General features: G+C 45.6%; 1 long non-coding RNA gene across 1 annotated transcript; it reads right to left on the bottom strand.

The window, feature by feature from the left end:
- Positions 1-27330: 27330 nt before the first annotated feature.
- On the bottom strand, positions 27331-48521 carry LOC309538925. Its single transcript, XR_014222509.1, has 3 exons — positions 48140-48521; positions 48000-48050; positions 27331-29090 (listed from the first exon to the last, which is right to left on the bottom strand). It is a non-coding gene; the product is annotated as an uncharacterized lncRNA (long non-coding RNA).
- Between the last annotated feature and the right edge of the window lie 23568 nt (positions 48522-72089).

Here is a 72089-nt window from a genome sequence, read left to right as displayed (position 1 = left end):
CTTCACGATTCTCAGCGAGATAAAACAAGCCAAGCCAACTTAAATTCTGGGCCCGTTTTGAAAAGGCAGCTACTGCTGCTGCTGCTGACTGTGCTGTATGCCTGTTTGAATTGCTGATGAAGGTGCTTACAGCTGCTTTATTGCACACCGTCCAATAAGTCGGAGCTGCGAGCAGCTGCCTCTGCATATTCCCCCCATCACCATGTAATGCTGAGGTCTTTGCAGTTGTTATTAGGCATAAAGCACAAGATGTCTTGCCTAGCTAGAGTCTAATAGGCTGCCTGCAACTCCACATAGGGGAGAGCGGGGCTCCACGTCTCTTAAACTGTTAGCAAGCCAGCTCACAGAGGAGAAAGCTGTGCTAGGCTTCCAGTCGGCCTCCTGCGCAGATGGGAGATGAGGAGAGCAGAAGGCTGGGAAGGGGGGGGAGGGTGCTAATACGAAAGCTCTTGTTTCAGGAAACTAAGCACCAATGAGAACACTGGAGCAATGAACAGGAAATTTAGTAACGGCTTTGGGAATTCGCTTCAATCTTCCCAGCGCTTTGCCTGCATCACAGAACTCTTCCCTCCCACTCCAGAAAAGCTAGTCTCTTCTTGCCTGACACTGTAGTTTCAATAGGAGTGAGAGACAACATTCAGAAACCAGGTGATGATGACCACAGTGCAAGAACTAGGAGCTGAAGCTCCAAATTGTCCATAGAGATGGGAGGGAACCACGCAGGGTTGCAAGAGGGAGGAGCATTGCACTGTGGAAATGCAGAACTACTGGAGGTCACTGCTACCACCAGCCTTCCCTCCATGGCATGCTCCTCCCAGAACAGATGTACCAGGAACTGGAAGAGCTGTTTTGGGGGCCCTGCTCTTTGTTCAGAGCCTGACAGAATCTGGAAACAATCCTGAGAACAAGCCGTCACATGTTGTGGCCGTAGGAAGTGTTTCCCATCCCTGCTTCCTCTGGCACACTTTGCTAAAAGGAGTGCCAATAATCCCCTCTTGTGCAGTAATTGGAACCCTCTAAGGTCAAGCGATGGGACGTAGTGAGGGTTGCTGCCAGACAGCTTTTAAATCAGGCTGTTTGTGGTTTGGTTGTTGATCCAGCCATACTTTCTCCAGTTATCCACAGGTTAGCGTTGGCCAGTGGACTTAACATTTGCATTCACTGCAGATTATTCTTTTCAACAAAGCAGGGGTGTTGCCTTTCAGACCCAAAATGCACTGGAGCCTTGAGAAAAGAGGATGGTGGGCAGTCGAGGCTGGTTTCTAGCTTCTGCCTTGTCTCTTCTGCCGGCCTCAATCCCTTCCCATGGCAATCACTAACATCATAGTTGCACGGCTGTGCTTTTAAATTCAAAATGTAGCAGAAAAGCCCAGTATTAAATAGAAGAACCTTGCCAAACCTCCCTCCCTAAAGGAACCAGTGGTGGGGTCGGGGAGAGGGAAACTGACAGGTTGCTTTTCAAAGAGCTCCACTTGCTTGCTCCCTCCACCTCCTCCTTTCCTTTGCCACCATCCAAATGAATGTGAAATTCAAGTCAATTGGCTCTATGTAAAGGCAGAAATTGCAGGCAGGCAGAATCCTTTTAATGACCGCAGAAGAATTGCATGAAGAATTTGTAAAGTCAGCTTCCTAATGATTCAGGTTTCTTGCTCCCCTAAAGCAGGGCAGCATCTCCACAGAGCTCACCCAGCACAACAGCAGTATCTGTCAAACACCGAGGGCTTCACCAGAGGCTACGCACCTGTCTTTGGGGTCTACACTCCTCTTCTCAGAGCCAGCAAGGGTGTTTTGAAAGGAGGGCCCTGGGCTGCTGGGCTGAGCTGGGAAGGCTGCACTGACAACATTCTCCCATCAGAAATCCAGCAAAGAGAGATGAGATGTTGCGCACATGCGCACATGCACATGACTCTGCTCCTGCTAAGTCCGCTGGTGAACCCTGCCTACACACCTTGCCAACTTCCCACCCTTCATTATAATATTTATTTATTTATTTATTTATACCCCACCTTTCCCCCGACAAGGACTCAAGAGGGATTACAGATAAGACAGGAACTTCTAAAAATGGGGTGGGGAACAATAAGTAAAAATCAAGTCCAGGCAGAAATCCATCGTGCATAAGAGACTGTGGGGCATGGCAAAATACAAATCTGAGCAAACAAGGGGGGGACTTTTTCCTACTGATGTTATGTAAAATCGCACCTGGTGCAAAAGGTAGAATAAAAAGAATGTACGAAGGGCATCATTAGGGTGAAAAAAGGAATGAACAAAAAGGAATGAAAAAAGGAATGAACAAAAACCACAGGCTAACATGGCATGTCCCAGTTCTGGAATCTGTCTTTGGAATGTTTGTAGTTAAACCAGCACTCAGGAGGAGTGGAACACAGAGCATATCGTACCAGAGGGGAAATAAAGGAAGGGAAGGGGAAGCCCTTTCACCCCTCCTTTTCTTAAAACGAACACTTGAGAACCATGAGGGTGTTTTATCCCATAGGTGTTTGCTCCCTGCAGTGTTTCTTCCATGCAACTGCGGAGGCATCTGTTTCACAGGACGCTGTTCCTTCCTGGGTTTTCAGGGAGTCAAGATGGAGCCAGTTGGGAGCAAGGATGAAGTGCAAAGTCGTCATTAGTAGCAACTTCTTCTAACTGCTGACAGTTTAGGCTTTAAAGAAATACTGCCCCTCAATGATTCACAAAATGTTTAGGGGTATGTGTACCCCTGTGTGACCCCAGAAAAAAAGCACTGCCCTCGCTTAAAGGGCTCACGGTGGACCAAGGAAATGTGCAGAAGTAAAACAGACTTTCATACCAACTATTAATGAGATCTTAAATCTTATCATAACTTGCATATCCCCCAGCTCTCCATATTTGACCTGTCTGAAGCAACCCTGAGTTTTTGGCCCTAGCAACATTCCAGATGCTTGTCAAAACCTGCTCCCAGTCTTTCTTCAGATGGCCTTGCAGGCATGGGAATGGTTAACAGCAACACATGAAATCCTGTCCTTTTCCGGACTGGGTGCTTTGGGCTAGGAATATTTCTCTGTTAAGCCACCTTCGCTGCCTGTTGCAGATTCACAGGCTCACGGCAGAAGAAGAGGATTCAGTCTGTCATGGTGGCCAGGAGAGAGTGATGGTGAAGGCCAAACTGCAAATGGGTTGCTTGTCCTTGTCTGTCTTTTCCCCTTCGAAGTCCTACTGGTGGGATGGAGGACATAAATGGGTTGTGGTATGGCAGATATTAGGAGCCCTACGTATGTTATTGAACTCCCACCACTCCTGGCCATTGGCCATGCTGGGCGGGGAGTCCCCCAGCATATGGGGACCCGCAGATTCACAACCTGGGTGTACAGGGAGGGGGGGTGGTCTTCTCCTCCCAAGCTGCTTCCTGATGAAAATCCCCTCTTCCCAAAGTTGCTCTTTGCTACAAGAGAAAAGCCACCATTTGGTGCCAATTGCAAATACACACGGAAGAACAAACTATGAATTTAACACAATGTGTTTTCAGCAGGCGGTGATGACACCTCCCTAATGTCAACAGCAAGGAGTTCCAAAGACAGGCGCTGCCACACTAAAGGAATGACTCTTTACAAATGCAGGGTGGATATTTTATGGCATTCGCTACCCCTCCCAGTTTAGTGTGATCTGCAAATTGGATGAGTACCCCTTCTATTTCTTCATCCAAGTCGTTTATAAATACATTGAAGAACAACAGGCCCAGAACAGAACCGTGTGTGGCACCCCACTTGTCTCTTTTTTGCAGGATGATGAGGAACCATTAATGAACACTCTTTGGGTTCAGTCAGTTACAAATCAGGCACCTAGCATGTTTATGAAGAAGCAGGAAAGGATTCAAGGGCACACTCAGTACTCTGTGCAACATGTACAAATAAAAAGCACACAGTAATGGAGAATACAGAATGTACTGGTTTGGGGGGGTTGGGGGGGAGTCTGTTAATTTGAAATTCTGAAATCCAGGGAGAGAGTCAGATGATATTTTCATAAGCACCCCTAATTCAAATGTGCTGGTGTCATTGGGGTTCCCATTGGCCAATCTTTGCTGGCTGACCATTGCATGGAGTAATTTCCCTCTGGGCCCCTAAACCCTCACTGAAAACTGTGCCTAATTGTCGTGTGCTATTTTGTGGCGCTCTAAAGGTGAGCTCCCACTGATGTTTCATGTATGCGTTTTCATCTTCAGAACCTTGTCTGCAGGCTGTTATGGCTCTGTTCCAAATTATACTTACAAAGTGATGCTAAATGATCTTCTTCTGTACCACACATCTTAGCTAGCAACTGCTCCTCAAGGGTAGTTTGGTGTCTTGGCTTAAAACTGCTCCTTTTAAATCCTTTTTACCCCTTTGTCTTAATTTTGGAACCCTTATTCTATAGCAACCAGCTCATAGCTGTCAACGTTTCCCTTTTCTTGTGAGGAATCCTATTCGGAATAAGGGAATTTCCCTTTAAAAAAGGGAAATGTTGACAGCTATGAACCAGCTGCTAATAGTGAGTGCAAGTAATTCTTCTAATGTAATCTGCCCCTGTTTCTTCCTCATATTCGCATACAGGGGGACTAATGTTTTTTTCTTTAATAAAAAATTGTATTGGTTTTACAAAGTTTTTATAAACAATACAGACAAATAAACAGACAAAACAAACATGCATAAATTCATCTCCTTTTTTCATAAGCCTCCTTTCTCTGACTCCCCCAAACCTCCCCTTTCTGCATCCCAGTTCCCAAAATTATTTCAGCAAGTCCTAAATTAAATTTTTGTCAAGTTTTGTTCCTTATTTGTTCTTTTCTTTAACTTAGTCTTTTGTCGCTGTAATCTCCTTTTCTTACTAAGAACCTCAACATTTTAACATTCATTAATTTTATAATATTTCTTAAGATAAATTTTAAATTTCTTCCAGTCTTCCTCCGCCGTCTCTTTCCCCTGTTCACGGATTCTGTCAGTCATTTCAGCCAATGTCATATAGTCAATCACCTTCATCTGCCATTCTTCCAAGGTGGGTAGATCTTGGGTCTTCTAGTGCTTTGCGACGAGTATTCTTGCTGCTGTAGTAGTGTACATAAAGAAAGTTCTATCTTTCTTCAACACCAATTGGTTACTAATGCCCAAGAGAAAGGCCCAGGGGGACTAATGTTTGGTCCTGTGCTGCTGCTTTTCTTTCACTAATAGTCAGGGGGAGGGAGAAGAAGCCAGGCTGGGACTGTGTCAGGGGGCTGGCCAAAGCTTACTCACAAAGAATCATTTGCATTGCAAACATTCAAATACTGTTGACATTTCTATGCAGCAACTGGAATGTGATGCTATAGGATTGTGGGGTAGCATAGTTGGCATCTTTGGGGTCCCTGCCAACCCTGTGGTTTCATATCTTCCCCTGAGTGGAGGGGAGAAGAACGAAGCTTGAGGAACTGTCGCCATTCAGCTCTCATAGTGGCCTCTCCCTCCCCCAAAAATGTCACCACAGCAGCTTTTGAAGGACCATTGTGCCCTGAGTGGAGGGGAGAAAAAAGAAATGGATTTAAAATGGCACCCAGCATCTAAATATTGACAGAGATTGTTGCCCTTACCTCATGAACCCTCATGCCAAGCTTGGTGACAATATCTCAAGAGGTGGCTGAACCTATACAAAAGAAAAAAAAGAAAAAAGGGCGAAGTCACACCAAAGTCACATTTCAGTCTGCCATCTTGATTCAAAATGGCGACCTGCATCCAAAGGTCAGCAACAACTGCTGCCCCCACCTCAGGAACCCTCGTGCTGAATTTGGTGATGATAACTTGAGAGGGATCACTGCAGATGGTGACAGCAGTCACGAAATTAAAAGATCCCTGCTCCTTGGGAGAAAGGCGATGGCAAACCTAGATAGCATCTTAAAAAGCAGAGACATCACCTTGCCAACAAAGGTCCGTATAGTCAAAGCCATGGTTTTCCCAGTAGTGATATATGGAAGTGGGAGCTGGACTATAAAGAAGGCTGATCGCCGAAGAATTGATGCTTTTGAATTGTGGTGCTGGAGGAGACTCTTGAGAGTCCCATGGACTGCAAGAAGATCAAACCTCTCCATTCTGAAGGAAATCAGCCCTGAGTGCTCACTGGAAGGACAGATCCCGAAGCTGAGGCTCCAATACTTTGGCCACCTCATGAGAAGAGAAGATTCCCTGGAAAAGACCCAGATGTTGGGAAAGATGGAGGGCACAAGGAGAAGGGGACGACAGAGGACGAGATGGTTGGATAGTGTTCTCGAAGCTACAAACATGAGTCTGACCAAACTGCGGGAGGTAGTGGAAGACAGGAGTGCCTGGTGTGCTCTGGTCCATGGGGTCATGAAGAGTCGGACACGACTAAATGACTAAACAACAACAACAAGCTTGAGAGGTAGACAAACCTATAGACAACAGACATACAGGTGGACAGACAGACAAACCACTTTCAGAAACGTATGGTAGATTAGCCAGCTCTGTGCCAGCCTGCAGTTCGACTAGTCTTATGGTCACATAACCTCATTGTTCCTTAGGTCAGCTTCTCAGTGTGACCTGAAATGGGCAGATACTCTTAGGGGGAGGGGAAACTACTGGAATAAATAAAAGCATTTTAGCTGTCAAAGGAAGCGAGTTCTTACGTCCTCTCATAATTGTCCAAGGCCAGGTATCACAATCCAGGTCCGCAAGGGCAATTCCACAAGACCAAGCTAGGGCAGTTGCCTTCATTCTCCTCTTTCACCCTGCTGACTGGAGCTTGAAAGCAAGCCTGTGGCACCATAAGACGGCTTTGACAGGGAGGGATCTTTGATTTGATCTTTTTTGATTACAGGTCATTTAAAACTTTCTGCTTCACATCCACTGTTATTCAGCCCAGTTGCTGTGGCAGAAGCGGATTTTGTTATCGCAGACACACAGAGAAAAAGGTTTCTGTGTTTTTCTGGGCACATTTTGTGCCATCAGAATGACTCAAGCTAAACTGCCAATCAAATGTGAATATTGGTTTAATTTAAGAACAGAAACAGTATTTAGGTAGCCTTTTTGTTTGGTGTGGTGGGGGGAGGTATTCTTAAAGGGCAACAAATTGGCAATTATTTAGTTTATGATTTTTTAAAATTCATTTACAGAGTGCCATTTGCATCTTCTCATCAAGTCAACGAGGTGTTTTGGGCCATTCAAGTCGTATGCTGATGGACTTTGGGGTGGTGCTTATCGCTCTGTTTGTTATTATGTTACATATTTTTGTCTTTTTATACGTACTGCAAATTGCTCTGAGATTCTTGGATGACGTGCATATATAAATTTAATAACTAATAAGGTGATGATGATAATTCAGGAGATTCATAGAAAAACACAGCAAATTTTGAAACCAGCTCTACAAGATCACGTCCCATTCAAAAATTGTGTGTCACTGGAGTCAGACAATCCCATTATGTTGAGTCTTGGTGAATCCTCCTTGTCATTGATACTGGTATCCCCCCAGGGAGTTCAAATACATTGCCAACCTCCTTCATTGAAAAGTTCAAGCTGTGTGTTTGCTTGCTTGTTATACTCATATTTATCTTTTGCCCACACCACTCAAGCTTATTAGGGCAGATGCACAGATATTCCTTGGTGATTTTGTTTGCCCCGCTCCGCACTTTCTCTAGCTCTGTGAAGCCCTTTTCGAAATGGGAGGATCAGAAAAATCACTGCGTGTTAAGAGATTTGACTGCACCATGGATTTATGTAAGCAAATAGGATTAAAAAATGCAGAGAGGAAGGAAGCATGATTGCCACTTTGAGCTCCTTCGAGGGAAGGTGGAATATATAAATAAATAAATTACTGGAAGTTTTATTTTCTTTCGTTTTCCCAATCTTATATCCAGTCACCCACATTTCCACTTCAGTTTGCATTGGTGTTTTGTTGTTGTATAAAAAAAGGCCCCACAAAAATTCATCTGCATTTTAGTGTGAATTTCTCCTTATATAAAGAACTCTGTATGCAACTTTGCCTAATAAGCACATTTTTACAGGGCCTGTTTTCCACAATATTCATACTTTCCCTAATACAATGAAGTTTTGTATGTAACCTTCCACTGATATATCTCTTTTCTTCTTTTCTTCTTTTTTTTTGCACACATTGCTTGATTTCAGAGCCACGTTGCAGAATTCAGAGAAGTGCAAAAGTGGGGGAATGGTCTAAGTTCCTGTTCACATATTGGTTGAGGAACTGTGAATCAGGTGGATTCACCTTTAAATGTGAACTGAAGTGAACTTCTTCCCCATCTCTAGCTGTCAGCTACAATTCCAAATTCCAAACTAGCTTTTCTACTTAGGAGATATATACGTACATGTATTTTTGCTTAACCACATTCTGCATCACTTTTCACTTGCTGACTTTGAACCTAATTTGCCATTTTGTTGGAGAGATCCTACTGCAGATCTTCAAAATTAATTTTCATTTTCACCATTCTGAATAATCTGGTGTCAGCCACTTTACAGTCTTGACTGAAAATTATTTATGAACAAGTTAAATGGCACCAGTACCTCCCAATACAGATCCTAGGAGAACAGTAATTTTCACTTCTTTCCTTTGTGACAACTGCCAATTTCCTTTTAACCTCTATTTCTAGTTTAACTGGTTTATCCATAAGGGCACCCTGGAGAGCTTTGATCCTCTTCAGCTTCATTTCAATTAATATTCTCTCTCTCTCTCTCTCTCTCTCTCTCTCTCTCTCTCTCTCTCTCTCTCAACACAAGTTTTATCTTTTGGATTCAAATGTTGTGAGCCTGGTGGGTTTTTCTGGGCAAGCTTCCACTTACAGATATGTTGCGTTTGACAGCACTGTGATCACTGTTCCAAGTTTGGCTGGACAAGAACTTGAACCAAATCCTGGGCATCATCCAGGATTAAGTCCTGATAACACCACCCCATATCTTCCTGTATAGAGTAGGAAGATCTGAAGGGGGCTTCTAAGTATATTCATCTTAAAAGTTTCCCCTAGGTTAGAAAGCCTGCTTCCATGTGGTTCCAGCTCACAAGGAGACTTGTAAGTCTGTTTAGCCAAGTGATTCGGGGCTTCTATTGTCAACTTTTAAATACCTATACACTGTATTCCTCTCCAAGCGTATTTTGTGTGTGAATTGTCTCCTACAGTGCTTTGGTCAGTCATGTTCTTCTACATGCTCAATGCCCAGTTAGATGACCATTTACAACCTGTTTTTCAGTAAGCAGAACTTTATCGACTGTGCTAACTCTGGACTGTTTTTTTGCGGCTGCATCACACTGTGGACTCCTGTTAAGTTTGTGGTCCACTAAGACCCCTAGGTTATGCAAAAAGGGGTTTGTATAACCCTTTCCAAAAGCCATCTAAGCTAAGGGTTCAACACCACTTGTGATAATGAATTCTCCATGTTAATTATTTCTTACCCCCAAATTTGTCCACTTCATAGTTCCCCTCTGACTCCAGGACATTTTTAATAACTTTGAAAATACCCATTTGAAATACAATTGCAGCCCTCCACTGCAAAACTCCCTTTAGGCTCTGCTTCTTGGTTTTACCTGGTTGCAGAGCTGTTAGCAGAACTGTCTGCTGCTGCTGCTGCTACTATAGAGTTTCTTTAGCAACTTTAGTCAGGGTCTTTTGTCATGAGCTTATTGCAAATCCAGTAATACAATAACCCCACCATACATTTAGTGACACCAAATAAGCAATTATGAAAAGGTAAGATTAGGCTTCCCTTTGCAGAAGCCACCCTGGTTCACGCCTTGAACACCTGAAACCACGAAGCTTTCTAAGGAGATGGGCATGAAATCCCCACATCCAACATCCCCAGGGGTCGAGGCGCTTCTTCAAGCCTTTCAACATTCATTATGGAGGTTTGAAGAGGGATTTCCGTTGAGCACATTTAGAAATCTCCTTGCCTTTGGAAAACGTGCTGTATCAGGGTTAAACGTTTCAAGCAAATGGCCCTAGAAGCAAGCAACTGGGCATGTTCATCCAGTTCAGAAACCTCTTGTGGACCTTTGTGCCAAATGGGTGATGGTCTGAAGAGAAGTCCACACACACCTGAGGAGTTTGGGGGCAGGCCTGGGGTGCTCACCCCTGCCCTGTCCACATTTTACGGCCTTGTACATTGAGATTAATACCTAAATAAGGCTATTGTTCTGCACCAATTTTATCTAGGACAGGAGTTAGGATGATGAGCCTGTAACTCCCTAAATACTTTTTTTAAAAAGTGCTACATTGGCTAGCTTCCAGGCTTCTGGTAAGAAGACTGGTTTTAGTGACAACATACATATTGTAGCTATTTGTTCAGCAGTTTCATATTTGAGTTAGGAACTCTCTGGTGAATGCCATCTGGCCCCGTATTTTTTTATATAAAAAACCACCTTCACCCTTTGACACCCTCAACTTGATATGATTCTTCAGTTGCACCACCAGATGTGAGTATCTCTCTAGCATTTTCCACAGAGCAGGCGAATGCAAGGAATGCATTTGACTTCTTTGTAAATGCCTGTTTTCCTCCAGTCCTACTTTTACACCTTTAACATTAATGTTCTCAGTGCCTATTGAGTTGGTTTCGTGCTTCTGGTGCAATTAAAAAGGTTTTTTATAATTTATTTTTATATCTGTAGATAGAGTTAGATATAGATTTATAAATAGTCATATGGTCTTCCTTTTTTCTTGGCCTGCTTGATTGTAAATACATATTTATTTTTGCAAAAAAATAGTTCTCTTCATTTTCTTTTGGCCAAGAAAAATGTGCACTTTTAAAGGTTAATTCTTGTGTTGTGCTATATAGCTTATTTTGACTCTGTTATTTAACCACGCTGGCATTCTTTTGAACTTGTTTGTGCTGCTTCTATTCTGTAGTATACTTTTTGTTTGGGCCACTCTTGCAGCTGTGAGTCGCTTTCCTGGGAGTAAGACCCACCAAACTTAATGAAATTTACTTTGTTCCGGTAATGTATAGAACTAGCCATTGTAACCCTACCTTTTACTTTCTTGTTTACCAATTGCCTAAACGTTGGAGGTTGTTGTTGTTGTTGTTGTTTAAATACATAGGTTGTGGATTCTATGAGCAATTTCCCATTCATAGAAATGTTGAATGTAGAGTTGTGTGGCTGCTGTTCTCAAGGGGACTGGCAATGTCAATCCTGTGCCAGTTCTGCTGTTGTTGGTCTTGATCATAGAATTACAGAATTGGGACCCCAGGGGTCATCTAGTCCAACCCCCTGCAATGCAGGGATCTCAACCAAAGCATCCATGACAAATGGATTAACTGCTTCAAAGCATCATACTTGACTGTAATTTGGGGCCCAGGAAGGAAATCTGTTTGTAGTAACAGTTTCTATGAATATTTCATTCTGCACTATATTTATGGGACTGGTGTGGTGATTGAAACCCTCACATCTAGTAGTAGCAATTGCTGCTGCTGTTTCCACTGCATTTTGTAATATTAAATAATCTGATAAGGTTGCCAAGAAGCTCAGCAATGCAACTGTTTAAGTATCCCCCTAGTTGCTAGGATCTAGCACCTTGACTCCAAATTGCCAAGCATAGTGTTATGTACTCGGAGTTGAGAGTGGATTTCATGCTCTTTATTCAGCTCATAGTGGTGAGGAGGAATGGAAGTTCCCCCAGAATGTCTGCTTTATATACATTATTTACACAGTGGGCCCCACGTGATTGGCTAATTCCGGGATTCTCCTGTAGGCCAATCAGTTTGCGGATTCACTTCCACCTGGAGCTGGATTGGGTGGCTCCTGTGGACCAATCAGACTGCTGCATTCTGAATCCTATTGTTCTAGGACCAATCAGACGGCTGCATTTTGGATCCTATTCAACTCAGTACATAACACATAGGGTGGAGATAACCATGCAAGGATTGATCACTGAAGAACACTCCCTAGCTAGGCATACCAGGCATGAGATCTCTGAGATGGAAATGCTACCTGTTCTCCAACCTAATCAAGTCACCCCAGGCATATCCTAAGTTCACCTAACCACTTAAGGCATCATTAAAGGCAGCCTAAAAATATTTCGAAGAAACAGATAAAGCCACTTTTTATTCCATCACAAAATCCTTAAAACTGAAAATCTCATTGGAGGAGAAGGCCAGTCAATCCCTTTGCTCCTTGGCTCTTGCAAGAATTTGAGTGGCTGTGAACACCAACCTCCAAACGCACAAATAGCAACCTGTTTTTCTAAGAGAGAGAGAAACAGGCTTCAGGTACTGGGAGAGTGGAGTGATGGTGGTGGTTCCTACCCTAGAGTGCTCTCATCATTTCTTTAGGGCCTTAACTGCTTTGTCCTCTCATCATTGCCAGCGCAGACCACCTTTCTTCGACTAAAACGAATAACCATCTTGCACTCTGGATCCAGTCTTGTCTGAATCCAAGGCAGCTGAGAGGAGATATGATTGTTGTTGTTGTTGTTTAGTCATTCAGTCATGTCCGACTCTTCGTGACCCCCTGGACCAGAGCACGCCAGGCACTCCTGTCTTCCACTACCTCCCGCAGTTTGGTCAAACGCATGCTGGTAGCTTCGATAACACTGTCCAACCATCTCGTCCTCTGTCGTCCCCTTCTCCTTGTGCCCTCCATCTTTCCCAACATCAGGGTCTTTTCCAGGGAGTCTTCTCTTCTCATGAGGTGGCCAAAGTATTGGAGCCTCAGCTTCAGGATCTGTCCTTCCAGTGAGCACTCAGGTATGATTCCTTAAGAATGGATAGGTTTGATCTTCTTGCAGTCCCTATCTTCTTGCAGTCCATAGAGATATGATAGCCATCTTCAAATGAGACATGGAAGATGGGGCACACCCAACCAAATGGATTCAGGTTACAAGAAAAGAGATTCTGACTAAATTTCAGGAAGAACAGCAAGAGGTGTTTGACAGTGGAATGGAATCCTTCGAGAGGTGTTGGACTCTCCTTCATTGGAGGTTTTTAAGGAGAGGTTGGATGGCCATCTGTCATGGATGCTTTAGCTGAGATTCCTGCATTGCGGGGGTTGGACTAGATGACCCTTGGGTCTCTTCCAGCTCTATGATTCTATTAAGCAGCAAGAGGCAGAATGTGGCTTTGTGGCTCAGCTCTATGGCCAAGGGCAACCTTTTACTCACCATGTCTTCTCCTCATGGTTTTTTTACCACGGGTTGTTGCAGGCACAAATCTGAAAGTGGTTGTTGAGGGAGATCCTGGTGACAAAGCTGAGAGCATCTGTGTCTCTTGGCAGGAACCCAATGCTTCCTTGGGCTTGACTTTGCTGGCCCTTTTGTTTTTCTTCACACAAACAGGTTTTCATCCGCCTGCACAGCTGCTACCTCCAGATGTTGTGGAGTGAAGAAAGCTGGTACATTGCCTGCAGCTGCTGCAGGTCTTGCTCTAATAGTCTGACTGCAACTTGTCACGGGCATTGCTCCAGAATGCCCACTGGTTTGAAGGCGTTCATCACACAATCCTAGATGACCAGGAGATCCCAGTCATTTATGCCATCAATGAAATCCACTTCAGGAGAAAGAAGCCAATAGGATAAGAGGTGACAGTGAGAGGCGGCTCTCCTCAAAACACATATTTAGATGAGTATTTTGAGGAATTTAAATGGTTGAGAACAGTACTGCAGCATTTGGAGCACTGCAGAATCTTGGAGATAGATTCTGAGATGTGGAACGGGTCATTTCATATAGCAAGTCACAGAAATCAACATCCTCCAGAATTCCTGCTTATAAATGCTCCTATTAAGAATCCACAAATAATGAAGGTGGTTTGGTTTGATTGCTTCCCAACTTCCCAGATTTTCTGGCTAGGAAGACACCCACATCCTTTTCTCATTCCTCACCAGTATTGTCCCATTGGCATTCTGCCATTGTCACCTGAGCATTGTTCCTGAGCACTGTGAAGGAGAAGAGCAGGTTGCCAAAGGAGGAAGAGAGTCACATGACCCACCCACTGAAGGCATGGAAAGGTGAAGTCTTCCTGCAATGATATATGAGCAGTGAAGGAGCTAACTGCTGGCTCAGACCTTTGCTTCTGCAGTGTTTTGCAAAGAGATTATGGGAAAAGCTCTGTTGATGGGGAAGAGGACGAGGACGAAGACAGCACACCAAGTCTCTACTGACACCCACTTGGGCCTGAGAGCCACTGTCTAATAACTGCTTTCTGAGCATCCAAATAACTCATCTAGGGAGACAGTCTATTGGGAGGGAGATTCAGAAGCTAAGAGCTTGTCTTCCAGACAGTATCTCACTAAAAATTGCTCAGCGCATCCTCCCAAGACCTTCTGATACTGAGAGAAGTCCCCAAAGTGATCATATCTGATAACTGCAGTGACTGCACACCCGGATGCTGCTCCTTCACCTTGTCCCTAGGTGACCAGGTGCAAAGGAAGTCTACAGAGCTGAGGGGCACAGAGCAGCTGCGCTTGCCAAAGATCTCTCTACAAAGAAGGGCTGTTCTCCTAATGGGTTTGGTGGCATCTTTAGCAAGATGCAAAGGACTGTTCTTGGGAAAGGGCAGGGGGCAGTTAAGCTCATATGGTTCAGACACCTTGCACCCAGGATCTTGCCTATTCAATCCACTTTTTTTCCATTAGCAACAGGCCTTTTTGGGTATTATAGTGCATGCCAGACTCATCTGTATGAAGAGTTGCATGTCCACAGCCACCTGCTCCCGGCAGCCATTTTTGTCCAGCACCAGGGAACTAGAACAAGGATGCATGCTGCAAACTAGTAACCGTCCCACAACCATGAAGTCCAAATTCAGCAGGATAGAGTCCCTGCCCCATTTCCTTAGCTCAAGGGGTGTGGGTAGAGCTCTACCTCTGTCTGGCTCAGCAGCTCTGTGGCTGAGGCAAAACTCTGAAAAGCAGTCTGGGTAGAAGCATCACAGGCAGAAACATCACTTTTAAATGGTGCTGAGATTAACATTCAGGAGCAAGTAATAAATCCATGCAAATGGCATCTGTTCTGTGCACACAAGCACACCTCGCACAGCGCAGATCGAAGCTCAGGTCCCTCGGGAGCCCCTGGGATATGAGTGTGCAGCAGCTTGCTGCAACCACGTCAGCTCTTTGCAGCGGCTGCTCCTATCGAGCTAACAAGCTCCCAGCTGAACATGCCTAGCAAACACATGAGGCTGGAACTGGCTTCCTTCCCTGCCCCAGCAATGGCCCTTCTGCCTTATCCCGGAGAACTACAAAAAGAGGTGAGGGGAAAGGGAAGGGGGACATCTGTGGAGTCTGGATATGCAAAAGCAGGAAGGAAAGGGGTTGCGGAAACACTTGAATCTTTGCAGAATCTGTGCTTGGAGCCTTTGGTTAGTGTGTTCCCATATCTGCCTGCATTAAGATAGCCCGGCTTCCTCCTACCACGTGGCCTGAAAGGGCCAGCTGTGTAGCTGAGGCCAATGAATACAGCTGAGGATTGCTAGAGAGCACCATTGCGCTCCATTCTCTGTGTTCCCTTATGGGCTCTTTGACTCACATGCCACATTTTCTCTGGGAAAGTGAGCTTGAAAAAAATCTAACAAAGTAAAGCCAAATTTGCAGAGTGCTGCTCCATATCGGAGAGCGTGTGTTGGGGATGCCTTCTCCCTTTTGGTTTCCCCACCCCTGCAACTGGCACAGAACTGCTACTCATGAAGCTGCTCTGTGTTTATGCGCACTCAGCTGCACATGCGCAACGCCTGCCTCAAATGTTCACACCATCTCAAAGCACAAAGCGAATGCCGCTTGAATTTTCTCATCTGATTGAAGCTGATTTGAGGGGGGAAATCAGAAATGGTCACGAAGCTGCAGGAAGGGCAGCAGTTGAAGAAGGAGCAAAAAGGGTTTTCTTGTATGTGTGTGTTTCTTTGTGGCTGGTTAGCTGTTTTCCCTGTGTAAAGGTCAGAGGGGGCAGGGTTTCTGTTGAGGCAGGGGATTAGCTGTGGGAGGAGCTTATCAGAGTCTGAAGGGCAGCAGTTGAAGAAGGAGCAAAAAGGGTTTTCTTGTATGTGTGTGTTTCTTTGTGGCTGGTTAGCTGTTTTCCCTGTGTAAAGGTCAGAGGGGGCAGGGTTTCTGTTGAGGCAGGGGATTAGCTGTGGGAGGAGCTTATCAGAGTCTGAAGGGCAGCAGTTGAAGAAGGAGCAAAAAGGGTTTTCTTGTATGTGTGTGTTTCTTTGTGGCTGGTTAGCTGTTTTCCCTGTGTAAAGGTCAGAGGGGGCAGGGTTTCTGTTGAGGCAGGGGATTAGCTGTGGGAGGAGCTTATTAGAGTCTGAAGGGCAGCAGTTGAAGAAGGAGCAAAAAGGGTTTTCTTGTATGTGTGTGTTTCTTTGTGGCTGGTTAGCTGTTTTCCCTGTGTAAAGGTCAGAGGGGGCAGGGTTTCTGTTGAGGCAGGGGATTAGCTGTGGGAGGAGCTTATCAGAGTCTGAAGGGCAGCAGTTGAAGAAGGAGCAAAAAGGGTTTTCTTGTATGTGTGTGTTTCTTTGTGGCTGGTTAGCTGTTTTCCCTGTGTAAAGGTCAGAGGGGGCAGGGTTTCTGTTGAGGCAGGGGATTAGCTGTGGGAGGAGCTTATCAGAGTCTGAAGGGCAGCAGTTGAAGAAGGAGCAAAAAGGGTTTTCTTGTATGTGTGTGTTTCTTTGTGGCTGGTTAGCTGTTTTCCCTGTGTAAAGGTCAGAGGGGGCAGGGTTTCTGTTGAGGCAGGGGATTAGCTGTGGGAGGAGCTTATCAGAGTCTGAAGGGCAGCAGTTGAAGAAGGAGCAAAAAGGGTTTTCTTGTATGTGTGTGTTTCTTTGTGGCTGGTTAGCTGTTTTCCCTGTGTAAAGGTCAGAGGGGGCAGGGTTTCTGTTGAGGCAGGGGATTAGCTGTGGGAGGAGCTTATCAGAGTCTGAAGGGCAGCAGTTGAAGAAGGAGCAAAAAGGGTTTTCTTGTGTGTGTGTGTTTCTTTGTGGCTGGTTAGCTGTTTTCCCTGTGTAAAGGTCAGAGGGGGCAGGGTTTCTGTTGAGGCAGGGGATTAGCTGTGGGAGGAGCTTATCAGAGTCTGAAGGGCAGCAGTTGAAGAAGGAGCAAAAAGGGTTTTCTTGTATGTGTGTGTTTCTTTGTGGCTGGTTAGCTGTTTTCCCTGTGTAAAGGTCAGAGGGGGCAGGGTTTCTGTTGAGGCAGGGGATTAGCTGTGGGAGGAGCTTATCAGAGTCTGAAGGGCAGCAGTTGAAGAAGGAGCAAAAAGGGTTTTCTTGTGTGTGTGTGTGTGTTTCTTTGTGGCTGGTTAGCTGTTTTCCCTGTGTAAAGGTCAGAGGGGGCAGGGTTTCTGTTGAGGCAGGGGATTAGCTGTGGGAGGAGCTTATCAGAGTCTGAAGGGCAGCAGTTGAAGAAGGAGCAAAAAGGGTTTTCTTGTGTGTGTGTGTTTCTTTGTGGCTGGTTAGCTGTTTTCCCTGTGTAAAGGTCAGAGGGGGCAGGGTTTCTGTTGAGGCAGGGGATTAGCTGTGGGAGGAGCTTATCAGAGTCTGAAGGGCAGCAGTTGAAGAAGGAGCAAAAAGGGTTTTCTTGTATGTGTGTGTTTCTTTGTGGCTGGTTAGCTGTTTTCCCTGTGTAAAGGTCAGAGGGGGCAGGGTTTCTGTTGAGGCAGGGGATTAGCTGTGGGAGGAGCTTATCAGAGTCTGAAGGGCAGCAGTTGAAGAAGGAGCAAAAAGGGTTTTCTTGTATGTGTGTGTTTCTTTGTGGCTGGTTAGCTGTTTTCCCTGTGTAAAGGTCAGAGGGGGCAGGGTTTCTGTTGAGGCAGGGGATTAGCTGTGGGAGGAGCTTATCAGAGTCTGAAGGGCAGCAGTTGAAGAAGGAGCAAAAAGGGTTTTCTTGTATGTGTGTGTTTCTTTGTGGCTGGTTAGCTGTTTTCCCTGTGTAAAGGTCAGAGGGGGCAGGGTTTCTGTTGAGGCAGGGGATTAGCTGTGGGAGGAGCTTATCAGAGTCTGAAGGGCAGCAGTTGAAGAAGGAGCAAAAAGGGTTTTCTTGTGTGTGTGTGTTTCTTTGTGGCTGGTTAGCTGTTTTCCCTGTGTAAAGGTCAGAGGGGGCAGGGTTTCTGTTGAGGCAGGGGATTAGCTGTGGGAGGAGCTTATCAGAGTCTGAAGGGCAGCAGTTGAAGAAGGAGCAAAAAGGGTTTTCTTGTATGTGTGTGTTTCTTTGTGGCTGGTTAGCTGTTTTCCCTGTGTAAAGGTCAGAGGGGGCAGGGTTTCTGTTGAGGCAGGGGATTAGCTGTGGGAGGAGCTTATCAGAGTCTGAAGGGCAGCAGTTGAAGAAGGAGCAAAAAGGGTTTTCTTGTATGTGTGTGTTTCTTTGTGGCTGGTTAGCTGTTTTCCCTGTGTAAAGGTCAGAGGGGGCAGGGTTTCTGTTGAGGCAGGGGATTAGCTGTGGGAGGAGCTTATTAGAGTCTGAAGGGCAGCAGTTGAAGAAGGAGCAAAAAGGGTTTTCTTGTATGTGTGTGTTTCTTTGTGGCTGGTTAGCTGTTTTCCCTGTGTAAAGGTCAGAGGGGGCAGGGTTTCTGTTGAGGCAGGGGATTAGCTGTGGGAGGAGCTTATCAGAGTCTGAAGGGCAGCAGTTGAAGAAGGAGCAAAAAGGGTTTTCTTGTATGTGTGTGTTTCTTTGTGGCTGGTTAGCTGTTTTCCCTGTGTAAAGGTCAGAGGGGGCAGGGTTTCTGTTGAGGCAGGGGATTAGCTGTGGGAGGAGCTTATCAGAGTCTGAAGGGCAGCAGTTGAAGAAGGAGCAAAAAGGGTTTTCTTGTGTGTGTGTGTTTCTTTGTGGCTGGTTAGCTGTTTTCCCTGTGTAAAGGTCAGAGGGGGCAGGGTTTCTGTTGAGGCAGGGGATTAGCTGTGGGAGGAGCTTATCAGAGTCTGAAGGGCAGCAGTTGAAGAAGGAGCAAAAAGGGTTTTCTTGTGTGTGTGTGTTTCTTTGTGGCTGGTTAGCTGTTTTCCCTGTGTAAAGGTCAGAGGGGGCAGGGTTTCTGTTGAGGCAGGGGATTAGCTGTGGGAGGAGCTTATCAGAGTCTGAAGGGCAGCAGTTGAAGAAGGAGCAAAAAGGGTTTTCTTGTATGTGTGTGTTTCTTTGTGGCTGGTTAGCTGTTTTCCCTGTGTAAAGGTCAGAGGGGGCAGGGTTTCTGTTGAGGCAGGGGATTAGCTGTGGGAGGAGCTTATCAGAGTCTGAAGGGCAGCAGTTGAAGAAGGAGCAAAAAGGGTTTTCTTGTATGTGTGTGTTTCTTTGTGGCTGGTTAGCTGTTTTCCCTGTGTAAAGGTCAGAGGGGGCAGGGTTTCTGTTGAGGCAGGGGATTAGCTGTGGGAGGAGCTTATCAGAGTCTGAAGGGCAGCAGTTGAAGAAGGAGCAAAAAGGGTTTTCTTGTATGTGTGTGTTTCTTTGTGGCTGGTTAGCTGTTTTCCCTGTGTAAAGGTCAGAGGGGGCAGGGTTTCTGTTGAGGCAGGGGATTAGCTGTGGGAGGAGCTTATCAGAGTCTGAAGGGCAGCAGTTGAAGAAGGAGCAAAAAGGGTTTTCTTGTGTGTGTGTGTTTCTTTGTGGCTGGTTAGCTGTTTTCCCTGTGTAAAGGTCAGAGGGGGCAGGGTTTCTGTTGAGGCAGGGGATTAGCTGTGGGAGGAGCTTATCAGAGTCTGAAGGGCAGCAGTTGAAGAAGGAGCAAAAAGGGTTTTCTTGTATGTGTGTGTTTCTTTGTGGCTGGTTAGCTGTTTTCCCTGTGTAAAGGTCAGAGGGGGCAGGGTTTCTGTTGAGGCAGGGGATTAGCTGTGGGAGGAGCTTATCAGAGTCTGAAGGGCAGCAGTTGAAGAAGGAGCAAAAAGGGTTTTCTTGTGTGTGTGTGTGTGTTTCTTTGTGGCTGGTTAGCTGTTTTCCCTGTGTAAAGGTCAGAGGGGGCAGGGTTTCTGTTGAGGCAGGGGATTAGCTGTGGGAGGAGCTTATCAGAGTCTGAAGGGCAGCAGTTGAAGAAGGAGCAAAAAGGGTTTTCTTGTGTGTGTGTGTTTCTTTGTGGCTGGTTAGCTGTTTTCCCTGTGTAAAGGTCAGAGGGGGCAGGGTTTCTGTTGAGGCAGGGGATTAGCTGTGGGAGGAGCTTATCAGAGTCTGAAGGGCAGCAGTTGAAGAAGGAGCAAAAAGGGTTTTCTTGTATGTGTGTGTTTCTTTGTGGCTGGTTAGCTGTTTTCCCTGTGTAAAGGTCAGAGGGGGCAGGGTTTCTGTTGAGGCAGGGGATTAGCTGTGGGAGGAGCTTATCAGAGTCTGAAGGGCAGCAGTTGAAGAAGGAGCAAAAAGGGTTTTCTTGTATGTGTGTGTTTCTTTGTGGCTGGTTAGCTGTTTTCCCTGTGTAAAGGTCAGAGGGGGCAGGGTTTCTGTTGAGGCAGGGGATTAGCTGTGGGAGGAGCTTATCAGAGTCTGAAGGGCAGCAGTTGAAGAAGGAGCAAAAAGGGTTTTCTTGTATGTGTGTGTTTCTTTGTGGCTGGTTAGCTGTTTTCCCTGTGTAAAGGTCAGAGGGGGCAGGGTTTCTGTTGAGGCAGGGGATTAGCTGTGGGAGGAGCTTATCAGAGTCTGAAGGGCAGCAGTTGAAGAAGGAGCAAAAAGGGTTTTCTTGTGTGTGTGTGTTTCTTTGTGGCTGGTTAGCTGTTTTCCCTGTGTAAAGGTCAGAGGGGGCAGGGTTTCTGTTGAGGCAGGGGATTAGCTGTGGGAGGAGCTTATCAGAGTCTGAAGGGCAGCAGTTGAAGAAGGAGCAAAAAGGGTTTTCTTGTATGTGTGTGTTTCTTTGTGGCTGGTTAGCTGTTTTCCCTGTGTAAAGGTCAGAGGGGGCAGGGTTTCTGTTGAGGCAGGGGATTAGCTGTGGGAGGAGCTTATCAGAGTCTGAAGGGCAGCAGTTGAAGAAGGAGCAAAAAGGGTTTTCTTGTATGTGTGTGTTTCTTTGTGGCTGGTTAGCTGTTTTCCCTGTGTAAAGGTCAGAGGGGGCAGGGTTTCTGTTGAGGCAGGGGATTAGCTGTGGGAGGAGCTTATTAGAGTCTGAAGGGCAGCAGTTGAAGAAGGAGCAAAAAGGGTTTTCTTGTATGTGTGTGTTTCTTTGTGGCTGGTTAGCTGTTTTCCCTGTGTAAAGGTCAGAGGGGGCAGGGTTTCTGTTGAGGCAGGGGATTAGCTGTGGGAGGAGCTTATCAGAGTCTGAAGGGCAGCAGTTGAAGAAGGAGCAAAAAGGGTTTTCTTGTATGTGTGTGTTTCTTTGTGGCTGGTTAGCTGTTTTCCCTGTGTAAAGGTCAGAGGGGGCAGGGTTTCTGTTGAGGCAGGGGATTAGCTGTGGGAGGAGCTTATCAGAGTCTGAAGGGCAGCAGTTGAAGAAGGAGCAAAAAGGGTTTTCTTGTGTGTGTGTGTTTCTTTGTGGCTGGTTAGCTGTTTTCCCTGTGTAAAGGTCAGAGGGGGCAGGGTTTCTGTTGAGGCAGGGGATTAGCTGTGGGAGGAGCTTATCAGAGTCTGAAGGGCAGCAGTTGAAGAAGGAGCAAAAAGGGTTTTCTTGTGTGTGTGTGTTTCTTTGTGGCTGGTTAGCTGTTTTCCCTGTGTAAAGGTCAGAGGGGGCAGGGTTTCTGTTGAGGCAGGGGATTAGCTGTGGGAGGAGCTTATCAGAGTCTGAAGGGCAGCGGCGCGCGCCTAGCGGCGCGCGCAGTTATACCCATCTTTTAGATTTAGGGGAGCTAGTCTCAAACGTTTGTTGGGGGAGACCTAGGTTTTTTTTTGTGTGTGGGGGGGAAGTTATTTGTCCTGTCCTCAAGCTTTTTATGATGGAGGACCTCTGTAGCCACCCCCAACGACACGATCTCAAGATGGAAGGGGAGGGAACAGCTGCAGTCGCCTGTGATTCCTGCGCAATGTTTGCCATCTTGCCAAAGGTTGCAGGCAGCTTTACCTGCAGCAATTGCATGTTGATTGCCCTTTTAAAAGACAAAGTCCAGCAACTGGAGGAACGTGTAGCTACGCTCCAAAGAATTAGAGAGCTGGAGCTCTTCTTGGAAGCAACAGAGCACACCGTCTCCACCAGGGAGGAGACAGGGGACTCCCCTGAGAAGGAGGCTAGTTCACCAACACAGGAGCCAGATATATGGAGAAACGTGACTCAAAGAAGTAGGAGGCCCAGGGTTCACTCTGATTGTTTAGAAATACACAATCGCTTTGAGGTCCTCTCCCCTAGCATGGAAGACGAAGAGCAGACTCCATTTGAGGATCTCTCCCTCATTACAGTCGATCAGGTACATGAAGACGAGCAGCAAAGTCAGTCCTCAGGGAATGTGCAGGCGACCTTGGAACGGACAGCTCACGGAAGAACCCCGACCAAACCCAAGAGGAGGCGTGTAGTGGTGATAGGGGATTCCCTACTGAGGGGAACAGAAGCAGTGATCTGTGGGCCTGACAAGATGTCTCGGGAAGTGTGCTGTCTCCCCGGGGCTAAGATCCAAGATGTAACTGAACGACTGCAAGGAATCATAAAACCCACTGACGAATACCCCTTCCTCTTGGTTCATGTGGGAACCAATGACACTGCAAGCAATAGCCTCCAGAAGATCAAAAGAGACTACGAGGCTCTCGGCAGGAAATTGAAGCAACTAAATGCACAAATTGTCATCTCGTCTGTCCTCCCAGTTGAACGACGTGGCCCAGGGAGAGAGGGGAAAATAGTGGAAGTGAACAGCTGGCTTCGCAAATGGTGTAAACAGGAACGGTTTGGATTCTTAGATCACGGACTGCAGTTTCTTGAAGATGGACTTCTGGCAAGTGATGGGCTGCACCTCACAACGGTTGGGAGAAATGTTTTTGCCAAAAATCTCAGAAACCTCATCAGGAGGGCTTTAAACTGACTAATGTGGGGGAGGGAGACAGTGCTCCTGAAGGTAGGAGTCTATCAATTAATGAAGATGATCATCCAAATGTCATAGACCAAATGGAGCAAACAGCACGCGGACCTAGTGGAGGGAGGAAAAAATCCTTAAATAAGAGACACGGGGGAATGATTAATGGACTTCAATGTCTGTACACTAATGCGCAAAGCATGGGAAATAAACAAGATGAGCTTGAGCTCTTGGTACAGCAAACTAAATATGACATAATAGGCATCACTGAAACCTGGTGGGATAAGTCCCACGATTGGAATGTAATAATGGAGGGATACAATCTATTTCAGAGAAACAGACCAGACAAGAAAGGAGGAGGAGTGGCGTTATATGTCAGGGGTGTGTATACCTGTGAAGAGATCCAAGATTTAGAACCTCAAAGCCAAAGTGAGAGCATTTGGGTCAAAATTAAGGGAGAGAAGAATAACAGAGACCTCATTGTGGGAGTTTACTATAGATCCCCAAGCCAAACGGAGGACATAGATGATGCCTTCCTGGAACAGATGGCCAAGCATGCAAAAGGAAGGGAGATAGTAGTAATGGGGGACTTCAATTACCCGGATATTTGTTGGACGTCAAACTCAGCCAAGAGCATAAGGTCAAACAGATTCCTCACTGGCCTTGCAGACAACTTCATTGTCCAGAAAGTGGGAGAAGCAACAAGAGGAACAGCCATTTTAGACCTGGTCCTAACCAATGTTGATGACCTGGTTAGTGGGGTAGATGTGGAAGGATCATTAGGTGCGAGTGATCATGCTCTTCTGAAGTTTACTATACAGCGGACAGTAGCAGCCAAGCATACTAGGACTCAATTTCTTGACTTTAAGAAAGCCGACTTCATAAAACTTAGGGAAGTGCTGGGTGAGATCCCATGGACAGCAATACTAAAAGGAAAGGGAGTTCATGATGGCTGGGAGTTTGTTAAGACGGAGATAGTAAAAGCACAACGTCAGGCAATACCAATGAGACGAAAACATGGAAGGTGCCTAAAGAAACCAGGGTGGCTATCTAAAGAACTTTTAACTGAATTAAGATTAAAAAAGGATGTGTACAAAAAATGGAAAAGGGGGGAAACCACCAAAGAGGAATTCAAACAAATAGCCAGCACGTGTAGACACAAAGTCAGAAAAGCTAAAGCACAGAATGAACTCAGGCTTGCTAGAGAGGTTAAAAGCAACAAAAAAGGCTTTTATGGGTATGTTCGTAGGAAAAGGAAGAACAAAGAAACAGTGGGGTCACTCAGAGGAGAAGATGGTGAAATGCAAACAGGGGACACAGAAAGGGCTGAACTCCTCAATGCCTTCTTTGCCTCAGTCTTCTCCGATAAAGAAGACAATGACCGACCTGAAGAATTTGAAGCAAATGATTCAGCAAAGGAAACACAGCCCAGAATAACTAAGGAGATAGTACAAGAATATTTGGCTAGATTAGATGTATTCAAGTCTCCAGGGCCAGATGAACTGCATCCAAGAGTATTAAAAGAACTGGCAGATGTGATCTCAGAACCACTGGCAGTCATCTTTGAGAATTCCTGGAGAACAGGCGAAGTCCCGGCAGACTGGAGGAGGGCAAATGTTGTTCCTATTTTCAAAAAGGGGAAAAGAGAGGACCCAAATAATTACCGCCCAGTCAGTCTGACATCAATAGCAGGGAAGATTCTGGAGCAGATCATTAAGCAAACAGTCTGTGAGCACCTAGAAAGGAATGCTGTGATCACCAATAGTCAGCATGGATTTCTGAAAAATAAGTCATGTCAGACTAACCTGATCTCGTTTTTTGACAGAATTACAAGCCTGGTAGATGAAGGGAACGCAGTGGATGTAGCCTACCTTGATTTCAGCAAAGCATTTGACAAGGTGCCCCATGATATTCTTGTAAAGAAGCTGGTAAAATGCGGTCTTGACTATGCTACCACTCAGTGGATTTGTAACTGGCTGACTGACCGAACCCAAAGGGTGCTCATCAATGGTTCCTCTTCATCCTGGAGAAGAGTGACTAGTGGGGTGCCACAGGGTTCTGTCTTGGGCCCGGTCTTATTCAACATCTTTATCAACGACTTGGATGATGGACTCAAGGGCATCCTGATCAAATTTGCAGATGACACCAAACTGGGAGGGGTGGCTAACACCCCAGAGGACAGGATCACACTTCAAAACGACCTTGACAGATTAGAGAACTGGGCAAAAACAAACAAGATGAATTTTAACAGGGGGAAATGTAAAGTATTGCACTTGGGCAAAAAAAATGAGAGGCACAAATACAAGATGGGGGACACCTGGCTTGAGAGCAGTACATGTGAAAAGGATCTAGGAGTCTTGGTTGACCACAAACTTGACATGAGCCAACAGTGTGACGCGGCAGCTAAAAAAGCCAATGCAATTCTGGGCTGCATCAATAGGAGTATAGCATCTAGATCAAGGGAAGTAATAGTGCCACTGTATTCTGCTCTGGTCAGACCACACCTGGAGTACTGTGTCCAGTTCTGGGCACCACAATTCAAGAAGGACACTGACAAACTGGAACGTGTCCAGAAGAGGGCAACCAAAATGGTCAAAGGCTTGGAAACGATGCCTTATGAGGAACGGCTAAGGGAGCTGGGCATGTTTAGCCTGGAGAAGAGGAGGTTAAGGGGTGATATGATAGCCATGTTCAAATATATAAAAGGATGTCACATAGAGGAGGGAGAAAGGTTGTTTTCTACTGCTCCAGAGAAGCGGACACGGAGCAATGGATCCAAACTACAAGAAAGAAGATTCCACCTAAACATTAGGAAGAACTTCCTGACAGTAAGAGCTGTTCGACAGTGGAATTTGCTGCCAAGGAGTGTGGTGGAGTCTCCTACTTTGGAGGTCTTTAAGCAGAGGCTTGACAACCATATGTCAGGAGTGCTCTGATGGTGTTTCCTGCTTGGCAGGGGGTTGGACTCGATGGCCCTTGTGGTCTCTTCCAACTCTATGATTCTATGATTCTATGATTCTATGATTCTATGAGGATAGATGTGGACTCCTGTTAACACCACATGACTGCAGCTTCAAAAATTCACTGCAGGAGTGCACTGAATGTGGAGTGAGCACTAACATGAACATGCTCATAAAGTTGGAGGGGACCATGTAAGCTGTCTAGCTGAACCCTCTGCTCAGTGCAGAAATCCAAAAGCTAGAGGATGCCCAACAGATGACAGTCCAAGCTCTTGCTCACAGACATTCAGCGAGGGAGATCCCAGTGCCACCTCTCTAGGTAATTGGTTCCAGCTGCTCCTACTTCTCCTAATGTTCCACCAAACCATGCCCTCCTCTACTTTCTGGAGCAATTCCGGCCAGTTGGGGAATATGCACAGAAGGAGCAGGCAGAAGGTAGATCTGCTGTTAATCTCTGAGTGAATTGCAATAGTCTCTAGCCATGCCACACCCTGGGCGTCTTGCGAAGCCTGGAATATTCAGCATTTGTGTATGGGAGCAAGATGTACTGAAATCCACAACAAGATGCTTCCTCCCTTGGCAAATTATCAATTGTCAAGAGGGGGAATTCCTGACATTTCATTCCTGTTTGCATATCCTCCTCCCCTATTGAAGATCATTGAAAGAAGTGCCCCCACACTGCCTCTGCTTTCCATCCAGACTCCACATGGCAGGCCCAAAAGCTTTCTCTGGGAAGCCAAGGAACAGCCCAGGAAGGGGACTGAATACCACTATTATTGAGTACAAATAGCAAAGAACCTGGTCTGAAACAGCAATGGATTAAAAGGATCTGTTCCTTCGCAGTGAGAAAGTGGAGGTGCTGGTATTGTGCTAGTGAGTTTATGACAAGTTCAGTGCCAATGTCTAACAAGCTTTCCGAGCCAAGACAACTAAGGACTTTCTGAAAGAACTGCACTCCAGGAGGTTAGGCGAGGGGTGGAGGAATCCCTTTTATGTGAATGCCAAGAAATAACCCTTAGTAACATGTAAGCATCTCACCAGAAAACAGCCCTTGCAACCCAGAAAAGGCTGCTGGTAAATCACGCCACTTTTCAAAAGTCATTTCCTGTATGTCTTCTTCCTAACACAGACCTTTTCAACTGAGGGTCCCTGAAATGACTGACTACCCCTCCAAAATATTGGCACATTTTCCAGATCCCAAAGACCAGCCCACCTGAGGGCACAGAAGCCAACAGAAGCTAAAATATTTGAGGGGGCCGCCCCCCAAATTTGATAGGCAATGCCATTCAAATGGTTTGTGTGCACCACATCATGTGATCGATTATGCAGGGTGGGGCTCCTTTTGATTCTATCTCTCAGGAATGCCTTTGGAACAAACTATAATCTATGGGAACTGATATGCAGCTTTTAAATTGCATAATGGCGCTATATTGGGGTACATCTCTGTGAGTTAGAATGAATGGAGGGCACCTATCTGACACTGTACCTGTTACAAAAGGAGTAAGACAAGGATATCTACTTGCTCCCCTTCTCTTCAATTTATTTATAAATGATGTAGTTGAATTTCTAAGAGGTGAGCACTATTTTCTGGCAAAAATTGGAAATCAGAAATATTCAGTCCTCCTTTACACAGATGATGAAAACTGGCAAAAACAACACCACTGACATGGGTTGCCATACATCCAGATTTCCCCGTACATTTGGCCAATTTCCACCCAGACACTGCTTCCAACTACAGTATTCTGGATTTGTCTGCGAAATTCCGGATGTATGGCAACCCTAAGATCTGCCAATCGAACAAATGGTATGCTTTTTTATTCCATTGTATCCATCCCTGCCAAGATATCTGGTAGACTTGCCAAAATGAGGGTAGCCTTTACTCAGGCAAGACAAAATGTTCTTCTGTTAGCGGATCGGATGGGCCGATATAAAGGAGTTCCTAAGAAGGACAGAGTTTGCACGTGCAACTCTCTGTCTATAGAAGACATAACTCACGTATTCCTTGAATGCCCTTTTTATAATGATCTTAGAAACAATTGCATCCATCCATTGTTAAGATTGCAGAAGAGAAGGGCAACTCTTGCAAAGACCTGTTTTTTGCTGTCCGTTGTGGAGAGGTATATATCCTTTTGAACATCCAAATTTCTTGCAAAGGCTTTACAAATTTGTGTAATAAAACTTAAAGGGGGAATGGGAAATGATTTATCCTGTAAAGGTGGGGGAGTAGAAATGTAAACCACTATTTGTAGTTGTATTATTATTTTCATGTGTGTAATGGCTGTTCGCTAGGCACAATAAATTGAACTGACTGACTCCCCCCCCCCTTTAGACCTGCCAAATTTCAGAGGGATGAGGCAAAGACTCGTCATCTCCAGAGGGAATTACAAATGAAGTATATAGTCCATAAGCTCCCTTTTGATGTGCAGCTGATTTCAACAAATTGTTCTTCTTCAACTTGTAACTTTCGTGAAATATATAAACATTTAAGAATAATGTTTTAAATGATAGCATTTATTAAACCCGGTTTCCTCAACCTCGGCCCTCCAGATGTTTTTAGCCTACAACTCCCATGATCCCTAGCTAGAAGGACCAATGGTCAGGGATGCTGGGAATTGTAGCCTCAAAACATCTGGAGGGCCGAGGTTGAGGAAGCCTGTATTAAATAATAGCATTATGCTGCCACCACTGGCAACTGAGCCCTGATGGGGCGTCTTCAGTCACGGTTCCCGTGTGTGGAATGCCTTCCCTGCTGAGGCATGTCTGACTCATTTAAGCTCAGGAAGGATTTTAAAACATTCCTGCTTACCCAGGCATTTGATGGCTGCAAGACGTGACAACCTTGGAATGATTAGCTGTGTGAAGATATGTGACTGTTTGGAAATGTCTTCAGGTTTTCAAATTGTTTTAATTGGGGTTTTTTTTGTATTGTTTGTGTTCCTGTTTGCCACTCTGGACTCCCTTGAGGCAAAGGCCAGGATAGAAATAATAATAATAATAATAATAATAATAATAATAATAATAATAATAATAATAATAATAGAATAATAATAGATAATAGAAATCAGGCAGCCAGAAAAAATGTACTTAAAGGGAACCAAAAGAAGCTATAAAGGGCACCAATCAATCATCCAGTTTTTCAAAACAGACAAGGAATCAAGGGAGCAGATGTGACAAGTTTGTGCCAGGTCCAGGGAAATGATGCTTGGGTACTGGCTGATCAGAGAGACTGTGAGGGGCGGGTGAATCAGTCTGTTTCTGTGTCACTTTCATACGCGTTGACTCATAGATCCGCTCCGTTCCATTGGTGCATTAATCTTCAATCAAAAAAAAAAATCTGCACAAAGAACAAGATTCAAACAGTATTTTAGTTGTGTATTTCAAAAGAAAAAGTACATTGCAAAATATATTTTCTTTTAAGATGAGCATTTTAATGCATTTTGATACTTCTTTGAGTCAGGAATTGCATTACAACATTTGGGAAATGTGATAGCCAGTAGATAACTAGGGGTATGATCCTCTGCACCTGGGAATAAGTCCAGACAGTTGAAGCCATTAGAGCACACTTCTGAGTGCAGGTGCCCCATCACTTTTGATGCACACATCAGTCTGGGAGGCAAAGGCCAGACCGGTCCATATTAGGGTTCACAATTTCTCATGCTTTGCTAGTGACTACAGTGGGACAGTAAGAAGAGACCTCTGTATTGCAGGCAGTAATAGCTGCGCAATACTAGCTCACAACTTCAATCCAACTAGGCTAGAAAACTGGCTGTGGAGTAAGTGGGAATGTGAACATCTGAAACAGCATGCACAGATGAGAGCTTCATGAATAGGATTCAGTGGGGGGGGGGGAAGTATCAGGGAAACCCCAGAAGGTCTTGTGCATTGAGTGAAGACATCCCTGCCCTCTCTTTGCTGTGAGCAATGCCATGCAAATGCAGCGTCAAATGCAGCAGGGGGAAATGACCTTGCTGCTTTTTCAGCGGCTAATGTGAGCGTCCCCAGAGGCTCGACGACTCCAAGGCCAGGGTGGACAGTTCCAGGGCCAGGTTGGCAGGTAGCTGCTTGCAAATGAAGGCCTCCGCGCCGTGCTCTGTGCGCCACAAGGCTTTATTTCCTGGTGACAAGGCAGGTCATACGCAGCAAGCAAGTCAGAGTTATGTATGCTTATTATGTGCCATGGAGAGGGAAGGGGTCCATGTGCACAGATGTTTAGCCAGCAGGGCACTGGCACTGCCACACCAGCTAATTAGACACCCTGCCAGTCCTTAATGAGAACAAACGAGGGGCCAGCCAGCATGGGGAAAAGCTAGAGTGTATAGACAACAGCCCGAGCTACTATTTAGCAAGCAATCAGAATGTAAGGCAGACAAAAGTTCCTTGTGGCACATGTTGAGCTGGGCAGGGAGCTGGCAATGATGACAGGATGAGCAAGGAGAGAAGAGTGAGCCTGGGATCAGCTTGTGGATCATTGTAATGTGTGGAGATAGTTTTCTTTCAAGCCTTGGCATTAACCACGCTGAAATTTCTGCTCAGCTCCAGTAACTCAGGGCTCAGTCTCTCACTTCAATAAAATCCCATTTCCCTAATGTGTGCCCACATTCCCCAGCAAGCCTCAAATGCTGACGCTTGTCCAGTTTCTTTCCTGCTGACTTTCCTGTCACTTCTTCTTCCACCCATAGACCTTTTCAAGCATGACTTGCATGGGGAAGCAGGAGTGGGGCTGTGCTTTGAGCCTCGTCCCCGACGCTGCCTTTCATTCCTCCAACATTTGTGGGTTGAGTGAAGTTAAAGGTAGTATTTAGATAGTATTTGGGATCTGAAGGGAAATGCAAGCTGCAGAACTGTGCCAGACAGGAAATTCCTGGGTTGCCTTATGCCAGGCATGGCCAAACTTGGCCCTCTAGCTGTTTTGGGATTACAGTTCCCATCATCCCTGACCACTGGTCCTGTTAGCTAGGGATGATGGGAGTTGTAGTCCCAAAACATCTGGAGGGCCAAGTTTGGCCATGCCTGTCTTCCCACCCCCATGTCCCACTCTGAGGAGTGGACCGAAGAACTGGTAGGTGATGGGGGAGGGAGCTTGATGTCACAGGAAAAACTGTCCTTTTTGAAATCTAAAGGTGTTCTGGAAACCTGAAGGAGGGAGGAGGCAGAACCATCTTGACGCTTGCTAGACTTGAGAGACTGGGAGCCATGACTGAGCACTGCTTTGAACCTGAGCTCGCTGAAGCTATGAGAGGGGCAATAATTAGCATTCTTGAGGCGTAATGTCCTGCACCACCTCCAATGGAGACTTCTAGGTGTATATGCTGGAAATGTAAAGACAACGAAGGTACATTTTTGCACATGTGGTGGACCTGTAAAAAAGCAAAAGACTTCTGGGAATTGATATATAATGAATTAAAAAAGATGTTTCAGATTTCATTAAAAAAACCAGAAGCCTTTTTGCTTGGAATAATGGGGAAAGAAATACCAAAAACTTTAAAGAAATTATTTACGTATGCTACAACAGCTGCTAGAATATTATGTGTCCAGAAGTGGAAAGAAGAATGTGTACCAGCTAAGGAAGCCTGGATAATTAAGATGATAGACTCTGCTGAAATGGCAAAACTTACCGTGAAGATCAGGCACGAAGACGAGAAGAAACTCGAGCAGATTGGATTAAATTTATTGATTATGTTAAAGAACACTGTAAATATGTTAAAACATTAGCAGGATTGGTGTAGCATTTATGAAGTAATTGGATATCTAAGTTAAAAATGACGAAATGAAAATTAAGTGGAAAAATTAATTATGCGCAAGGGGATAAAATAAAAACTTTTGGAAACTGGGGAAGGAGGGAGGGAGGGGAAAAGTCAAACAAGAGAATTTGATATTTTGATGAATGGAAAATGTTGTTATTTTGAATAAATAAATAAATAAATAAATAAATAAATAAAATGGAAAATAAAAAATGGAAAATAAAAAAATGGAAAAATAAGAGAGATTGGGTCCTCCCATAAAGAGGGCACGTGTTGCGGTGAGACCCAGCAACCAAACCCTGCATTGTGGGTGGGTAAGATTGGTTAGCCACAACACCCAATTGGTAGGTCCCTCATTGCTGGGTTTAATCAGGCCAATGGGATGCAGGCTAAACGGATCAAGGGACCTATGCATGTGACCTAGAGCGTCTTCTTTCGGTGCCTGCATTCGCAACACCCGCCCACCTCTCCCTACTTTTAGGGCTTTGTGCTTGGACCTTACTATGCCGTCGTGTGTCGTCTGTCATTGGGACAGAGGCACGGCAGGAATTTTCCCCACTTGGCTGATTGGCTGGTGCCATTTGGGTTTCACCTGCTGTGTAGCAAATCATCACAACTTGTAAGGTTGCAGATAGGTTCTTGGTTCAGGTGATAGGGATGGGAGAAGGCTCTCACCATCCCTATGTGAAGGGTATTCCATTAAAGGAATCCAGGGACTCGGTGGTTTGGTCAGTCCCTGAGAGGGGGTTGTGCCCGTGCCTGAGTCCAAGGGGACATTTGGGTGGTGGAGATAGCCTGTTCCCGGCTTTCCACTTATCCAGGTGTTCACCCTTGGCTGACCTATTCTGGTGCCCTGGGTCAGCGCTACCTGCGAAGGTACAGGGAGCTAGTCAAACCGGAGCCTATGCAACCACTCACTTGTTGTAATCAATAAAGTTGTGGCCTCAATTCTTCCAAAACCCAAACCAAAATTTGAGTCTTGTCTGAATTTATTTAAGGGGGAGGTTTAAAGGTTTGAACACGCAGAGAGAGAGAGAGAGAGAGAGAGAGAGAGAGAGAGAGAGATTTTCAGGTGTAAATATGTGTTAATAAACCACATTTCTTAAAGACACTAACTTCTGCTGTGCCTTGATCTTCCCAACAGAAACATAACCCTGGCTGTGTGCCTGGAACCCCCTGGAATCTTTCTAATGCTCACCAGACATTGAGGGTGAAACACAATCTTGGTAACAATATAAACATAAAGGGACCCCTGACCATTAGGTCCAGTCGTGACCGACTCTGGGGTTGCGGCGCTCATCTCGCTTTATTGGCCAAGGGGGCCGGCATACGGCTTCCGGTTCATGTGGCCAGCATGACTAAGCCACTTCTAGCGAACCAGTGCAGCACACAGAAACGCCGTTTACCTTCCTGCCGGAGCGGTACCTATTTATCTACTTGCACTTTGACATGCTTTCGAACTGCTAGGTGGGCAGGAGCAGGGACTGAGCAACAGGAGCTCACCCCATTGTGGGGATTCAAACCGCTGACCTTCTGCAAGTCCTAGGCTCTGTGGTTTAACCCACAGCGCCACCCGCGTCCCTTGGTAACAATATATTGGTGTTTAAATTCCCCATTTAAGTGAATGAATTAAATTGGGGCAAGTGACATCACAGCATGTAGGTGGGCAGTATTTGTGTGACAGAGTGACTGCACAGGAGACTGTGTGCAAGGATGGGGAGAGCTGGGTGACGTGGGAAGGGACACCCTTGGGAAGTGCTTGTGGGGAGGGATGTTTGTGACGTTTTGTGGGATGGTGTGGGTCTCTTGCTTAGGGAAGATTACTCCAAGATTGCTTGGACCCATCTCAATCGCCAAGTAAGGAGTTCAACCTAGTTTACAGTCAACACTTTCCACATTTCAAGGTAAGTTGGTATGTGGGGAATGATACATGTGAAAGTAAGTCCTGTTGGGTGCTGCAGTTAACAAATTTTACACACTTCAAAATACAAATGATTTTTAAAATTATGTTTATTGGCATGTTTTGTGATGCAAATTAGACTTCAAGGTAGATTTGTGTCCAATGTCAGATAGAACTATGGTAAAGGTATAGGCATCCCCAAGAGGGATTGTGTAATTTAGTGGATTGCTCAAAACACAAGGAAATTCTCTATTTAAAAGCACCCTTGATTTAAGAGACTAGTTAAGGTACTTACACATTCAGTCACGCTCCCCAAAGCATGGAAATTGTAAATTAAGGTGCCCACAATTTTTACACCATATTAAAACAAGCACATTCTTTTGTCTCTATCTATATTGCGCTTGCTTGCAGCTGAGCTTCCACGCACCTTGCGTGCTTTCCATTGGTTTTTCAGCCCCAATCTGTTCCCTCTGCAGGTTTCAGGCAACAGTGGAGCTTGGGTTAATGTTTCATTCTACCCTTTCGAAAAATTTTATTAGTGATGATGATATGTATTTAGGGCAATGCCATGTTTAACAAATTGCAGCTTTCTATATGTTGTGGAAGTAAGCCCAAATTTTGGTTTCCTCATGAGTGGCTGGCTCTTTTTAAAAAATAATCTGAATATACTGTGTTGAATCAGTGGCTGCCCGAAGACACAGTGCAGTCATGTGTCCATTGCAGGGTTGCTGTTGGCTACTAGTTCTATAATGGCATGATTGCACATGCAGGTTGCTTCCACACCAGAGCCCTTTGTGCATGGAAGCGTGGGTCAATTCTGTACCCAGGGCAGCTGTTTGCCAGTTCCATCTGGTACGCAAGCTGAGACCCTACCTGCCCACAGATTATCTCACCAGAGTGGTGCATGCTCTAGTTACCTCCTGAATGGACTACTGCAATGCGCTCTATGTGGGGCTACCTTTAAAGGTGACCTGGAAAGTACAACTAATCCAGAATGCGGCAGCTAGACTGGTGACTGGGAGCAGCCGCCAAGACCATATAACACCGGTCTTGAAAGACCTACATTGGCTCCCAGTACGTTTCCAAGCACAATTCAAAGTGTTGGTGCTGACCTTGAAAGCCCTAAACGGCCTCAGCCCAGTATACCTGAAGGAGCGTCTCCACTCCCACTGAGGGCCTTCTGGTGGTTCCCTCACTGCGAGAAGCAAAGCTACAGGGAACCAGGCAGAGGGCCTTCTCGGTAGTGGCACCCGCCCTGTGGAACGCCTTCCCATCAGATGTCAAAGAGATAAATGAAACCAGAGGCCTTTCTCCTGGGCATAGTTGGCCAATTGGTGTTAAAGAAGGATAGAACTTTTTTTATGTATGCTACAGCAGCAGCAAGAATTCTCATCGCAAAGCATTGGAAGGCACAAGACCTACCCACCTTGGAAGAATGGCAGATGCAACTAATAGACTATATGGAAATGGCGGAAATGACTGGCAGAATCCGAGACCAGGGAGAAGAGTTGGTGGAAGAAGATTAGAGGAAATTAAAAACTTATTTACAGAAATATTGTAAAAATTTTGAATGCAGATGACATTGAAATGATTTGAAGGGGTTCTAGCAACAAGGTAAAATGTAAGATGGGATTGATAACAGATAAACTAAATAGGACATGAATTTGCTGAACCAATTTTTAAAAAGGGATACAAAAAAGGGAGACGTGAGGAAGTCAGGAAAATAAGTTAACTAAAGATGAGAAATTAAGAAAGAGGGAGTTTTTGTCTTTTTTATATACGTGTTTTTTCTTCTTTTTTTTTCTTTGTGTGTTAAATGTTTGTATTTTTGTATTTTGTAACTGTATTTTCCTGTCTTTGTATTTTTCTGAACTTTTCTACTGATAAAATCTAATAAAATATTATTAAAAAAAGAAAGAAAAAAAAACAGATGTCAAAGAGATAAACAACTACCTGACATTTAGAAAACATCTGAAGGCAGTCCTGTTTAGGGAAGTTTTTAATGTGTGACATTTTAATGTATTTTTAATCTTAGTTGGAAGCTGCCCAGAGTAGCTTGGGAGACCCAGCCAGATGGGTGGGGTACAAATAAATTATTAGTATTGTTGTTGTTGTTGTTGTTGTTGTTGTTGTTGTTGTTATCCCAGGTTAGCATTGCTTCTACATAGTTAGCTTGGGAAAGAATTAAAGTGAAGCACTATGAGCAATGTTCTTTCTTGTGCCCAGGGTCCTTCTTATAATATTTACTTGCCACAAGTCCCATTCAGTAAAGGTCCTTTCCAATCTCAGTTAAAAGTTTCCTGTGTGCTGTCTACTTTAGTGCCGATTGTAGTGGGTGGATGCAGTCCAATTTAGGAGTGAGCCCCACTGAAAATAGTAGGACTTACTTCGGAGTAAACATATGTAGGATTGCACTGCACATTGCCCCTTGAATAGACTCTCTTAATTGTCTCAGGAACAGTTTTCTGTTCTCAAGGAGGGGAGGAGGGAGATTTTCAGGGCTGCTTTGGTTGCATTATTCTTTTTTAAAATGCAATGAAATTAATAATGAAGGCTTCCCCACTTTGAAAGCAGAAAGCTGACACTGTGGTAATTAAAGGAGTGTGTTCAAGGAGCAATTAAGAAGCCATTCATCACTTCAGCCACTATCTTCAGGACATAATAAAATGGACAGGACCTGCAAACAGGAAGCTTTGAATCAAATGCACTTGAGCTCTTAAATCTTAACAACACTTTGCCTGTCCGCAGTGAACTGGCTGGTGTTGCAATTGCATTTTGTTTTAAAGAAGTTGCAACGAATTGGATCTGAAAATTTAACTGAAAGACAATGCAGAGCAACATTTGACAGCCGTGTTGTCTGGATTCTGTGTAAAAGTGGGTGAACAAAGGATAGCAATATCAGAGAGAAGACCTAGCATGGAAGCAACCCATGAAAATCAGAAAGGATTTTTACACACACAGTGCAAGACCTTAGTGTGATGCAGTGGAGAAAGGGATAATGTGATATTTGAAAGATAAACCAGGGGATATGGAGCTGGAACAGGGACATAGCATTCAATCTCTATGCAGATGAAATACATCCCTGGGAACAGTTCTGGTGCCCCCTTTTGAAAAGGACATTGATAAATTAGAGAGAACTCAGAAGGGAGCTACAAGAGATCTGATGGGCTGAAAATCCCCTACCTTTTACATTGCAGACTTACGAAATAAATTCTATTGGCTTTAAATCCAAGCGAATCTAAGAACTTGATCATGATCTTTCAGGGAAAAACAATTCAGTGATGGACAGCTTGTTACTCTAGCAAGAAAAAGATGCGATAAGATCCAGCAGCTGGAAGTAGGCGTTAGAAAGTTCAAGCTGGAAATAAAGCAAGGGTAATTAGCCACCGAAACAACTTGACTAGGGATTTGGTAGAGTCTCCGTCACCTGATAATAAATCAAGATTTTGTGTCTCTATCTAAGGAATATACACTGTAGCTCAGCCTCAGCAATATTTGATTTACTGCTAGCTGGGCTCCTGGTTTCTTTCTTTCTTTTTCTTTCAGCTATCAGGGTAGCAAATGGAACATTTGGTTCTACCCAAGATGGAGCTAAAGGCTACACCATGTAGGATTGCAATGATAGATTCAGTGGTATATTCAGGTTACCTTTTCCTTTCTCGATATGACATAAATACTTTACTGAAAATACAGGGGGAAATCCATGCCCCAAGATGGTTCTGAAGCAAAGCCAGAGAAAGCTGAGGTCAATTCCAACTAAGTATGGGGGAAAAGAGATTCTCTTCCAATGTTAACTACAGAGAAGGTTTTATATACAACTTCCTGTTCATGTGTGTCAAGTGAAGTGGATAAACTGCACCGGCTTAAGCTTTCTGTTTTCTCAAATGTTGACTGGGTTTCCCAGCCCTCAAAAGGATATCAGATTAGTTGAGAATACAACTAGTGAGTTGAAGGATAAAGGTAAAGGGTAAAGGGACCCCTGACCATTAGGTCCAGTCATGGATGACTCTGGGGTTGCGGGGCTCATCTCTCTTTACTGGCCGAGGGAGCAGGTATACAGCTTCCGGGTCATGTGGCCAGCATGACTAAGCCACTTCTGGCAAACCAGAGCAGCACACGGAAATGCCGTTTACCTTCCTTCCAGAGTCGTACCTATTTATCTACTTGCACTTTGATGTGCTTTCGGGGGCTCACCCCATTGTGGGGATTTGAACCACTGACCTTCTGATGGGCAAGCTGTAGGCTCTGTGGTTTAACCCACAGCGACACCCGCATCCCTCAAATTGAAGGATACTGAAGGATAAACCTAGTTAGCCATATAAAAATTAAGGAGAAGGGAAACTAAAGCACACACACACACACACACACACCCAATGCTAGGTTACCTAACTATTGCGTCCACAAATCACAGGGCAATGGGGCACCTCTATCTGACCAAGAGAGAGGGAAGCAAGGAGGATTTTGCAGGAAAGAGGAGGGCTTTTGAAGGGATTTACTTGGGCAGTATCTCCATAACTCCGGCAGCGCCAGCTCCCTGTCCTAGTGCTGCTTCCCCCTGCCACCAGTGAGCAGTAAGCAAGCTGTGCACTCTGGCAACTCAGATATCTGTGATAAAAGTGTGCAGAAGGTCCCTTTGCCAGCTGTGACTTCACCTTTTCCCCTGACTGCCTGGAACAGAGAACATTCCTGCTGAACACAGTGCGCCCTGGCTTCACCAGGTGCTTGAATTGGATGGCTGACCCCAGCTGCCACTAGTTTCCCAAGCACCACCACTGGCCTGGCACTGCAGTGGCAGAGTCTGCTTCTCCCCGGAGAGTCCGTGGGCCCTTGGGATTCCTTTTGCCCATGCTGATGCAGTCTGAGCAGTCTGAGAGAGGAAGGTGGTGGGTCCCACTTTGCCTGCCTCCCCTTACAGCGGCACTGACTTACACAGCAGTCTTAGCCTTAGGTGATACATCATGCTTGAGCTGTTGAGGTGCCAAGTCATCTTAGCACAACTGATATCCCTCTTTCCTCTGCACTGGGGATGGATCATGAGTCACGAGCATTTCCTCACTTCTGAAGTGGAAGCTGCTCTCCTGCCCTCCTCCCAGTGCTCACAGGAGGAGGTCGGAGAACAGAATCAGGACACAAGTCGTCAATCTCAATATTCTCCTCCTCCCTCTCTCCACTTGCCAGGAACTGCAGCCAGAGGCATCTCCCTGAACAGCAGGGAGAAAGTCTGCATGGTTTATGCTCCTCAACCCAAACTTACATCTCCCCACTACTCTTGCGCTTCCTTACCCTAGAGAATGCCTCTCCAAAAAACCCACAACCCACCTCTCCAAAGTGCCTACTTGCGTGCCATGGGAAACCTCCACAGGCACCAATGAAAGTTTCCTTTGAATTGCAGCAATGGAAAAGTGTCAGTGCGGTTGAGTTGTTAAGATGTTGGACTATGGGCCTGTCCACTCTTCCGCTTGTCCAGTCACTTTCCCCTGGGAAACCCCACTGCTTTCTACTGGATTGGAACACACACCAGGTGTTATGTATTCAGTGGCCTGTGTTTGCCTGAGCTTGAGTCTGGACTAAGGATTCTGAGCTCTTGTGTGCCAATTCGATACATGTCCAATCACAGAACATTTCAGGATTTGGGCCTCTGCCATTGGCACTTAAACTCTGAGTCGTGATTCGCGGTTTGGAAGTGTAGACAGCCAATCGTGTTGGGAGTGGGAGTGGCCCAAGCTTTCAGAAATGTATATAAGTAGTTGCTTTGCCTCTGTTTCCCAGTTATGTAGTTCAATAAAGGTTCTTGCTGTTATCACTATGTCTTGCCTCGTGGGAACCCACCTACGCTTCTCCCCCCTCAAAGAATTATGGGTGTGGTAGCTTGTTAAGGGTTGTAACTCTGTAAGGGGCAAACTACAGTGCCCAGAATTCTTTGAGGGAACAAATGTAATTTGAATGTGCTTTAAAGGTATAGCATTTCACAGCCTGTGTCTTCAAAGAGACTGAAAACACAGACACACACAGTTTAAACTCTTGTCTCCTTTTTATAGACTTCTGTAAACTCCTCTCTTTGCCATTGTAATTAGAGGGTTCTGTGTGGAAAGAATTCCTGTCAGACTATTAGGAGTCTGAGGTGAAACCTGGAGAGCTGGCGGTGTCTCTCCCCTCCCTTTGCAGCTTCTAACTGACCTATTCTGGCTGCGAGGGAAATTTGAAAGCTGAAAGGGCCCTGACTGAATTCCAAAAGAGCAGCCAATTAATATATGACATTTGGAGCTGTTAAGAACTCTGGCATTGGTTTCTTTAATAGCAAAGCATTGGCCCCAATGTTTCAATTTGTCACTTGATATGATATGAATGGATTCTTCTCAACCTTGCAGGGGAGACCCAGTCTGGGAGCAGTTACCCAGAGTCGCTTGATCTACCCTTCCGAATGCCACAGAGTGGGGGATGTGAGGGGAACATGTGTGTCTTTGGGGCCAGTTAGGTCATTCCCTATCTCCAGATTTAGTTCAGCCACATTGGTCTTCCACTCAAAGAGTAAGGGAAAGAGCAGCCACCTGGAAATGACTGAGATCCAGCGCCGAGGGCCTTCTGGCGGTTCCCTCACTGTGAGATGCCAAGTTACAGGGAAGCAGACAGAGAGCGTTCTCGGTAGTGGCACCCACCCTGTGGAACGCCCTCCCATCAGATGTCAAAGAGATAAACAACTATCTGATGTTTAGAAGATATCTGAGGGCAGCCCTGTTTAGGGAAGTTTTTAATGACTGATGTTTTATCTTTGTTGGAAGCCGCCCAGAGTGGCTGGGGAAACCCAGCCAGATGGGCAGGGTAGAAATAAATTATTATTATTATTATTATTATTATTATTATTATTATTATTATTATTAAATGTGCTTCAGCCATGCATCAGGGTGGCTCACGTTGATGTTGATAATGCTGCATCACTTTCACGCCAGACCTGTTTACGTCTGGTTGCCCCAACTGGGCTGTATGGCTGCATGGAGCACAGCTCTCAACACACCACCTCCCAAGAAGAGTCTACTGGGCACTTTGGGGTCCAACAGTAACCACAGTCCTGGATCACAACCAGCAACCCATGATGCAAATATGGCTCCCTGTGGCCCTCAGGTGCCAACAGTGCTCTGGCATTGAATGTGCATCTCCCAGATCTCTCCTGGTGAATTGAGGCAAATATTACTGGGTTTGTGGCCAGGCAGTGTTTTCTGCGAACCACAGATGACATCTTTCTTCCAGGCTTGTACTTGTATAGGTTGCTGCTGGCAAATAAAAAAAGTTTGCTATGCTTAAGAAATTAATCCAAGGTCCCAGCAGGCGTCCTTTTTGTTGCTTGTTCGTTATTATTTGTGCTCACAATGGTATCGAGGTGGTTATACACAATCCTGATTTCGATACTGCTTGTGCCTGCAAATGTTTTAGGCAGGCGTATTGCTTCACTTCTAGACAGTGCTTGGCTTGTAGCTTCCTGCTGAACTCCTGCTGTGACTTTTCATACCGCAAATGTTTTCTGGAGGGGGGGGAGTGGAAGAGGTGCCCCACTTTTGTTGGCACAAGAGCGTCCCTGCAGATAGCAATAATGTAATAACATTGGGGGAGCAGTGCAGAACAGCTAGCAATTTGAATGATATGTTAAAAGTCCAGCATAAATTCACCACTCGTGCATCAGTGATATATTGCAGAATACAGCTAAAAAAAAATCACAACACTCTGGAGGGGCCTTAAGAGGTTTTGACATATTGAGCTGTGGTGCTGCCCTTGGAATAAGGAGTGGGAACAGGCAATCATCAGGCTCTTGACTGTACAACAGGTTACTGGTTGTAACAGTTTCCATCCCTGCAGGAGAAGGGAGCGGCAGTAGGCAGTGTGGCCTTTTCAGTCCTCTCTATTTTATGAAATTTCAATTGAGGTGCCCACCGCTCCTCACTGAGATCTCCTAAGCAAATATAAACAGAGCAGCTGTTTTAAGTGGCCCACAAACCATATGCAGGCACAGACATGCTGTTTCCATAAATAAATACACCCACACTCTGCTTGACACGTGACAACACTCAGGGGAAGGCAATTGTCTGCTGGTCCCAGGGGGCGTCACTAGGACTAATGGGATGAAATTGAGCAAAAGCAAATGCAGAGTGAATATTAGGAAACATTCCCTGACAGTGGAATCTATTTGAGGCCAGAATCTCCCAGGAGAGCAGAGCCCATCACACATAGCACTGCAAACAGGACTGGACAGGGCACAGCAAAGCACCTCAGGGAGCTATCCCACACATGCAGAGAGAGCTCACCAAACACCCAGAAGGGAGTACTGTCTATGCACACACAAAGCTATAGGGAGCACTGGGGCATGGCTGATTCTCAGAACTACTTTGCCCGTAGTGACCACTCAACTTATATTATGTGGTGGCTTGTCTTGGATAGAACATTCAGTACCCCTCTGCCCACCCCCTCATGTGCACTTCTATTAGCTAGACTCACGCCAGCTCCTGACTTCTGGGTTTCTCTAGATGAGAACCCTTTCTCCCTTCTCATGCACATAGAAAACAATGCAGAAATCTGAAGTGCTGCCCTGCATATTTACCTGTTACATGCTGTTGCAATTTACAATTACTTGTTGTAATTGTGTGTGATGTATTGCTATATGCGATTTGATCCTGTGTGTCTGTCATGGGCTGGCTGGATGCCAAGGGAAGAAGGCTCAGAGCCCAGAAATTGGTGGTGAGAGGTCAAAAGGAGAAGACTAGGAGGAGGAGGTGTCAGAAGCTGAAGAGGCGACAGGGTTTAGTGAGCAGGAAGAGGCTGAGGCAGAGAGCAGTCCAGACCCAAAGGCAGGAGAGGAAGGGGGCCAGGAGACAGAGATGAGGCAGGCTGCTGAAGAAGCCAGGGAGTCTCCCCCTCCTGCTGCAATCGGCTCCCCTCCCGACTGGTCTTTCAGGACCAGAAGAGGTATGAAGAGGTCCATCATGGCATCTCCCATCTAGAACGGCATTGCACAGGACTACTTGGGCATTTCAGGGGAAGCAAAGAGATGTGGCCATGTCATGGGCACTGGGAAGTGTATCCATAAGCCCATGTCAGCAATGCACATGTGTGACAACCACAGACCTATTCATACCAAGGCTCATTCTCATGGTGGTGTCCTTGACCAACTAGTTACCCCTATGCCATTGCAGCACATCATAGCCAGCCTATACTTAGCCAATGCCTGGTGTATTGATCACAATTACATGTCAAGGGTTGGGTAGTGCCTGCACATGGACTAGGGCCACCCCAAGGAATATGGGGCAGGGGAGCATCACCAGGACTCAGCGGCCCAACCTGCTTCAACCATGGCAACATAGCTGGCAGCTCAGAGTAGTCACAGAAGCTGGCCAGGACCTTTTGCTGCTGGTAGGAGCTGGGCCAAAGCAGTGACAGCTCTGCAACATTGTGCTGCCTCCACACATGCTACAATACACTAGTGTATTGGGGCTCACACAATATTCTGAAGCCACCCACCTGGTATCTCTAGAATCATAGAGTTGGAAGAGACCACAAGGGCCATCTCTGGCGAGTTCATCTCCACAATTAGCCTACTTCATTTCTCTACACTTGATTACCAGTGATAGGAGGGGTGTTGATACACAAAAATTGAGCTATACACTCGGGCAGTTATTTGCAGGTCATGTCTACACACGTTTGCTACCAGCAAAAGAAAACAGCTCCAGCGGCACTTACTATATGTGTCACTGAAGCAGTTCCCTTTTACTGGCAACAAGGTGAGGTATGCTGGGTCTGTTACACTTCCCAAAACTGTTTTCTATTCAATAGAAAGAATTGTGGCAGAAAGTGGAATGTAGTGGAAAGTCGTTCTGTTATTTTATTTTATTTTATTTATTTTCTGCACTGTCTTCATCTCCTTAAATCTAAAACACCAACTTTTAAAATGAAAACACCAGCATCTTCAACTATCATAATTACAGTTATTAAAATATTGTAAATACATAATTTGCACTGTCTGCTATTCCTTAGAGCATTTGTGGTTTTCTTTGATGTAGACATTAACAGCACAATCATATACATGCCTACCCAGATGTAATCCCTATAGAGTTCAATAGATAAATTTGTATAGCTGCAATCCTAAATATACCAAACGTTTATATATAAAAATATTTGGAAGATGGGGCTGTGAGGAAAAAGAAGCTGTATTTGAACTGAAATGAATGCCTTTGAGAATGCCTTCTTTGGCAATGTTTTGAAGAGTCTTACCTGTTGGTGTAGTTTCTTTCTTGCAAGCACTCCTTCAAACCATGCTATAACAGCCCTGTTAGGTTGGCCAGTGTCCAGGGGTGGGCAAAAGGTAGACTGGAATATATTGGTAGATCTCTGCGAGATTTGTAGTCAATTGGCAAGAGAGAAACTCTTCCAGTTGTTTTAACAATAGCAAAATGATACACAGACCTTTGGAAGTTTGACAACTGAAATTAAGACAGCTGGTGGAAACTAGGAATGGATCCATGTGTGGTAAGACTGTGAGCTCATCTCATTTCTGCTCCTGGAAAAAAAAAACCCTGTGCTTAAGAACTCTTCAGAGAGACCATGCTCTTTCATACTAAAGAACCTGGCTGCAGTTGGTGACTCCTGGGGATTTATGCAAACCACAAGGCAGATACCAGGCACAAAAGCCTGAGGTCTGCCCTCCCCTAGTTTACTAAACATTTATGAATGTACAGGTAACTCCTGGCAACTTATGTGCATTTTACTTGCACACATTTAGCTTCATGTGCTTGGTAACAATGAGAATGAAAAGGGGGCAGGCATCTGATAGGGTGGGGGAGACTTTGGCAATCCCACCAGTGAACCCAATGAGTTTTGACTACATTCATACCTTGATTGTCAAACACCTTGGTACTCATACATTTTGGCTCTTGAACGATCAAAACCCAGAAGTGAGTGTTCTGGTTTTCAAATGTTTTTTTCGGAATCTGAACATCCGGTGTGGCTTCTGCTATTGTTTCCGGCGCGCCTGCACAATCGGAAGCCACACTTTGGTTTCTGAACATTTCAGAAGCCGAACGGACTTCCGGAACGCATTCTGTTCAAAAACCAAGGTATGATTGTATATGCAATTTTGGCTTTAAACAAAACCTCCAGAATGTAACCCACGTACGTTGAGAGTCACCCCCTAGCATAGATAGGGGGCAGGGGCAGTCACCCCAAATGGCAATTTCTGGGGGGTGGCACAGCGGCGTAGCTAGCTGCTTGGGTGCCCGGTGCAGCATGCGTGTCCTGTAGCCGGGGGCGGGGCGAGCCAAGTCAGGGCACACTGCATGGAGCCTCTCCACAGTCTCCCCCTCAACTGTAGGGCGGCTGAGACAGTGGGCAATGGCAAGCTCCACACTGCTCAAAAAAGCAGTGTGGCACTTGCAGGCAGTCCGCCTGCCGCTTCCCCCTCACAAGACATGCATGGCTCAGGCACACTGCAGACCCCGCGATGTGGCGCCCAGTGCCCCCGCCTCACCTAGCTACCAGTGGCGTAGGAAGGGGGGTGCGGTGGGTGCTGGAGTTATTTTTTCAAAAAAAGTGTCATGAGCCCATTTTTTAAAACACACACATTTTTGCCATTTTGTCAAAAAAACAACCCTCAAGTGATGACACCCAGGGTGTGGGAATGTTCTGGGGTGCAGGAGAGGATATATTGACTAATTATATCCTTATCCAACTTGTGCTAACAAGTTCCCAAAATATCAGCAGAGTTTATAGACATTCCCCTTTAAGTTTGCAACGGTAACGTGTGCACAGGTTCGCTAGAACCTCCATAATAATTACTCTGGTAATTTCCCCTTTTGTTCCCTCTTAAAATACAAGACACAACACAGTCTTTATAAAAGTATAAAAGAGTTTACTCACGATCTGTTCACAATATGATCCCAGAAGGCAGACAGCTTAAAAAGGTTACATACACTTAGGATCTATCTTGTTGCAAGATAGACCTTATCTCCTCTCTTGGCTGGGAGCCAAGAGGGCATCTTCAGATGCTTCCTCATCGAGGGAAAATGGCAGAGAGAGAGAGATGGCTGCCTGCCCTGTGCTTTTGTCATTACCTGCACAGGTGAGGCCACACCCACCTGTGGTCACATGCGGAGGAAGTCCGTCCCCAGGAAGTTTACCTGCTTGCTGGACAGACATCCCTCCCCATGTTCTAACATGTACACTCTAGGAATGTTGTCATTGACTGCTCCTGTGTTTACATCCCACGCAGGGCGGCCCCAACCCCCTTCCTACGCCACTGGGGTGGCACAGCGCAGCCCCAACCCTGGGTCAAACCTGACCTGGGAGCGGAGAAAGGACATTCGGTGGCAAATTTGCTGCACCTCTCCTTGGTTGGGTAGTGCTGCACAATGATGCTCCTGGGGCAGATTTCTCACACCCACAGCTCCACTCCTGGGTCAGGCATGACCTGGGGCGCAGTGAGCCTCCTCTGTGCCCAGCCCCCCCCCGGGGACGCATTTGCCCCGGGGGCGGTAGCATACACTCCACCACTGGAGTCGCCTGTACCTTAAATACGTCAGGAACCCGTATTAGATGTCCCACTGAGTTGGCACCTCCTCTGCTTAGGTTGACTATGTCAAGAGCAGTGCCACAGTGTCACCCACTGGGTGGGAATGGGGCAAGGCACCTGCAGGGGTTCGTGGTTGGTTGCATTGCCCTCTTGCGGCAGGGGGCACACACCTGCAGGTTGCTACCATCGCCACCCCCCAAATCCCCCCCACCTTGCTGCCACCTCACATCACCACAGCCCCATTGCTGCTCTGCCCCCTTGTGTGCCACTGTTAACCTATGCCATGAATGATCAGAAGAGCTCCAGGAGAGATACAATTTATAATATGATATAATTCATATTCTATTGTGATTTATGGGACCTGCCATGTGCAGGATCAGCCAGAGCCAGTGTGGCACAGTGATCAGACTGTTGGGCTAGGGACTGGGAGACCTGGGTTGACTCAGCCACAGAGCTCACTGGGTGACTTTGGGCTAGTGGCCTTCTCTCAGCCCTGCACTCCCCCACAGAGTTGTCTTCTGAGGATAAAATGGAAAGGACCATGTATGCCACCTTCAGCTCTTTGAAGGAAAGGTGCAATATAAAGGAAATAAAGGCTCAGCTGATTAGAGTGTGGTGCTGATAACGCCAAGTTGGCAGGTTTGATCCCCATATAGGACGGCTGCATATTCCCACATTGCTGGGGTTGGACTAGATGATCCTCAGGGTCCCTTCTAGCTCTACAATTCTATGATTCTAAGGCTATGATCCTGTGCACATTTACCTGAGGGTCAGCTCCAAGGAACAGTGGAAGTTACTTTTGAGTAAACCTGCTTGTGATTATGTGAAGACACATTCCAACTTCCAAGAATAACTATTACCTCAAGCTTCTATTTTTTACGACTATCATTTCTGAGCCCTGTGTTACTTAAGCATCAAGTGACTTTATCATGACAGTTGCGACTGCAGCTATTGTTCATTACGTGTCACATGGGTTTGGAGCACATTTCAGGCAGACTTTTTGGGGTCTATTTGTGGCACAATCCTGAAAGGTAGCAGAAGAGTCCCTTGATGGCACATTAGAGATTTAATGGAATTATTATGAATGCTATAATAATTATTGATACATCATCTAGTCTTTAAAGGAAAAAACTGAATTGAGATGTTTAAGGCTCCAATTCTGTACTCACTGCATTAGACTTAGTGGGGCTGACTTCCAAGCAGGCTTCCAAGCAGGAAGTGAGCCAAACACCAATGAGATGAGATGAGTTTAGAAGTTGAAACGGCTCATGCTCATATTGTTATTGATTATCAAGGTTGGCAAAATGGTGGTTGTTTGTTGAGAGTTATGAAAGTTGAGGCTCAGAGTATATTTTGCAATCTGCAAAAGCTTGGTTGGTTTTTAAGATGCTGCACCACGTAACTTATTTTGTCGCACCTTATTTTGTGTGCTTCTGTGGGGAAGGGGGCCTAATTTGGGAACTGCAGCAAAGGACTCCGGCCACCTTAATCCAACCTTTCCTGGTGGACATGAGCTCTCAGAAGCGGGTAGGACAGAACACAGCCCATAGAGGGAAAGGGCATTGATTTAGGGGCAAAAAACACCCCTGAACAGGTTGAATCAAAGAATATCAATGGGGGAAGCACCCTTTAGTCCTCTGCAGGTTTTGGCTCTTTCTCCCATCCTCCAATTTTGCCCCTGTATGGGTTTTGAGAAAGGGAAAGATCAGGCTGGCACAGAGTTTGCAGCTTCCCATCTTCAAAGGCAGCCTAGCCTTATACCCAGCTCTGTCCAACAGCGTCAGCTGGGCGGAAGCACCAGAAGCATAACATCCAAAAATGGCTGGTAGAGCAGAATATGTGGAGCAGCAAGGACCTTGCTGGGCCTTAGCTCCTCTCCAGCGGTTTTCTATTTCTAGATTTCATAATTTGGCATCACAAATGTCTTTAAAAACAAACACAAAGAATTTCTCATTCATAGAAAAATTACTAGATGGGTTGGTAGGGAAGGAGGTGATTAAAAAAAACCAAGCAGTGCTTTGAACAAAGTCCGTATCTCCCCAAGCCCACACTTACCCCTTCCTTGCATTTGCACAAAAGCATCGTCTCCAAAATGTCCTGAATGATCTGAAAAGCAAAATTATAGGAATTTAAGTTCTGCACAACAAGGAAACCTGCACGCACACTTGGTGTGACACCCAGAATGCTGAATTCACCTTTTAAAGTCATCTTGCACATCAGCCACAGTGGCCCTCTCCTCTTGTGGGCCTGCCTCTCTCTTCTCAAGCATCACAAGTCCCTTCCAGCGCAGTTCAGGGCCAGAGCTGATTGAGCGCAGCCTGCGAGGTGCATCTTCTGCCTCTGAGCTGTCTTTATTGCTGACAGTCTCTGCAACGCGGCCTAATTCCTCCCAGCGGGCTCCCTCCACACTGGGAATTAGAGGTTTAGAGGGGAGCATGCCGAGTGAGCTGGGTCATAGCGGTGGATCTCCACCCCACAGGGCCAGGCAGGAGGGCTGTGGGATATTCAAGCAATCGCCTCTCTGCCTGGCCCCTTACTCTAATTTGCTCAGTGGTAGCCTAACTGCTTGACAGGCAGTTTCTTTCTGTGGAGTTTGTCCCTCCTCCCCTCCCTTGTCACGGACGGCACACTCTTTCTTGGCTCCAGACTTCCTCAGTATGTCACTGTTTACTTTTAAAAGACAGCAAAACTGGAACGAGAGGATTCATTTCCCCTTCTCGACACGGGAATGAGCACGTCCGATGCTATACAGTGGCACCCGCCTCAGACAGGACAAAGCAAGGTCCCACAAATTCCTCACATGGGATTTAGTAGCGTAGCTTTGAGATCAGATATGACACTTTCTCAAGCCCAAGGCAAGCCTTACCATTAAGCAAAGCAGGTCACAGCCTCAGGTGGGGAGATGCGGAGGGGCAGAGCAATGGTGGCAGTTCTGCCCCCCCCCCCGGCCATTCCTCCTAAGCCCTCCCCAACATGGATAGGTTGTACATGTCATTCCTCATGGGTAAATGCAGCAAAAAAAAGCAAAAAAAAAAGCAGGGGATTAATTGTTTTACAGCAAATACTCAGTTCTAGATCTGCCTCAGTTCTTTGGGGTTTGTTGGGTTTTATTTGGCCCCATTGAAAGAGAAAGCAGATGGCATAGTGGTATAGTTTATCGTCTACATTCTGCTCTGAAAGGAATTGCTTGTGTACTAATAATAATAATAATAATAATAATAATAATAATAATAATAATAATAATTTATTTATACCCCGTCCATCTGGCTAGGTTTCCCCAGCCACTCTGGGCAGCTTCCAACAAAATATTAAAATACAATAGTCTGTTAAACCTTAAAGGTTTCCCTAAACAGGGCTGTCTTCAGATGTCTTCTAAAAGTCTGGTAGTTGTTTTTCTCTTTGACATCTGGTGGAAGGGCGTTCCACAGGGCGGGTGCCACTACTGAGAAGGCCCTCTGCCTGTTTCCCTGTAACTTGGCTTCTCACAGCAAGGGAACCGCCAGAAGGCCCTCAGCAATGGACCTCAGTGTCTGGGCTGAATGATGGGGGTGGAGACGCTCCTTCAGGTATACTGGACCAAGGCCGTTTAGGGCTTTAAAGGTCATCACCAACACTTTCAATTGTGCTCGGAAACATACCGGCAGCCAATGCAGATCTTTCAAGACCAGTGTTATGTGGTCTCGGCAGCCACTCCCAATCAGCAGTCTAGCTGCCGCATTCTGGATTAGTTGTAGTTTCCGGGTCACCTTCAAAGGTAGCCCCACAGAGAGTGCACTGCAGTAGTCCAGGCGAGAGATAACCAGAGTGCGCACCACTCTGGCGAGACAGTCTGCGAGCAGATAGGGTCTCAGTCTGCATTCCAGATGGATCTGGTAAACAGCTGCCCTGGATACAGAATTGACCTGTGAGTCCAAAATGACTCCCAGGCTGCGCACCTGCTCCTTCAGGGGCACAGTTACCCCATTCAGGACCAGGGTGCCCCCCACACCTGCCTGCCTCCTGTCCCCCAAAAACAGTACTTCTGTCTTGTCAGGATTCAACCTCAATCAGAGTGTTCATGTGCATGTGGGTTGCACAGATCCCATTTTTCCATGTGTTCTTTAGTGCAAATTCATCTACACATGAGCACTTTCGGTTGAATCCTGCCTCAGCATTTCCTGTCCACACTAGTGGAAGTATTCAAAGTGTGGACTTGTCTACCATCCATTGTGTGGACTTGCTTACCATTCATTTGAAGCTGCCAAGAGTCCAAGATTTCTGGGCATTCTTCAGGTGAGGGCTCTCAGCCAGAACCCATCCCTCAGCACCTTCAGAGCCATCACAAACCAACCAGTATTTTATGAGTCTGACCAGTAAAGCCAGTGTCAGGGACTGAGCAGAGGAGGAATGGTGGAGACCGCCTCCCCAGCCTGACCCTTCCAGAGAAGAGGAAGACAGTTCAGAATTACTAGAGGGGTTTGAGGGAGGTCACAGCTCAGAGGCAGATGAGGGGAAAAGCTGGTAAATAATGGGAGAGGAGGAGGAGGAACAGGAAGCACCAGCAGAGTGACAGCTGATAGACGCAGTGTCTTTAGAAAGCATTCCATACCGCCCCCCTCTCCCAGAACCTAGTGAGCCTTGAAAGTAGGATAGCAAAGAGCTCAGAAGCAGAGGTCCCTCAGTACCACCAGTAGGGGAGATGATGACAATGAGGAAGTGGAAGAAAAGGAGGATGGAGAGTCACTCGGGACAACGCTATTATCCCAAGAGGCTGTGTTCCAAGCCGCTCTCTGTAAATATTGAATAAAAAGCAGGTGGTAAGAACTTTTCAGGGACGCGGGTGGCGCTGTGGGTTAAACCACAGAGCCTAGGACTTGAAGATCAGAAGGTTGGCGGTTCGAATCCCTGCGACGGGGTGAGCTCCCGTTGCTTGGTCCCAGTTCCTGCCAACCTAGCAGTTCGAAAGCACGTCAAAGTGCAAGTAGATAAATAGGTACCGCTCCAGCGGGAAGGTAAACGCCGTTTCCGTGTGCTGCTCTGATTCACCAGAAGCGGCTTAGTCATGCTGGCCACATGACCCAGAAGCTGTACACTGGCTCCCTTGGCCAATAAAGCGAGGTGAGTGCCGCAACCCCAGTCGGTCACAACTGGACCTAATGGTCAGGGGTCCCTTTACCGTTAAGAACTTTTCCTTGTCTTGTATGTTCCTGGCAACCGGCCATGGGAGTTGGTTACTGCTGCCTGATGGCCAGGTAGTATTTAACCACCAGTCCTGAGATGTGAAAAGTTGGCAAACTCCAGATTCCGTGAGTTCTTCTCATGGTCTCCCAGGTGCTGCCAAGCTCTGCCTCTTGCCTACCAGGTTCTGTCCAGGATTCAGCTGGCTGATTTTTGCTTCTGCTTCCACTGATCATGATGATGAGGATTTATTAAATTTGTCCATTGCTTTATCTTGCCCAGGGCAACCCAAATCAACTTACAATGCAAAGCAATGTATGGGGAACTCCCTATTGCAACAAATCCCATGAGGTGCCTGCCTGTGCCAATCAGCCCCATTTGCCAAGCCCGTCAGGCTCTCCACTGGTCCTTTGCTTCCACCTCAACCTGCCAACACCTGATGTCACATGTGGCTTGAGGAAATGACCCAATGGGCCAAACTAGGCCCCCAGCCTGGAGGTTTCCCACTGCTGCTCCACACACCTGCTCCCACCACTCCCTTGCTCATGGCTGGTCAGCTGGCAGGGATGCAGCAGCAGGTGTGACTCCTCTCTCCCACCACACCATTATGATCACAAGGAGAATAATGTTCAAATATGGCTAAAGAGGCATTCTGCGTGTGGTGAAAGATCCTCTGTCCTGGGAACAAATGCCTTGAAATTTAGTATGACCATCTTTGGAGTACTGTACTTGCACCACATTTTAGAATATACTTCACTCTTACATTTTCTCTTTTCTCAAATGCCTTTACTCTTTGTTTTCTTTTTTTAATCACCTGTTGTTTTCAGAGTCACTATGAATGGCCGTGGGCCACCATCCTTAGCGAAATGAATCTGACCAGGGTGGCATCTTTTGAGATCACCATGGCATCCTCGGTTTTGCCCATGCAGCAGCTGGCTGAGCTCTGCTGTGTGACGAGGAACCTAGGAAGCTGCCTTAGGCAGAGTCAGACCATCGGCCTGTCTACTCAGTCTTGTCTCCATTGGCTTGCACAGGGGACATTCCCAGGGTTACCTAGAAGTGTTGGGGATCGAACCCAGGACCTTGTGCATGCAAAACAGTTGCTTTACCACTAGACTAAAGTCTCGTCTCTGGTGGGGCCAGATCTCCCTTGCAGCAAAGCCCAGAATCCACCCTCTCCCTTCTCTCCGTGGAAGCAGAGCATTTGGCCTGCTGGAGTGGCAAACAGATGCTGCTGCACTTGGTTTGAGACAAGAGGCAAAGAAGAGTTGCCATGGAAACAAGCTATATATTATTTAAGGAAGCACTGAGGTAAGCAAGCCTGCGAGCTTCACATTAGCCTCTCAGCAAAGAGAGCCACACTCCCCCTGCAGATGAAAATCACCTTAAAAAAATCCCAGATTGCCTAGCCAGGGAGTCCCAATAACTATTGGGTTTGAATTTTCATAATAATAGGGGCTAACAGATGAAATTGTTAGATTCACAGCTTGAATGAGGAATAGGTACTAAGAGAGACAATTATTTATAGACTGATGAGTAAGACAAACTATTCGGTTGGGATGCTGCTTTGGGCAGCAGCTAGATCTGGCTGGCTTCCACCTCCCTTCTGAGCGTCCGACCTCTGAGCCTGCCTGCCTGCCCCTGACTGTGCCACCGATTCTGTCCTCATAGCTCCGACTCCTGCCACTGCAGGCACGTCCTGAGGCAGGGCTCTGTGAGCGCTGCAGTCCCAGCAAAATGCAGGGGAGCCGCAGAACCCAGCTTCCTGGGAAGGCCAGTGTGGGATGGCAGTCGAATGCCCTTCACCTGGCAGCCTTGTTGGCCTGAAGCCTAACTTGCCGGGTGGGTGCATCTTGGCCACACGAGCACAGGTGGCCCAGTCTTTGTCTCCCCCGACACAGGAGAGAAAGGAAGAGGAAGGCTCCTATCAGGGCTGGAATGAGGAGCATGAAGAAGGTGAGGCCCTCAGGAGCGTCAAGGAGGGCAGCAGACTCTTCAGCCTCAGGAGTGGCTACAGCAACAGGGAAGCACTTTGCAGGCGCCCTGAGACTCTTCCTTAACCCCTAAAGCTATGAAGGTGCTGAAGGCAAGGTGAGATACCACACACGCAGCCCTTTGTCACCTCATCCTCCTTGTGCCAAAAGGTTGGAGGGCAGAGCCTTTGGCTTCCCGAGATTTGGGGCTGTGACCTCCAAGGGCGAGGCCTGCCCCAATCTCATTCACACCCGTCTTTTTAAGAAAGCAGGTTTCTAGCTATTGTTGCAAAGATGCGCCTGAGCATATTTGGTAATGCTTGTTAAAAGCTTAGAAGCTGAAGAAGTTGCAGGATATACTTTCAAATGACCACGGCTAGCCTTCAGTGCCTTGCATAGCTCATTGCCCTTCCCCATGACTACGGCAAACTAGGGAAAAAAGATACAAGGAAGCTTTTCGGGAAGCTTTTAATGTTTGATGTATTATAGTATTTTAATATTCTTTTGGAAGCCGCCCAGAGTGGCTGGGGAAGCCCAGCCAGATGGGCGGGTTATAAATAATAAATTATTATTATTATTATATAAGGAGGGCAGCACATTTGTTCAATTTACACAGTTTATGCAGGCCACAGAATTCAGTTTCAGCTGTTGCAAAAATGTAATTTGCGTAAGATGGACGAACAGCCCTGCCTGCTGGCAGCTGAACGGTAGCAGTTGTGAGGCAACGGAGCTGTGGGGAAGGAGAACAGCAGTCAGGCAGCACCTTCTTCAAGTCTGCGAATCCTTGAACTTGAATCTTTGCGCCTCCAGCACAGACGGAAGACCGTGTATCTGCAGGAATACCACGGCACTGATGGGATCAGATCCAACACAAGGAATGGAGGGTGGGTGGGTTTGTTAACATTGGTTCCTCTGTTTCTAATTTTTCCAGTCTTAAACTCAGTTTGTCACACTTCCACAATGGTTTGGGGTGGGGTTTTCTAAGTCCTCACAAAAATTAGTCCCCACTACTGCACATTTCCCCTACATTTTTGCATGCAATTTTGCCTGATGCAAACATTTTTCAACCAATTTACCATAATGTACTGCATTTTTGTATATTATTTTCCTAATATGTCAATTTCATGTACACTTCCACCTGATATATTAATTTTCTACACATCTATTAATTTTCTACACATTTCCACCTGATATATTAATTTTCTGCACAGCAAAATTCATAGGTATGAACTTTGAAGGAAAACTGTGTTTCAGTTTGCATATTATTTTGTGTAAATTGGGTAGCTTCTCCACCCACCACATCCTTAGCAGAGGATGGATAAACCACTCTTCCCTGTGTGCTGCAATCCTGATAAAAATCTCCCTGAACTGGAATCACAGACTCTGTATTAGTGTAGGTTTTTATGTTTGTTTTAGTATATCTTGGTACACTGTTCAAATAAAATAGAAAAACATGAGGGGCAGCTGCACACTGTGGATTGGTGTTGCAAGCCTGTGCCAAGCTTGTGACACCACCAGTGATAAAGCGCAGCATCCTCCACACATGCTCTTGCTCTAGGGCAACAAGCATGTTTTAGTCTATGGAGAGAAGACCCTCAATTAGCGCTAATAACTAGGATTAGGGGATGCGGGTGGCGCTGTGGGCTAAAGCCTCAGCGCCTAGGGCTTGCCGATCGAAAGGTCGGCGGTTCGAATCCCCGCGGCGGGGTGCGCCCCCGCTGCTCGGTCCCAGCGCCTGCCAACCTAGCAGTTCGAAAGCACCCCCGGGGGCAAGTAGATAAATAGGTACCGCTTACCAGCGGGAAGGTAAACGGCGTTCCGTGTGCGGCTCTGGCTCGCCAGAGCAGCGTTGTCACGCTGGCCACGTGACCCGGAAGTGTCTCCGGACAGCGCTGGCCCCCGGCCAATAAATGTGAGATGGGCGCACAAACCCCAGAGTCTGGCAAGACTGGCCCGTTTGGGCAGGGGTACCTTTACCTTTACCTTTAACTAGGATTAGAGGCATGCCTAGAATGCCTGCTTTCTAGTTCCTGCCTAGAAAGCTCAGCGTCTACACCAAATGAACAAGTCACAGGTGGAGAAGAAACCCAAGATGATCACTTGAGTAGAGGAGATAGGTCTCGCCTTCATCGGAGTTTCAATGGCCAGAGATATGAGAGGGTAAAATATCAACTTGAAATCAAATTTATTGCCTAGAGAAAAAGCCAATGGAATAGGCCAAATAATAACCAGGGGCAATGCTTTTTGCCTCTGAATCATCTCCCCTTTTCACAGCGTCTGAACTCTGAGGACCCTCTGCATGGATCATCCCCATCATGAATCCCCAGCAGCCTGGAGAAAAGTAGGTTTGACCTGGCATGACCAACTCCCTTTCCCAGCAGTAATTTTGGAGGCCGGAGGGGAGTGAAACATGGGCTGCCATCAGCGCTTGCAACGAATTAGTTCAGTGTAACGAAGGTCACTCAGTTAGTTCAGTCATCTCTGAAAAATACCCAAAAGTGGTTTCCAGAATTGCTGAATGAACTGAATGTGATTGAAGTTCATTTGGGGATAGAATTTTGAATGATTTCTAGTTCATCGTCAAGTTAATTCCTTTACACGTGTGTGTGTGTGTGTGTGTGTGTGTGTGTGTGTGTGTGTGTATTTTACTTTTAAGGCCTGTAAGCTTGAAGGTCATAATGGTTGGAGAAAATAAAATGGGCTGTTCACATTCTGCTATCTGTGCTTTGATGTTTTCTTGGTCTTAAGCATACAGTGGTACCTCGGGTTAAATACTTAATTCGTTCTGGAGGTCTGTTCTTAACCTGAAACTGTTCTTAACCTGAAGCACCACTTTAGCTAATGGGGGCCTCCTGCTGCTGCTGCGCCGCCGGAGCACAATTTCTGTTCTCATCCTGAAGCAAAGTTCTTAACCCGAGGTAATATTTCTGGGTTAGTGGAATCTGTAACCTGAAGCGTATGTAACCTGAAGCATATGTAACCCGAGGTATCACTGTATTCACTTCAGCACAGCAGCTTGCAACATTCTGCACATGACTTCAGCACAGCAGCTTGCAACATTCTGAATGCTGAATATACCGTATTTTTCGCTCTATAACACGCACCGGACCATAACATGCACGTAGTTTTTAGAGGAGGAAAACAAGAAAAAAAATATTCTAAACGAAATAGTGGATATATGATTTTTGTGGTTCATGCTGCGCCCACAGACATGTGATCTGACGGTGAGTTTGGAGTAGCCCAATGCAAAAATCCTGAGGATCCATGCTTTGTAACTACAGAGGAGGGAAGGAAGGGGAACCATGGATCCTCTGCTCACGACTGCAGCAGATCCCCCCCCCCCGCCACCCGTAGGCATTCCCTCCATAACACGCACAGGCATTTCCCCTTACTTTCTAGGAGGAAAAAAGTGAGTGTTATGGTGCAAAAAATACGGTATATATTATTTTTTTGCTGAGGATCATTTGGATGAACCCAAATTGAAATGTGAAGCGAACATGAACAAAGTAGTTTGTTTTGTAATGGAACGAGCATGAGTGGGAATTAGTTCCTTTTTTGACAAGTTGAACTAGAACAAGTTCCTTTTTAAAATGAACTTTCTAAGCTCTGGTTGCCAGCTCACAATTTTTTCTGGCTAGGAAGGAGCAATGTTTGCATAGCTGCACTGGGACAGATATTTGCACCACCACAAAGTCTGCCCCCAGGGTGAAGTGGCTCTCAGCTAGACCACTTTCCTTAATTCTTCCTTGCCGTTCATCACTTACAAAATTCTTGGTAACCCTTCTAAGGTAAGGTTACCAGGTTTTTTTTAATGAATCCAGGGACAGTTTTCAACTTCAATGGATTTTGTCAGGGGACTGATTTGTAAATCCAGAGACTGTCCCTGGGAAACGGGGACGTCTGGTGACCTTATTCTTTTTTAAAAAATAATATTTTTTATTAATTTTAGCATACTAAAATTTTAGACATACCACACAAATTATTTTACATATATCCTTATTTGGACTTCCTTCAACATCTCTGATAGCCTTCCGTCTTAATTATTTCTCCTGCAGTTCTTAACTTAATATTGCCTTTACATTTTCTAACTAATCAATTCTTCCTTTCCGTTTTTACAATATTTCTTAAATTACTCCTCACAGAGCTTCTTGTAGTCCTACAAACGTAATTTGATCATCACAAATACTTTTCAGGTGCTCAGTAAATTTAGTCCAGTCTTCGGTATACCTCTGGTCTCGCCGGTCTCGGATCCTTCCTGTTAGCTTGTCTAATTCTGCGTAGTCCATCAATTTCATCCTCCATTCTTCTAATGTTGGTAATTCTTCTTGCTTCCATTTTTGGGCCAATAATATTCTTGCTGCTGTTACTGCATATAAAAACAGCTTACAGTCTTTCCTTTTTATATCATTTCCAACAATACCTAAAAGAAATGCTTCTGGCTTTTTAATAAAAGTATATTTCAACATTTTTTTCAACTCATTATATATCATCTCCCAGAAGCATTTCATCTTTTTACATTCCCACCACATATGATAAAATAATCCTTCTTTTTCTTTACATTTCCAACATTTATTGCTAACTTTATACATTTTTGCTAACTTAACTGGTGTGATGTACCATCTATACATCATCTTCATCACGTTTTCTTTCAATGCATTACATGCAGTAAATCTCAAACCTTCTTTCCATAATTTTACCCACTCACTCAATTGAATATTATATCCTAGATCTTTTGCCCAATGAATCATCACTGATTTTACCTTCTCGTCCTTCAAGTGCCACTCCAGCAGTAGTTTATACATTTTTGACAGAATTTTAGAATCATTATTTAATATTTCTTGTTGAAACCTCGATTCTTTTTCACAGAAACCATTTTCTTTGATATCTTGTTTAAACACTTCGTTCACCTGATAATAATGTAACCAATCATTAACATACTGTTTCACTTCTTCATATGGCTTTAATCTCCATTTTCCTCCTTCTTTAATTACTAAATCCCCATATGTTATCCACCTCCCACTCATATTAACCTTTTTTAAACACATCATTTCTAATGGAGACAATCAATGCGGTGTTTTTTGTTCCAATAGATTTTTATACTTATCCCAGATTTCGAAAAGAGATCTTCGAAATATGTGGTTTCCAAATCCTTTATGGGCCTTTTTCTTGTCATACCACAAATATGCATGCCAACCAAATCTATTATCATGACCTTCTAAATCTAACAGTTCCGTATTCTCCAATTTCACCCACTCCTTCAACCAACAGAGGCACGATGCTTCATAGTATAATTTCAAGTCCGGCAGGGTGAACCTTCCTCTTTCTTTAGCGTCTGTTAATAACTTATATTGTATTCTCGGCTTCTTAGTCTGGCAACCTTATTCTAAGGTTCGGCAGCTCACACAGTGTGCTTAGGCAGATGCCAGTCTCTGCACAAAAGACTGGCACTGCAGAGTGACCACTTAACACATTTGCAAAGGGAGGCGTCTGGAAAGGCCATTGGTGGTTGTACGTGTTACATAAAAGAAAGCCCAGCAGCCATGTTGAAGGAGAAACTGAAGTGTACCCGTCTCCTTCTCATTCATGCTTTGACCCCTGAAGAACCAAGAGTGCCTACACCACCGTATGTTGCTGAATTAACGATATCACATTGCCAGGGAAGTCCTCCACTTTGCCCCAGGCTGCCTGGTTCTGAGTTTGCGTGGCCCCGTAGATGAGAGGCTGCTGGTGGACTTTCCTAGTGGTCCCATTTTGCCACCCAATATGGGCAGTCAGTGAGATTGTGCAGCCACCCTTAGAACACCTGAGATTGGGGGAAAGGGGCTCCGAGGGCAAACCTATTGCTTGTGTGTAGCACACCTTATCTGCATGGAAAGTAGATGGATGGTGTTTGGACACAGGGGCAGGGCGGTGGAGGCTAGAAAGGAGACGGAGCATTTGCAGAAAGTTAGTCATGATATACACAAACACAGAGAGAGACCATACTGCCCCAGGCTTATTTTTAATGTTGATGGAATAATGATGCTGGCATAGCCAAAAGATATTTCATTACATTGGCATGATGAAGAGCATGTTGTGACTGGTTGTTGGACCTGCTCCTCATCACTCTTGTGAACTCCGGCTACTAATGCTGAGGCTGCTGAACAGACTCTTAGGCTGGGGTATTGCTTTGGGGTGGGGGTGGGGGGTGTTATTGCTGTTAGTGCTGTTTTTTGTATCTTTATTTTGTATCCTTATTATGATCTATGTGGAAATTGTTCAATTTGGTCGTGTACTTTTTGATGTTTGGTATTTATGACTACTTTTGTTATAGAATCATAGAATCATAGAGTTGGAAGAGACCACAAGGGCCATCGAGTCCAACCCCCTGCCAAGCAGGAAACACCATCAGAGCACTCCTGACATATGGTTGTCAAGCCTCTGCTTAAAGACCTCCAAAGGAGGAGACTCCACCACACTCCTTGGCAGCAAATTCCACTGTCGAAAAGCTCTTACTGTCAGGAAGTTCTTCCTAATGTTTAGGTGGAATCTTCTTTCTTGTAGTTTGGATCCATTGCTCCGTGTCCACTTCTCTGGAGCAGCAGAAAACAACCTTTCTCCCTCCTCTATGTGACATCCTTTACATATTTGAACATGGCTATCATATCACCCCTTAACCTCCTCTTCTCCAGGCTAAACATGCCCAGCTCCCTTAGCCATTCCTCATAAGGCATCGTTTCCAGGCCTTTGACCATTTTGGTTGCCCTCCTCTGGACACGTTCCAGTTTGTCAGTGTCCTTCTTGAATTGTGGTGCCCAGAACTGGACACAGTACTCCAGGTGAGGTCTGACCAGAGCAGAATACAGTGGCACTATTACTTCCCTTGATCTAGATGCTATATTCCTATTGATGCAGCCCAGAATTGCATTGCCTTTTTTAGCTGCCGCGTCACACTGTTGGCTCATGTCAAGTTTGTGGTCAACCAAGACTCCTAGATCCTTTTCACATGTACTGCTCTCAAGCCAGGTGTCACCCATCTTGTATTTGTGCCTCTCGTTTTTTTTGCCCAAGTGCAATACTTTACATTTCTCCCTGTTAAAATTCATCTTGTTTGTTTTTGCCCAGTTCTCTAATCTGTCAAGGTCGTTTTGAAGTGTGATCCTGTCCTCTGGGGTGTTAGCCACCCCTCCCAGTTTGGTGTCATCTGCAAATTTGATCAGGATGCCCTTGAGTTATGTTTTGAATCATCTATTTTTTTCATGTTGTGAGCTCCCTTGAACATGGTTTTAACTATGGAAAGGTGACATAAAATAGAATGAAAACTGTATGTATGGACTTTGGAGGTGAGTATGGATGCTTCCCTCATGCATGCATTAGAAAACCCAGAGGAAACCCGATCCCCCACTTTCAAACGATCAGCTGTAGGTGAAAGGGAATAAAAAGGACTATCTCCCTTCTTCTCTCACGCACTTCCTTGCAGGTTTTCCATTCGTTTCATACATTTATGAAATCTGCACAGACTAGAGCTTCCTGCTGCTAGCATGTAATCACAGTCCATATGCTGACCAGCAAGGAAGGTGGCAGTGATGATTGATGGCGAGCCCCTGAACATCCCCTGAGCTCCTGCAAATGCGGAGCCCCTGCCCACCACTGACAGCAGCGAAGCAGGTCCAGATTGTGTTCAGGGCTCGGACTCGCACGATTCCAAGGAAGGAGATTCCCTGCCAGGCAGCAGGCAAACCTGCAGTGCTTGTATATCGCAAGCATGCGATATGCTCCTGCCACCACTGTTCCTTAAACCGTGCTCATCATTTTCTGTCGTTCCCATCTGTGTTTTTATTTTCTCAACAGCCGAGCTCCGTGCAAGAATCCCTGAACCCTTCACAGGGGGCCAGTTAGCACCACCCGCCCTCCTAGTGAGATTGCTTATGGAGCTGCTCCAGCTCTGCTAGACCACCATAACTCATATCCTTCTCTCCTTAGTGCTGTCACGGTTTGCACAGATATAGCTGGAAGTTGCTGAAGTCTAAAAGGACCTCCTCTCCCCTTCCTTTCCCCCTGGATTTGTGGTTCCTGGTTAGAAATGGCAAGTTGGTGGTGGTGACATTCTGATGAGCTATTTTTATTGGGAATGTGGGTCACTCCATCTGCAGAAATAGGAAGCAGGGGGCAATTGAATGGATCCAATGTGATTCTCAGCTACAAATAGCTGTTCTGGCTCATTGCTAGCAGAATCCTTTGAGGAGAAGTGATGAACTGCAAAGAAACCTTTACCAGATATATGTTTTACAGTCAGGTTTCTCCATAACAAAAACATCTCATCTTGTTTTTACTTTTCTTTCTTTCTTTTGCATAGAGTTCTAGTATGTGACACGTGTATGATAAAGGTAAAGGGACCCCAGACAGTTAAGTCCAGTCACAAATGACTCTGGGGTTGCAGCGCTCATCTCGCTTTACTGGCCAAGGGAGCTGACATTTGTCCGCAGACAGCTTCCGGGTCATGTGGCCAGCATGACCAAGCCGCTTCTGGCGAACCAGAGCAGCACATGGAAATGCCATTTACCCTCCCGTCGGAGCGGTACTATTGCTCTACTTGCACTTTGACATGCTTTTGAACTGCTAGGTTGGCAGGAGCTGGGACTGAGCAACGGGAGCTCACCCTGTCATGGGGATTCGAACCGCCGACCTTCTGATCGGCAAGCCCTAGGCTCTGTGGTTTACACCACAGCACCACCCATGTCCACACATGGCACATGTTGTTGTTTAGTTGTTTACTCATGTCCGAGTCTTCATGACCCTATGGACCAGAGCACGCCAGGCACTCCTGTCTTCCATTGCCTCCCACAGTTTGGTCAGACTCATGCTGGTAGCTTCAAGAACACTGTCTAACCATCTTGTCCTCTGTCTCCTTGTGCCCTCCATCTTTCCCAACATCAGGGTCTTTTCCATGGAGTCTTCTCTTCTCATGAGGTGGCCAAAGTATTGGAGCCTCAGCTTCAGGATCTGTCCTTCCAGTGAGCACTCAGGGCTGATTTCCTTAAGAATGGATAGGTTTGATCTTCTTGCAGTCCATGGGACTCTCAAGAGTCTCCTCCAGCACCATAATTCAAAAGCATCAATTCTTCGGCAATCAGCCTTCTTTATGGTCCAGCTCTCACTTCCATACATCACTACTGGGAAAACCATAGCTTTAACTATACGGGCCTTTGTTGGCAAGGTGATGTCTCTGCTTTTTAAGATGCTGTCTAGGTTTGTCACTGCTTTTCTTCGAAGAAGCAGGCGTCTTTTAATTTTGTGAGTGCTGTCACCACCTGCAGTGTTCATGGAGCCCAATAAAGTACTCTTTGTGTACACATGTACTCAGCTACAATTAACTACCTGGTCTCCACGCAAGCACAATTACGCATGAGGCATTGTAGTTTTACTCCTTCCTTGAGTCACTTCTTCAGAGATTAATGAGGGCAAGCAAGGGCCAATCCCCTTTTCATTACTTTTACAGGGTGGGGTTGTGTGACCATGAAATATACTCAGAGGAAGGTGAAACAGGAGGCATATGCTTCCCAGTCTCCAGATGTGGGGTTGAATGGCGAGAAGCTGCTGTTGGCTGCCATTCTGAGTTCCTTGTGTCCCAGAGCTGAAGCCTGGATACACGGTGCGAGGCAGCGGTGCGGCAGGTGGCGGTGCTGCGGTGCTGTGTGTGGCAGTCAGCTCAGCGGGATCCCATCTTCGTCGCCAGTGAAATATACTCAGAGTCGCAAAGTGATTTCATGCTCTTTATTCAGCTCATAGTGGTGAGGAGGAATGAATGAAAGTCCCCTCACAGTATCTGCTTTATATACATTATTTACACAATGGGCTGCACATGATTGGCTAATTCTGGAATTCTACTGTAAGCCAATCAGGTTGTGGATTCACTGCTATCTGGAGCAGGATTGGGTGGTTCCTGCCAACCAATCATACTGCTGCATTGTTCTAGGACCAATCAGACTGCTGCATTCTGAATCCTATTGTTCTAGGACTAATCAGACTGCTGCAGTTTGGATCCTATTCAACTCAGTACATAACAGACCAGAAATGGCGTTCTGTTCTGTTCTGTTCTGGAGCGAATTATCATGGCTTTCTCCTGACCATTTCCAGGATGAAAGACTGAAAGCGGTCTGGACTGCTGTGAGAGTAACGTAGCTTCTTGCCCCTGTAGGGAAAGTTCAACCCACCAGATTTTTTGCTTAGGTCAGAGATGGGGGAGGCCGACTGCCATATCCATATGTAGATGCAGCAGTGGGGCACAGAAGGGCAAAGGAGAGCTACTGACTCCCTCTGCTTCTCCCCCCTCTGTTTCAGAATCTGGGGGTATCAGTCAGCTGACCACCTGGCCTGGTGAAGCTGTGTTAAATGCCAGGTCTGTCTGTAATACAGCGTCTATCATTCACAAGATCCGAGAGTCTGATCTGGCTGGTTGAATCCAGCTGTGCCTGCCTGCAACACCATTCCAGGTTGGAAAGTGGGGCACAATTGCCCATAATAATTTCATGTCCTTCACTAGGGAACCAATCCATACTGTGTCTGGGTTTCAGGGATTGTTCATGACACTGGGCCAGAGAGATAGAACTGGAATATTGCTAGGTGGAATCTACACACATATTTTAAAAAAGTTGTGAAAATGCTTTTAAAAAAAGTTTTGAAAAATATATTCAATTTGCCATAGCTCACCATCGCCATCTAGTGTCACATTTGTATAATGCACTTTACAGCAAATTTAAAACATTTTATTTGCAGCTGTATAGCTGATTAGTCTACTGTTCAGCTGATCGCACTGCAACCCCTCTGTGTGAGCTGGTGGACGTGGTCTCAAATGTGGTGTTGGCTGGTAGATAATTTGCAAAATGGTACATTGATATGCATTTCTAGAATTAATAGGAGATGTTCAGCAACTTTATGGGCATTGTCACCATGAAGAAGACATTATTGGGTCTATAGGCAGCAACATTTGCTTGGCTACATGGATGAAACCAACATGGAAAAGCAGCAAGAAATGTTTTAAATCCATATTTGTTATCCAGACAGAAGGCAGATTTGACTATGTGTGGAGCTATGGCTTTTCCTGGGTGCAAAGATATATGCATAAGTTAAATTCAGGAAGAGAAAGGGGGAAGGAATTGCTTTCTTGACTTGCTGAGATTAGACTATGGAAAGTGCTTACAACAAATGTTTGCATTTGTCAGTAACGTGCCAAAGAGCACAGTGTGCTAGCGGGACATTGGAGAGCATGAAGAGAGAGAGAAAGAAAAATTCCAACCTGTGCATGGAAAAGTAGGGCAACATGCAGGTCAAAATGGCAGGCAGTGAAGTTCTCTGTGTGCACTGCCAGGATCCCCAGATCAGGTGTGCCTAAACAAGGGCTCCCTTCTCCACAGAGGACATCAGAAAGAAGCACACACAGAACTGACCTTTTCGTGTTGCAGAATTTGAACCATTTTGGCATAGCATTTGGGAGGCGGCGGCACAGAGAACACACAACCCAGTGACCAATGCAGCAATGCTCTTGGTTCTCATGTGCCCACACCATGTTTTACTGGGAGCCTGTGTGGACATACATCTCCTGTGACAGAAGAGGACTGGGCTCTGTTTCCAGCCCTTGAAGCGTAGGAGCGCAGCACAACAGTTGACCTGAAATGGGAGGGTTCGCACAGCCATTATTCTTCCTTATACACAGTGATGGGGGGGGAGGTAACTGGAAATCACGTTTTAACATTTAGCTTCCTTTGTACTAGTCTAATTAGTGTCTGAGATGGTGATGTCGTTAAAACCTTTATTGGGGTAATTTAATTTTCCCTTTGATATCATTCTGATTTCCTTTGTGAGTGCTGGTACGGGGGGAATGAGAAAAAAGGGGCAGTTCTGAGCAAGGTTCTTGTACTGTCACTATAAAGGAGCCCAGAGGTAAAGCTGCATAGGAAATCTGTCCATCATTTGGAGGGGCGGGAGAGAGGAAGAGAGCTATCCACTTCCAATAGATATCTGAGTGGCATTATCAGGGCTCCTGCTGTTCTCAGAAATAAACCGTGAAACCTGGCATCCGAAGGGAAGCGCTTCTGTTCATCGCTGCTACCACATTCACAGATGTGAGTCCACACAGACATTCTGCCATACCATCGAATAAAAATCGCACTTCACATGTGAGCACACAAGAGAGCCATTGCTTTTTGGCTTTTTTTTCTGTTAGATTTTCATCCTGCCCTGCCCTACCATAAAGAGCTCGAGGCAGCATATATGGCCTCCCAGACACCTTGTTTTGCCCTCATGACAACCTGTGCCTGAGGGAAGGCAGACTGCAAAATCTTGCCTGTCCCTCATTCCCCCAGTAAACTTTGCAACCAAATAAGTGGAGAGTGAAACAAAAGCCACCTGGGTATCTCCGTCCAATGCTGACCATGATACCACAGAGCTTTTGTGCTAAATTGGAAGCACAGGAAACATCCATTTCTTTATTTATTTGTTCATTTAAAAACAACAACACCTTAATTCTATATTCTACATTCCTGGTCTAGCACTAATGGGGGAGAAGGTGACATGATGCCGATTCTTCTTCTGCTGTTGGCCAAAACAGGTTCATAACAAGGATGACAAATCAAAATGTTGTCTTGGGTTTATTGGTCCAATGCAGAGGTCACAGAAATCATTGTCTCTCAATATGTGAAAAAGTAGCCTTGGACTTGCTTCTCTTATTTTACAGTGGCACAAAAGAGACAACAGCACTTCCCCAGGATATCCAACTGAAGTCGGTAAACTGTGGCTACAGCACAAGATCAAACCATGGTTTCAGATACTAGCTTGTTCTGAAACTATAATATAAACAATTCACAGTTCCCTGAGTTTGGATATGGTTTATTTAAAACAGCAAAAAAAGGGGGGTCTGATTATCTCCTCACAGGCACTAAAGAGGAAGAGAGGGAGCCTGGGGGCTCAATGCTTACCATGGCTCATTCACATAGCAAGAAACCATGGTTTCCCATTATGTATGAACTGTATTTTGTATGGAAGCTCCCAAGCCATGGTTGGGAACCTCCAGACAGTGGGCCAGATTTGGCCTGGCACAGGTCTCTGTTTGGTCCCCAAGATGTTTTCCCAAGCCACTACCTGCCCCACATCTGACATCACAGCTGGATTGACTGTGCAACCACATTCCCCATAGGGGACTTGATCATGCAGGCGATCCCTGCAGAACGCAGGCTTGAAATCATCACCCATCAGCCATTGGGTGGTGATGTCAATCCAGCTGATCAGGTGCTTTGTCCCAATGATCTTCACCAATGTCATTGATAGGTGGGCAGCATCAAATGTTGCCCACAAGGGTTGGGGTGGGGATAAGGATCTGGTCCACTGGCCAGATCTGGGTCCCTATCCTAGGCCATGAAATTCCCTTTCCAGAGAGGAGTGCCTGGCACCTTCATTGTATAACTTTCATCATATGCTGGACACCCCTGTTTGCCCTGGCCTTTGGAGAGATGTTTTTAGCCTGATGAATTGTTTTAACTGATTTTAATGTTGTATTTTTACACTGTTGTAACTCTCCCTGGGACCCTACAGCAGGTAGAAACCTAAACAACAGGCAGCCATAGTGCCCTTTCTCTTCGCTCCTCAAATGGGTTTCCCAAGAGCCCCATGGAGGCAGAAGGAAATAAGAGAAATTCAGAGTTCAGTAAGTGTGGTGTCTTGATTGGGTTTGTTTGTTTGTTTTAATATCACACAGAGACATTTACCTTTCACCACCTATTTGCTGCTGCTCCCCTCTGCAGCCTCAGCACCATGGTGGTTTGTGGTTTGTTTTTCACCCTGAAGCAGACAGCAAGTGTTCACCTTAGACTGCTCCGTGCACAGCCTTTGGTTATGAATTGCACCTCCAATCTGATGGAAATTTTAAAAATAATGTGCTCAACAGGATGTCAGTGTGGCCAGCCGAAATCCCTGTCATAACCTTTCTTCTCTAGCCATCGCCTTCCTTCCAAGAAGGGACATTGTATAGAACTGTGAGGCAGGTAAGGAAAATGGCCCAAAGAGAGAGGAAGGAGCAACTCCTTCCCCGAGGCTGGGATCTATCCTTTCCCTGGGCCTCACTCACTCTTCTTCTCTTTATGTACTAGAAGAGACTGCCTCCCCAAAGCGCTCCACAATATGCTTCAAAATGGGGGCAGGAAGGGAGGAAATGGGCCAGCCAGGGCAGCTTCATGATTATTTAAACACAAACATCAGATCTTTGACAATTAGCAAACATTCCCAGTGAAATGATGAGAAGCCGTTGACAGCAGAATGTGCTGCTATTAAAAGCTACCACGCGCAAATCTTCCCTGAGCCTGCCAGATCTTCCCATCCCCCCCCTCTCGCCAGCCACATGCCAGCCTGCTGTTTGTACCACGTCCCAAAGAAGCATTTTCAGCACAGAAACTGCGGAAAAATCAGAGATAATGAGGCAGTTGCAGTTCCCTTAGGTTAGGCATTGTACACTTAGCCATAGAAAAAGAGTTAGGTGGGCATTAGTGGTCTTTTGGTTATAGGTCCATAAGTAGAGGACCTTCGTCTTTTAGCTCATGTTGCTGCCTCCGCCCCAGCATCCTGAGACCACCTGGTCCAGCAACAGCCCCTTGGTAGCTGCCTGGGACCCAGTGTCCTGGCAAGAGCCACTGCTAATGCCTGGAACGTAGGAATCTGCTTTATAGTATACTGTGAACCACCCTGTGAACCTCCAGGTATAGAGCAGTACAGTGGTACCTCGGGTTACATACGCTTCAGGTTACACACTCCGCTAACCCAGAAATAGTGCTTCAGGTTAAGAACTTTGCTACTCCAGACCTCACCTGGAGTACTGTGTCCAGTTCTGGGCACCACAGTTCAAGAAGGACACTGACAAACTGGAACGTGTCCAGAGGAGGGCGACCAAAATGGTCAAAGGCCTGGAAACGATGCCTTATGAGGAACGGCTAAGGGAGCTGGGCATGTTTAGCCTGGAGAAGAGGAGGTTAAGGGGTGATATGATAGCCATGTTCAAATATATAAAAGGATGTCACATAGAGGAGGGAGAAAGGTTGTTTTCTGCTGCTTCAGAGAAGCGGACACGGAGCAATGGATCCAAACTACAAGAAAGAAGATTCCACCTAAACATTAGGAAGAACTTCCTGACAGTAAGAGCTGTTCGACAGTGGAATTTGCTGCCAAGGCGTGTGGTGGAGTCTCCTACTTTGGAGGTCTTTAAGCAGAGGCTTGACAACCATATGTCAGGAGTGCTCTGATGGTGTTTCCTGCTTGGCAGGGGGTTGGACTTGATGGCCCTTGTGGTCTCTTCCAACTCTATGATTCTATGATTCTAGGATAAGAACAGAAATTGGGCTCCAGCGGTGCGGCAGCAGCAGGAGGCCCCATCAGCTAAAGTGGTGCTTCAGGTTAAGAACAGTTTCAGGTTAAGTACACACCTCCGGAACGAATTAAGTACTTAACCTGAGGTACCACTGTATATAAATCCAATTTATATTGAACAACAACAACAACAGTATGCTTTCATCATATGCATTTAAATCTAGAAAGAGCAGTCTAATTTTTTAAAAAAGTAAAAATACAATGCACACAGGCTACCCCTTAATTTCCAAGCTCAATTGAAAATGATGATTTGGGGGTGGGAGAGAAGGCACCTTTTATCATATGTGGTGGAAATGTAAAGTAGTAAAAGAATTTTGGGAAATGATATATAATGAGTTGGGGGGAAAATGTTTAAAATAACCTTTTCTTTAAAAACCCAAAGCTTTCCTTTTAGGAATTCTAGGTGCTGAAATTCCAAAGGAGCAGAAAAGACTATTTATGTATGTGACCACGGCTGTGTGGATGTTATTAGCCCAGAGATGGAAAGAAGATAAAGTCCCTACCAGAGAAGAATGGCAGATCAAGTTGGTGGAATATGCCAAAATGCCTAGAATCAGAAATAAGGAAGACCAAAATTGTAATAAGGAATGGGGAAAATTTATAACTTATCTTAAAGACCATTGTAAACAGTTAAAATCGTTAGTGTATTTTAATGGTGAATTTTGGACACAATGAGGAGGTAAAAGATTTGGATTATCATAAAAGTTGCAGGAGGAAATGATTCCCAATAGGATCCACAAAGGAGAGGAGGAAAGTTCAAGAGTTTCCTTGGAATCTTGTTTTTATGTTGTATGTTGGATCTGTGACTCTAAACTTTTAATCTGAAAAACCAAATAAATAAATTTATTTTTTTAAAATGAAAGTGGTGGTTTTGTCCTGTCATAGAACCGTAATTAGAAGGGACCCCAAGGGTCATCTAGTCCAATGCCCTGCAATGCAGGGATCTCAACTAAAGCATCCATGAAAGATGGCCACCCAAGGCCTATAAAGCCTCATGTGGCTCAGAATATGTGGTCCTCCAAGGTCTGACTGTCCACATAAACAACCCCTGAGCCCTGTGGTCTTTCTCAGGGACCTCATTATCACCCAAGGGAAACAGGATAGCTCAGTCAGAGGTGCAGAGAGTTAGTTCACAAAAACCAGCTTCCTCAGTGGAATGAAATACCATTTTGTGCATTGTCAGTTTTTAAGTGCCGGACTAATACATGTTGTTGTTTTTACCCAGGGTTTTGGTGCAGCGCTCATCTTTTTGTAGAGAGGGCTAGGACTTGTCCATCTTACTGTACAGTGGTACCTCGGTTTAAGAACAGCCCTATTTACGAACGATTCGGTTTATGATCTCTGCAAAACCGGAAGTAGTGTCCTGGTTTGTGAACTTTACCTCAGTCTATGAACGGAAGCCAAATGGTGGAAGGGCACCGGCGGTGGGAGGGCTCATTAGGGGAAGCACACCTCGGTTTAAGAATGGATTCGGTTTAAGAACGGACTTCCAGAATGGATTAAGTTTGCAAACCGAGGTACCACTGTACTGTAGGATGAATATTTAAGGAATTTTGTACTGTACATTGTTTCTAATTTTTTTCCTAAGTTGCTTTGAGACATTTCTTTCTTTTTGTAGAAAATAACTAATAAATGCAATAAATAAATAAATGCAATAAATAAATAAATGCAATAAATAAATGAAAATGAAAATGTTTCAGTTTTCGGTCATCATATTTTCCCAGCAGCCAGTCACTGCCATTTCCTTTTCCTTCCTACCTTCTTCAAGTCTGAGCATTCAGCCATTCCAGCACTTGAGCCTCTTACATTTTTTTAAAAAGTGGCTGTACTCTCACCAACAAAACTACCATTCAGCAGCAACTTTCAAGCCATCCCTCCTGCTCTCGGGATGCAAGGAATGGGCATTGGCAGACACAGTACAGTGCTAGAAAAACACTAATTGAAAGCTGAGTCACTCCCACCCAGAAACCCTGGCCCATGTCAACTTGGAAGTCCAGGGGCACCCTTCAGGAAGAGCAACGATGTGGGAATCCTCACACCATGTTTTTCGGTCCAAATTTTATCATATTCCTCAGAAGCATCTACTTTTCTGGACAGCTCACAAGTCCTAACACTGAGTAACTTCTTATAAACAGTTTCATGGGTTTGTGTACTAGGTTTGCATACCTGGGGCACAAATTGCCTTGCTAAAATAAAATAAAACTGGTGTGTGTGCCTCTTCAAGTTGAAATAATATCTAAGGGCTCAGGCACACTTTGTTTGTCCCACACTTAGAAAGCACAGGTCCTAGAGGTTTTCCATTTGTACCACAATTTCCCCCGGGAAAACCCACTGTTTAACGCTGAACCAAAATGTCAACCTGATGTCTGTCCATGGAACACCCGAATGACAGTTGAGCCAATTCAGTGGTAAGCAGCTGCATTTCGCAGGGGAAAGCAGCGGGGCAGGCAGAAGTGAGGATGAACCCTAAGACAGGGGTTCTAAGCCTTACTCAGAATTTATAAACACACTTAAATCTTTGTCCCCCTTTGCTTCTCAACTGGAACGACATTCTTGCTGTGAAAGCCCTTAACTTCATACTTGAGAGATAATTGAGTAAACTGATGTGTACTCTTCCTTTTGGTTCGAGATTGTCTCAAGGGACTCACATCCTGGCCCATACAAGATTACAAATAGGACTAGTAAAACATAAACGGCTTTGGCCCTGTATGCCTGAAGGAGCATCTCCACCCACATCGTTCAGCCGGGACACTGAGATCCAGCTCCAAGGGCCTTTGGGCAGTTCCCTCATTGTGAGAAGTGAGATGTCAAGGAAATAAACAACTCACTGACTTTTAGAAGACATCTGAAGGCAGCCCAGTTTTTAAAGTTTGATGTTTTACTGTGTTTGATGTCTTAATTTGTTGGAAGCTGCCCAGAGTGGCTGGGCAGTCAGATGGGAGGCACATAAAAAAGTTGTTGTCATCGAGTAACTTCTGAGTGATCACTGATAATAATCACTTCCAACCAAGCGTGCCGGCTTGCCCCCGCAATTGAGGGGGTCATGGCCACATGACATGCATGCACATGCTGACATCATGTGTGCACACCACAGGGCATGGTGATGTGTCATGTATATGCATGAGTGACATGAGCCGCTCAACTCCCTCCTTTAAAATGTTGGGGTGCCTTCAGCCCCCCCCCCAGATGGTGCCCCTGCTTCCAACCACTTTTCCACATTTGGAAATTCCACATATAATATGATATATTTATTCATGTACATCCCTTGGCTTTCTTTAAAAAACACATTCAGATGTCACTATTCGAACTGTACTTTCTGCACTTGAGTCTGTGTGTACGTACTGTCAGGCACTCAGCCACCCAGCACCACAAGCCAAAAGCAAATGGTTTGCATTTAAACATGAATCACTCTGCATCTTGCCAGAGAGACAGATGAGGAGAGGGCACACGGAAGCTGGAGCCAAGTCCGTTTATGAATGATTACATCATCAGTGAGGAAGAGAGGCTACTTGGGGATGACTGGCCTTGCGGTGCCCTGCTCTGTAGCCATTTGGCACGCTCATAGTCATTACCCTGGATTGGCCTCTTTTCATGGAAAGCATAAGCTTGGGGGGGGGAGGTTCACCGC

The sequence above is a fragment of the Podarcis vaucheri genome (assembly GCF_965113315.1).
Source record: "Podarcis vaucheri genome assembly, chromosome: 8".
NCBI classification, from domain to species: Eukaryota; Metazoa; Chordata; class Lepidosauria; order Squamata; family Lacertidae; genus Podarcis; species Podarcis vaucheri.
This window is presented reverse-complemented; position numbering and strand designations above follow the sequence as displayed.